The 59,728-nt window shown below is 49.3% G+C and overlaps 1 protein-coding gene across 1 annotated transcript; it reads right to left on the bottom strand.

Moving 5' to 3' along the window:
* Positions 1–21,816: 21,816 nt before the first annotated feature.
* LOC101918866 (gamma-aminobutyric acid receptor subunit gamma-4) lies at positions 21,817–58,657 on the bottom strand. Its single transcript, XM_055818313.1, has 9 exons — positions 58,287–58,657; positions 52,779–52,927; positions 52,509–52,576; positions 31,466–31,686; positions 30,798–30,880; positions 29,244–29,381; positions 27,464–27,616; positions 23,690–23,892; positions 21,817–22,563 (listed from the first exon to the last, which is right to left on the bottom strand). Exons 1-9 carry the CDS (start codon positions 58,340–58,342, stop codon positions 22,270–22,272), a joined length of 1,365 nt encoding a protein of 454 aa, XP_055674288.1. The 5' UTR covers positions 58,343–58,657; the 3' UTR covers positions 21,817–22,269.
* Positions 58,658–59,728: the final 1,071 nt, after the last annotated feature.

Here is a 59,728-nt window from a genome sequence, read left to right as displayed (position 1 = left end):
TGCATCTTTCTAAATCCCTTTTCATCCTGAGTCACAGGCGGAAGGAGCGTGGGTGAGTGCAAGTAGGCAGAGAGAGAGGGATGGTAGGGCTGCATGAATTTGGATATGCACATCAGCTATCAAACATAGTGCAAAATTGCTGTGAAAGCTAGGAAAAAAGATAAATTTCATGTCACAGTCTTCAGATGAACTACTGCTGTTGCTGTTTTCTGTGTTAGCAGAGTTAAGTGGGACTTGTTTGTTGAGATGGGCAAGGAGTCTTCTGCATATCATGTCTCCTCTTCCTAACCTTTCCCTCTTTTTTTCTCTCCACTGCTCCAGAGTTGCATTTCCCAGTGTATCTCAGCCAGGTGTGTGGGACTGCTGCTGCCTCTAGTCCCTTCAGATCAGCCATGGGTTTGGCTAAAGAAAGCTGAAACAAGGCAAACAAAATGTAGATGTGTCTGCCTATTTGACTCCTGCTCCTGATTCCTAATTCTGCCTAAATCTGGAATTGTATAATTATACATCTAATGAAACTGAAGAGTCAGGGGAAAGACTTTATCAATAGTCTTGTTGGCCTCACTGTGAGCTCAACCCTAAATCAGATCTCAAAGATTTTCATCCCAGAGACAGCTCCACAGGGATCCAAGCTTTCCTTGCAGAGCAGCTCACTGGCTTCCTGGGTCCATCTGGAATTGCACTGGAACAAGTCCATGGGTGTTCCCTGTAAAACCCATTGCTGTTTCAGCCCATGTGAAAGTTCTCACAAAAAAACCCCCATCTAGTCCAAACAGCAACTTCAGGTTTAATATATGAGTGATGACTTGAGTAAAAAAACCAGCTACAGCATCCTAGTGTCAGCCAGCACCAGGAAGCCCATTAAAGAGGCTGAGCTCCGGTTTGGCTGTGAGTGAGAGACGGGGCTCTGCACGCCCTGCCCGTGTGGCCCCTTCCCAGCTAGTGAGCCCTGTGGAGGGGACTTGCAGACTCATGTATCATTTAAAGAGCAATTCTGCTCTGCAAAAACAGGCAGCAGCTCCCGTGTGGGCTATACCTCTGCAACCATAATTTATCCCAGTTTATAAATAAGATGTTTTTCCTTGACTGCCAGGTCCCAGTGACATCTACAAGGCAAGCTGTGATCTCTATGGCCTGTGAATCATCACTGATAATGGTGATTCTGCTGGCTGACTCCTACTTTTGCCAGCTGTCCAGCACCAGTTTGTGGATGTACCCAGAGAGAGCTCCTTGGCACTACGGCAAGGGAAATGGTCTCTTCCTTCTGCAGCACAGCCCAGACAGACATCACCTGAGAGGGATGCTGTTATGGACAGAAGGCTGGTATAGTTCACCTTTGCTGTCCTTGGAAGGTATTCCTACGTTCCTGACCCAGCCTGATTTGGCCAGGTTTGGCCACTCCCTTGCACTCTCTCCATGTTCATGCTTTCTCCTAGCACCAAGGCCAGATTAAGTCTGAATTTTCGCCTCTTTCCCTTAGAACTGTTCACTGCCTGGCCCATGTGCAATAGACTCCAGCAAAAAGGGGAAAACTTTGGCTCTTCTTTGGGTCTCAATATCTCTTCCTCCTCCATCTGGAGTATCTGAACTCAGGTAAGTCCTCTGCCTGGTCTGTGCATCAGTGTCCTCTTTTCTGTGGTCATAAAAGCGTTGCCGTTTGTCAGAGTGAAGATAGCATCAAAACCTGTGGGGCTTAGTCATGGACACCAGTTACATCTTGAAGGGTGAGAGACTGGAGCCTGTGCATCTGCTGGGAACAATGTTCAGATGATGCTGGAGGCACGGGCCGGCTGGTGAATTGTCTTGGGTCCTCTGTCTGTCTCCACTACATCCATCTGGTGCAGCTGATGGTGTGTTATTTAATTGCTCTGCATCTCCCTTACAGCCAGGATAACAACACCTTGTGGGGGTGAGAGCAGATGTTAATTGGCATTTGTCATTGGCTTGGCTGCAGGCACCCTGGGGAGGCCTATAAATAAGCGAAGGGCTGAGATTCAGCAGCCACTGGAGGAGCAGCAGTTGCCACTGTGTCCATTTCATGATCACTTCAAAAGCCTAAACTCTCTTTTTGATTTGGGTTTTTACATAAAATTTGCAAGAGCCCCCTCCACAAGTGGGGCAGGAGAAGGTGATCTGCTGTGCCTCCAGGGAGGACGATGGGGACGTAACCACTGTGGTAGCAGCACAGCTCATAAGACTGACGGCAGGCTCCACCACAGCACACTCACTCCTTATGGATGTGCACCTGCTTTCATGTTTCTTTCTTCTTCTGTTTGCTAGGGTCGGTCTTCCTGATGTCTGTTATGGCTGGGCAGAAAGAGGAGCCACTAAAAGAAATTGTTTAGATCAGGCTTGTGGAGCAGCAACCAGGTATCTGGATGTGTTATTTAGGTAACAGTGCTTTTGCATCTGCAAATTCAGTGATGGGATTAATATAAGACTGAGTGATCTGAGCAAAAAGCACAACTGTGTACACCTTGAGGCTCTGAGCAGCAAACTTGCAGCTTGGATTTAGGTTCAGATCACTGAGTTTGGCTTTGCTCATTTAATTCACCCAGTGCTTTGGGACATTATTGACAGTCATGCTTTTGTAAGGCTGTGTGGGCCTGCATCTGCTGGGACATGCTAAAGTAAAGGTCCTTTTCTGTGTGCACATTAGAGGGGAAAAAGTGTCTATGTGTGTATGAACTTGTCAGCTACAGCATTGAAGCAGCTCTGCTTTATGGTATTTTTATGGTCTGTCCTCTGTGAAAATAATCACGGAATCATAGAATTGGTTGGGTTGGAAGGGACCTTAAAGATCATCTAGTTCTCACTCCCCTGCCATGGGCAGGGACACCTTCCACTAGATCAGGCTGCTCAAAGCCCATCCAACCTGGCCTTGAACACTGCCAGGGATGGGGCATCCACAGATTCTCTGGACATCCTGTTCCAGTGTCTCGCCACCCACACAGTAAAGATTTTTTTCCTAATATCTAACCTAAATCTACCCTTTTTTAGTTTAAAACTGTTACCCCTTTTCCTATCACTACATGCCCTTGTAGAAAGTCCCTCTTCAGCTTTCTTGTCATCCCCTTTAGGTACTGGAAGGTCACTATAACGTCTCCCCAGAGCCTTCTCTCCTCCAGGCTGAACAACCCCAACTCTCTCGGCCTTTCCTCATAGGAAAGGTGCTCCAGCCCTCTGATCATCTCCATGAGCCTCCTCTGGACTCGCTCCAACATGTCCATGTCCTTCTTATATTGGGGGCCCCAGAGCTGGATGCACTACTCCAGATGGGGTCTCATGAGAGTGGAGTAGAGGGGGAGAATCACCTCCCTCAACCTGCTGGGCATGTTTCTTTTGATGCAGCCCAGGATTTGGTTGGCTTTCTGGGCTGCGAGCACACATCGCTGGGCCATGTTGAGCTTTTTGTCCACCAGCACCCCCACGTCAACTGCTTTGCCCAAGTCCAGATAGGTGATGTCGGTCTCTTTTCCCTGATCCATCAACGCTGTAACCCTGTCACAGAAGGCTGCCACATTTGTCAGGTATGACTTGCCCTTAGTGAAGCTATGTTGGCTGTCACCAATCACCTTAGTGATCTTAGTGAAAGCCTTGGCTTTGTCTCTGTTTGGGAGGGAGGATGTATGTCTGTCCCTTGTGTCAGGGTGTAAATGCCCCTACAGTTTGATGGGGTAAAGCTTGCTAAGCAGAGTTGTCCATTTCCCCACTGATGGAAGTGGGAAGATGTTTTGTGGGCAGTGGGAAGGGTAATTGGTTGGCCCAGAGGGAGGTGAACAGTAACCATAAGAGCACATATGAGAGCTGTGGTGCCCTAGGAGATCCTAGTGACTCCATGTGTATCCAATAGCAGCAGCACTGGGCTCCACTGCTGGCTCAAAACCACCTGGAGGTCACTCCCATGATGGGTTACAGCTCAGTGAACGAAGACATGCTCTATGCCCTATATGAGCACATGGGGAAACAGCCACAGAGGCATCACACAGGCTTCTTGCTGAAACACAGGCAGTGGGGAGGGAAGATCTGTCAGCCAGGTCCTCCCACGGCTCTCACCCTTTCTAATGAAGCCTTGTTCCTAGAGGCCACTCAGCCCTTCTGCTTTCAAGTCAACAAATTACAAAAAAGGTAAAAAACAAAAAGGAGGAGAAAAAGACAGAATGATACATTTTTGTGCCCACTCTCCCTCTCCTTCTTCATTCCTTTGAGCCATTTTTAACCCAAGCTAATTCAGCTGGAAATATTAATAACCCTATAAGGATGCCACCTCCTTGTAATGAAGTGTAAAGGTCACTTCTGCTCAAATCACACAACTCTTTCATTTTGTTCTCTGCAAGGAACAGCTATGCTCTTAAATTATTCAGTTTGCTTTTATATTGCAGTCGCTGGTCTCTTGTCTCTAATCTCTGACACTTCCCCATTACGCAAGCCCCTGGAAGGCTGGGTGAAGCAGCATGATGGGTCGCGCTGGTGACCATGGATGCTGTGAGCAGCAGTTGGGATTTGCTCGGGGGGGGTGGGGTGGGGGGTGGGAAGGAGAGGCTGGATGTGGAGAAAGGGAGCTGATTATTTGCTCTCAGAATTATTTCTTTGATGGTGTAGGTCTGCCGGTGTTTCTTCAGGGTGTGGCCATTGTGAAATATGTTAAGGTTTGGTTGAGTTAAATCCTTATGCATGATGTGATGGGAAGGAGAGGGGCTGGAGGGCAGTTGGGGCATTCCTGTCCTCTGGGCTCACCTGATGGGTGGATGGAGGTGGGAGGCTGTGGGATGGGAAGTGACTTCTGGCATTTGTCTGCTCACCAAGGAACATGGTTGCTTACAAGGCCCTGAGATGAAGCAAAACCTCTAGTGTCAGTGCAATGTCCTCAGTTCTCAGGTGTCTCTTGGCCCATGATGCCCACAGCCAGGGAGAACAGAGGGAGAAATCACAGTATTATGCTGCAAATGCGAGCACTCCTGGGACAGGCCATGGGAGTCACCAGTACAAAAATGGGTGATGGATTTGGGGAAAGCCATTCTCCGCGGATGAATCTCAGGTCACAGGCAAGTTCTTCTTGGACAGGTGCCCAAGAGAGGGCTGGGGAAGAGGGCCAGCAGGACCATGCCATAGCTCCCCATTGCCCCAGAGAGGCTTTGTTTTAACAGGCCCTCAGGGTCCTTCCCCATTCCATGCTGATACTCCGTGAGTCTTCTCAGGAAAGCCGCAGCATCCAAACCACGTGCTCCCCGCTACCTTCCCATGTGGGAGCAGCTCCCATCACCCTCCACACCAGGCCCTTGTTCATGTATCTGGAGGGTAGTGGGGCCCTTGCTGGGTGGTTCTTTCTCCCCACTGGGGCCACCAGCCTTCACTTTCCCACGGGTGCAGTAGGGGAGTCTAAGACCACAGGTAGCAAGGCAAGAGACTGCATGGGAATCTGTAAGGTCCTGCAAGACCTTCAGGGGCTGGAAAGGGTTATTTCAGTGGCTAAGATGATTATTGCACCAATTATTACTGTAGCATCCTAAATAATTAATAACCATAATCAATTGTATGGACCCAAGAGAGGCAGAAACAATTTTTGTGGTGGCTGTAACACTTCCCTCTGCTGAGCACTGCTCCCTCCAGAACTTCTCTGCAATGTTTTAGCTCCCTGAATGTTTAAATGACTTGAGCAATGTGGGGTTTCCTCCATTTCCCCATGGGACTCCTCATTCTCTGCTCTAATTATAACACCGAAGCAGCTACTAATGCCCACAAACAAACACAGGTCCTCAGTAGCTGGGATGAGTTAAGGTTTATATAATCATGTGAAGATTTGAGAGCTGAAAAGCTTTTCACTGTGTGCTGCATTAATCATTTAAAAGGAGTCTGACTGATGGTTTTAGCATGTGTGTGTGGCTGTTTCCTTTTTTCCCCAGTCCCCATGGAGTCCAGCTGTTGTTGGCTATACTTAGTGTGCTCAGCACCAGCCAAGCCATTGCTAAAGCCAAAATGATTTCTGAAGACTCACATTCAGATTAATCTGGTGATGCACTCATGCAAGTCATGCACTGTGCTGGTAGTACAGAAGCATACCAGGAACTCTGATGAGAACGTGTAAGAGTTTTGCTTGTTAATGGTAAGACGTATTTCATGGCCTAAGAAGTCTCACGCTAAAAGGACAGAACTGGCATGGTCATTTCCAAATTATAGGTGGCAGCTGAGGCACAGAGACATGAAGCAACACTGACATAGACACATAGGAAGTCTAACGAAGAGCACAGCACTGATCAGGTCTTTGGCTGAAGGTGATGTCCTTTGCCATGCTGTGCTAGCACCAGGGGTTTGCTCTCATTGCTGCTTTTGAACATGCTGCAGGAGCAGTGGCATCATCGTTGAGTCAAGCTATGAATTTAAACTTTTAAGCTATTTTCTCTGATGCTGCCTGGACACTGGGCTTCAACAGCAGCAATCCTTGACACAACTAGTTGCAGAAGATAACTGTTGTCCATAGCATAGGTTGTGTAGCAGCATCATCCCTCACTCCCTTCCCTTCAATGATTGCTCCAGCAGACCATTAACAGCAGTGCAATATGCAGTAGCACAGACCAGATTGGGGCACAGTTTGCTCTGTGTGGAGCTACAAATGTAGCTTGGTTCCAGCTGACAGGCTTATATGACCTCATCTGTATAAAACCCGACCTTAAACATGCACCACTCATTCCTTCAAAACCTCACATGGACATGAAATCCAGAGTTCAAAAGCTATAACTTTCCAGAGACAGAGGAGGGGAAAAAAACAATATGAGTTTTTAGGTGAAAATCCAGAAACATTTGACTGTGATTTTGCAGATAAGATTTCTATGCTGCATCCAGGATGAACTTTGAAGGGTACACTTCGACACCTCTGCTGCCACCATTCTCCTGCCAAAACCCCTAAGCATGGCTGATGGTAATGAGTTTTAACGATATCAAAAAGTCCTGGAAGAGCTAAGGAAAGGTAAGAGTGTTAATGTGCTGACAATGGGGGAAGAGGCTGAAAAAGTGTAAGGAACTGTGGCTGGAGTGGCCAAAATGCCACTGACCAGAGTCATCATTAAGGCAAATCTAGTCTTCTGGCTGAAGATGTGGCCTTTTTTAATAATGAAGATAATTGGGATTAGAAACAGAAGCTAAGAAAACAAGGGGCTTTGCTCGGGCCTATAGGTAGTAATGCTCTGGGTAATTCATGTCCTAAACCTATTGGTTTGAAAGCATCTCTGCTGAAATTGATATGGCAGGTATTGCTACGGTAACCATATGTTATAATGCCTTCTGGCCCCAGCCAAAGGCATTGCAATTAAGGAAACAAATGTTGGCTTTTTCTCCTGGTCTTGTTTAATACCCCAGATGTCTGGTGCAGTACTATCTTGCTTTTTGGTGGATGGTCTGTGCTGCACAGTGACAGCGTTCACCTGGTGGAAAAGCTAAACTCTGGCATGCAGGAGCTGGTGTAGCTGTCTGTAACCCAGGGGAACAGATGGCATTGCCTGACAAATGCAGACTGTTCCCCCCTTCCCTGATCCTTTCTGCTGCACATTGAGGCCTTAAAAAGGATTGATAGGGCTAACAACCACCTCATCTAGGATGACTCTTTGGGGGATTAATGACTAGTTGCTGAGGAAAGGTTTAATGGTCCAAAGAGATCAGCAGTCTCAAACCAGTTTATTAATCAGCTGGGGCTAAGGCCATTATAGCTTAGCAGCTCAGCTTGAGTGGGGCAGAGGAGGCAAGGGGTGGCAGTGATCCATCTCTGCACAGAAACAAACCAAACAAAGCAAGGAGATCCCTGGAATCCAGCAAAGAAATTCACTGATTGCCAAGGACTAAGATTTTACAAGAAAAGCAAAGAGAAAAGGGAGTGATGGGCTTGTTTTGTTTACAACTGATACACTGCAACCCACCTCACTCCCTCACTGCTGCAGCAGCTCCTGAACAAGCCCAAGGGCTTCCAGACAGCTTTGTCTCTAGGGAAGGCCACTAGACCCCATGCTGTGGCCTGGGCAATTGGGAACTACTATTAGGAGATGAAATTTCTTTCTAACACCTTCTTCAGAGATCAGGTTTCTGCCCTGGAGCGTGAAAACCGAGGTTCTTATTATTTTTATCACAGCAAGTCGAAGCGCAGAAGCTATTCTTATTCATATAAATGTCTAATCCTACTCTTGATTCCCCCTGAGCTGTTGCACTGGCTTTGATTACTTTTTCCAGTTATAGCTAAAATAAATTTTGCAGTATAATAATCTGCCTTTACAATGCAGCAGTCTCTGAGATGAGGAGAGGAGGCACTGAGCAGGTCCTGCTATGGACCCTGTCCCACCTCAGAGCTCAGGGAAGGCTTGGCTGTGTCCTGGCTGCCCCAGAGAAGTTAGATGCCATTTTTATGGAGCAGAGTACTATTCCTGGGCTACCTAATGAGGGCTCTCAATGCCTGCATCTAATTATTTGCTCTTCAGTTTAGACGCTTTGAGAGGGGTAATGTCTGAATACAGCACAGGGATCAATTCATTTACCCTGGGGCACAGTGTGGGCGAGCGAGTAGGATCACTGGGGAAAGAGACCTGCTTTCAGGTACCAGAGGTCTCTGGAGCAATTTTCAACTGTCTCCATGCATTGGGACTGGGTTGGAGCCTCTGACCTATTCTGGCCAGGCTGGGGTCTGGGAAATATTACAGCAAACTGATATGGGTGGCTTGGGGTCAGCAGGCTCTTTACCTGCTTGAAAGAGAGGTCCCTGTGCTTCATCCTCACAGGGTCTGTTTTAAGCAGCCTACAAAGAGTCTGATCTTCTGACGAGAGGTCTTGCTTTGCTCTAGAATCTGGTCACAGCGAGAAATTGTTTCCGTTCTGATACATTTTTAGGTGGCTGGAATTTTATATTTTTGGATTTTTTTCTTTTTTTTTCTGTGCTTACTCTATCCAAAGTAATGAACTACATGTGACAGCAGATGCCTTACTTGCATTCATCAGCTTCCTTTCTGGGTAAAACTTCTAAACTCATATCCTGCTCTTCCTCTTTCTTCTTGTAAATCCATGTATCGGCCATATATATATCTGCTCCTTTGAGACCCTTGCTTATTCACTCTTGTTTCCCTCTGTAGAGGTCCTGGAGAGCCTGGATCTCTGGCTGGCCTAAGATGGTGAAAACCAGCATTACCCCATACACTCCGGAGTCTCAGCCTGAATAAACATCATGTACGGCACTACAGGTCTCTCCTGACTCGGTGTTTTTGAGGGTCACTGAGACAAACCCTTCTCTGGAGAGGAGCCTGGACAATCAGCAGTGGAAAGCTCTTTCTACAGCAGACAGCTGGTGACAAAAAGTGTGTGTGTGTGTTTCTGTGTGTATGTGGTTTATGGGACAAAGAGAGCAAGCAACCTCCTGTGTCTTTAGATGGTTTCTGCACATCACTTCATAAAGATTTCCAGTTTGCAAGGGCAGTAGCCTAAATTTAGTGAATGACAAAGCAGAAAAAATATGGCAAGCACCAGGGACAAGTTCAGTCCGTGGAGTTCCCTTTCTGGAGCACTGTGCCTGAGCCTCATTGCTTTTTATCCATCTTTTTACCAGTAGGATGGCGTATGTGGACTCAGTTTTCTGTACTTTCTGATCTCAAGGGTTTCAGACTAGATGTTTCTATTGCTTTAGCTAATGAAGGATGGGGATCAATGTGTAGCATGCTGTGAGCTGTGATTCTATTAGATCAATCAAAACTTGGTTATGAGACTTTGTAGCATGTGACAGAACTTTATGCCACTAGTTCAGCTTCAGAGGTGACAGTTCTTGGTGGTCTTGCTTTGTATGGCTACAGTGACTCATGCTATTGAGTCTAATAATGATGTTTGCAAGCCAACACATGGACCTATCACTGAAATGAATCCAATATTAAATCTGCTGGGTTCTGATTCTTGAAGACTGAGGGCCGTAATAACTAAGGGACCTGTAGGAGCTCCTTTATTGATGATCTGGATGGGGAGGTTGAGTGCACACTCATTAAGTTTGCAGAGGGCACCAGGCTGGGGCAGTGCTGCCCTGCGGGGGGGCAGGAGGCCCTGCCGGGGGTCTGGGCAGGCCGGGCGAGGGGCCCAGGCCGGCTGTGTGAGGTTCAACCCAGCTCCGTGCCGGGCCCTGCCCGTGGGGCACAGCAGCCCCAGGCAGCGCTGCAGGCTGGGGCAGGGGCCTGGGAAGGTGCCCGGCGGGAAAGGGGCTGGGGGGGCTGGCTGGGCCGGCTGGGCAGGAGCCAGCCCTGTGCCCAGGTGGCCACGGGGGCCAGCAGCAGCCTGGCTGGTGTCAGGAGCAGTGTGGCCAGCAGGGCCAGGGCAGTGCCCGTCCCCCTGTGCTGGGCCCTGGTGAGGCCGCCCCTCGAATCCTGTGTTCAGCTTTGGGCCCCTCACTGCCAGGGGGACGTGGAGGGGCTGGAGCATGTCCAGAGCCGGGCAGGGGCTGGGGCAGGGGCTGGGGCACGAGGCTGATGGGGGGCGGCTGAGGGGACTGGGGGGGCTGGTCTGGAGAGGAGGAGGCTCAGGGGGGCCCTGACCGCTCTCTGCAGCTTCCTGAAGAGGGGCTGTAGGCTGGTGGATTCAGTCTCTTTTCACAGATAACAAGCAACAGTAGAAAAAGAAATGGCCTCAAGTTACAGCAGGGAAGGTTTAGGTCGGATGTTAGGAAAATTTTTTTCACTGAAAGGGTGGTGAAGCATTAGAACAGGCTGCCCAGGGAGGCAGCAGAATCACCAACCCTGGATGTACGTAAATCATATGTAGATGCGGTGCTTAGGGACATGATTTAGTGATGGACTTGGCAGTGTTAGGTAATGGTTGGACTTGATGATCTCAACTGTCTTTTCCAAGCTAAATGATTCTATGATTCCTTTACATGAGTCTGAAATCTCTGTGCATCAAGGGGAAGAGGACAGCTTCCTCAGACAAAGTGTGCTGGCCTTGCTTGGACCTCCTCCCCTTAGATCAAACTCTGAGGTTCCCTGAGAGATGAAGAAGGCGTTGAGGAAACCACAGTAGAAATCTGCTGAGCTATGTTTCAACCCGCCAAGTTTTCCCCTAACATAAACATAGGTACTGGTGCTGAATGTAAACTCAGGTCCTTAGTACTTCAGAAATTTTGGCTACTTACAGTCCACATGGAATGGTGACCCTATAATCCCTACACCCAGTAGCAGTTATTAATGGCTTATTTGAAGTCTCTGTAGCAAACATTTCAGTCTCTTCAGCCAGGGAGAAGTGAATATCAATGCAGAGTAAATAAAATTCATCTCAAGGACAAATCTATTTGTCCTGAAAATTTGGCCAAAGAAATCAGAAATGGTTCTTTAAAAGATATCAGCCTAGAACAAGGTTTTATCTTCCTTTTTGAGCAATGAACACTGGTGATCAAGCCATAATTTGAAATATGTGGTACTATGCAGCAAAATCAATGCCATTGGAAATGCCTTGCGGTTTGGACATATGGCTCTGGAGTTTTGACAAAACCAAGTTCTCTGTTCTACAGAAATTAGGCTGTTTTCCTTTCATTTGACTTCGTATGTATGTAGTTACCCTGGCTTGCTTTGGACTGATGACAACTGCTCGTGTTCTCTTTGATGAATCCGCTTGTTTGGTTTTGGTGGTTTTTTGCAGCAGGGGGTGGGTGGGCCATAGTGGGCATGATGGCAGTGTTTTGGGAAAGGCATAGTTATTTTATTTCATGCATTTGGCATAACTGGGCCATCAGTCTCAGAAGAGTATATATAAGGTGCCTAAATAGAGAGATGCCAAGATGCAATTACTTTTTTTTTTTCCCTTTTATTACTTATGTAAAATGAAAGTGAAAGTCTTGCTGTGTTTAAAAATCCTCTTTTCTCCTCTGGAGTGAAGTGATTTACGCCTGCAGCAGGAATAGGTACCTTCTAGTTCCAGGCTGCATGAAACAATCCTAGGGCTACCAGCAATGTTGGAAAGGGAGAAGAAAAGGAGGGAAGATGATTACTCAAAAGAAGTTTCTCTCTTACGGTTTTGCTTTGACACTTCGTGTTCTCTGGATGGCTTAGGGAGAGAAGCTTTTCCCTTATCTGTAATTTTCTGCCAAATGAATATATTGAGAAATCTTGGGAAACTAATGAAAACTGCCTGAATGAGCTAGGCATGTTTCTCTGCTTGGCTGTTAGGCTTTCATATCCCAGTGGTGTTGGGCAGAGGGGGCATGCAGGAGCTTTGGGATGGTTCCACAAGATTTGTGCAGGCCCTTTTCATTTTCGGTTTAGTACCAAAATTGGACAAGGGGGAATGGTTTTAAACTAAAAGAGGGTAGTTTCAGCCTAGATGCAAGGAAGAAATGTTTTACAATGAGGGTGGTAAAGCACTGGAACAGGTTGCCCAGGGAGGTGGTAGATGCCCCATCCCTGGAAACACAGGTCAGGTTGGATGGGGCTCTGAGCAACTTGATCTAGTTGAAGATGTCCCTGCTTACTGCAGGAGGGCTGGGCTAGATGACCTTTAAAGGCCCCTTCCAACCCAAACTATTCTATGATTCTACCTGCTTGGCCAAAGCATCAACATACAGTCTTAGTCACAGATTTAGTCATCTAGCATTATACATATTCTTCTGAGGTGTGATAATACTAGCTTACTAAATTCTTCCTACAGCTGCTTCTTCTTACATGTTGTCTTGACTTTTTCCCTTGAGCTATTGATCTCTGTGGGACGCTGCTGGGGGCTGGGGTGAAGCTCTGTGATAGAAGGGTTGGTTGGTGAAGGACATTTCCTGGAGAGGAGCAATAGAAGATCTCCATTACAGCAAGGACCACAGCAGGTACTTACCATTTTCAAGATGCTGACTGTAAACTCTTGGGTAGGGATTTCTGTTTTTCTGGCCTGGTGAGTCTCTGCTGCCATATATATTCTTTGAGGCTACTGGATTTCTGTGGTTAAAATGAGAGAAGAGTGTAGGCCCAGTTCTGCCTTAAAATTGATTTCAGATCCACTTGAACCTGGTCCAGCTGTCAATACGGTAAAAGACTTTTCCCTTTATGATGGACACAGCTGAAAGCATCGCTGCCAGCAGCCCTGAACTGCATGATCTCAAGAAATAGATTGCAGTGTGACTTGCTGCTATGGGTATTTCTTTGACCAGACCTAGTGTATTTCTCCAGGAAGAGTGAACTATGCAAGGGAGCTAGTATGCAGTCCCAGATGGGAAGTTTTGCTTTCAGCTCAGCTGTGATTCAGGTAGTGTTTTATCCCAAGGAGATGAAAACACCAAGGGAAGCAGAATAATGGGAAGGAGACATCTTCGTTTCACCTTGCATTTGGAAAGGGGAGGTGTCAGAAAAGATTGTCTTTGGAAGGTTGTCAGGGTCAGTAACACATAAGGGATGCAAAACAGCCCTATGACAGCCTGGCAATGGCTTAACCCTTCCTGACAGCCTGTTTTGCTCAAGTGTGTGACAGAAGCTATTGCAAAGCTGGCTGGCTGTGTTGCTGCTACACAAGGAATCTATCACCTTCCTTGGGCCTTCGATGCTGCAGACTGATGAAGGGCAGGAAGCTTATAGCAACAGAATAAAAGTCATATCCCAGCAGCTGTGAAACACAAGTCATTACCTTGTTTTTCCACGGAGTCTGTTACTGGCCTTGAAAGAGCATGCTGACACCCGTGAGTGCCATCTCTTGTCCACAGTGGTTGCTTTCTCTTGGAGCCCTACAGACCTTATGAGATATGTATCATCCAGGGGCACCCACCACGTGCTCTGTGGATTTCATACCACATGCAATTCATACTGACAAAATGGGTCCATGCCTTCCCCGCTACTTCTGTACAGCTGGCTGGTACATCTTGGACCTGCCAACCATCTGAATCCAGCAAAAGGTGATCTGATTGCAGGAGAGGTGCTGCAGTGCTATTCAGCAGCTGGGGTATGAACCTTCTCTCATACGTGACCGTGTGACTCTGCCATCTAATTTCAAAGTTGTCTGCCCTGACATGTGGTGTCCTGTGCCTCGGTTCAGAATGCAGTCAAGAGGCCTGAGCTCTCTCAGATAAATGGCTCAGCTTGGAGCACTGTGGCTTGATGTTCCTGAAGCTGCTAATCCTAATTAACAGCTTTTCCGAGTCCATTTTATACCACTTTAACAGCCCAAGTGGGCTTTAAAGTGAATAGAAATGACCCCATGGAGAGCTCTCTCTGGAGATGTTGCTATGCCGACCTGCTTACAGCAACTATTAAGGCTTCAGTTGCTATATTCCATCCTGTGGTGGTGTTATTGTCATATGGGCTCAGAAGGTGGCCAGAGTGTGGCTGGGATGGACGGGGCCTATTTTTTACTTTTTCATTTACTTTCTTTTTAAATTTACTTTTGTTTACTTTTTTTGGAAGATGTGTGGAGAAGGGGAAAAAACAAGGAGAGAGGGATAGTAAAATCATGCACACAGTGATACAGAGAATCAGCAACAACAACAAAAAGACCCTCCAACCTGAAAGACCTGAGATTCTTAACAGTAAATAGAGTCAGTTTTCTCTTGTATAACCCGTTTCTCCCCTCAACACACTTCTTTATTGCAGGTCTGCAGGCAACAGGGCATTTCCCTTGGCTGCCTGAGTTTCCTCACCCAGCCTGACAGGAACAGTGGCAGGCCAGCCATGTTATACCCCGGCACTTCCCAGCGGGTACCTCCTGCCTCTGATGGGCTGCCCGGCATCGCGCTGTTGGGCCATCGATGCCACTTCTCCAAGAGGAGACGAGGAGAAGGCACCAGCGCGTGCAGCTGCCACCCCTGCACAGCTCCCACCCCAGCCACACCGGCTCTGAGCAGGCAAGTGTTGGTGTCCCCGCTCCTGCCCTGCGGCACACGGCTTGAAACGCTTTTGGCCCCATTCTCCTTAAATTCAATCTTCCAAAAGCCTATAAATCTGAGGCATGAAGGGGAAGACAAATTATAACAAATGCATTTTAGGAATATAATAAGTGACGACTTAATATAACTTTCTCTTCTCCCTCCGCCCGCCCATCACGTTTTTAACATTTTGGGAACTGTCAGAGCCTGAAGGGATATAAAGTGTGCGGGAGGGCGGTTTTCCCGTTCCGTGTTGGTGTGAACTGTGCCTGCAGGGAGCTTCTCCCCTGAGCCGGGAGGGGAGCCCTCTCCCCCGAGGCACACGGCCCCCCGGCCCCCTCAGGCACCAGTGCCCCGCTCGGTGACAAAAGCGGCGCCTGCCGCCGGCCCGGGCGCGGGAAAGGAAGGGGGGTCACGGCAGAGATGGCGCCGCGGCCTTATGGTTTCCACGGTGACGGGGCGGGGGCTGTGGTGGCGCGCGCCGCGCATGCGCGGGAAAAGCTGCTCGGGGCCGGGCGCGGGTGGGCGGCTGGGGCCTTCGTGTGTCAGGGAAACCCCGGGATGGGCTGAGGGGCAGGGCGAAACCCATAAGAAAAATCACCAGAGAAAGAGATAACATAAGGGGGCGGGAGGTAGCGTGGGCGGCTGCCTCTTGGAGATGGCTGAGCTCTCTTCCATGTCGTGGGTGAGGCGAGGCTATGGCGGGGCCGCATCCCCCTGCAGATTCACGAAGCTCATGTGGGTGGCGGAGGAGCCTTTCGGGCCAGAGGATTGTCCTCAGACAGGCCTTGTGGGATTCTTGCTGTATTAGGACGATGTTGTGCTGTTTCGAGGGTTGGGAGGCAGCTTTTTCATTAGCATCGATCCTCCCTTCCCTCAGTAAACTGGATGTGTAGGAGAGATTTTAGGGGTGCTTCAAGGCTGATGGAGCTGTGCAGCGTGTGAGGAGGGAGTCAGCGCTGAGGGAAGGAGACAGCATTTGCAGGGGGGTGGATAGCAAGAAGCCAATTAATTTCTCCAGCGCATCAGGCATGACTAATGAATGCTTTTGCGAAAGAGCAAAGGGTAAGGTTTCACACATGTGGCTGTGTGGGCCTAAGGCGGGATTGGGCAGCTGCGCAGGCACTGCTGCTCTTTGCTTCTCTGTGCGGTTTGGGGACAGGAGGCTGGGTGGTTCTTGGTGGGGGGGTTCTTCAGAGCTACAATTGTCCTTTTGGTTATGATCACCTCAAAAGTCACCATTATTATGATGGAGAGCAGAAAGACCAAAATGAAGTCCACCAAATACTAATGCCACCCCCTGCCCACCCCAAAACACCTGGGGAAACATTGATGTTTTCTTTACAATGGTATCAGTCTGAGGGGACCAAGGGTTTCTGTTGCATTAGAAATTATTTTAAATGATAAGAGATTGCTGCTGAGCAGTGTTGAGTTGAAACAACTTCTTTCTTAAAAAAAAAAATCAGAAAAATCCCCCACTCATTCCAAAAATACCAGACCAACATTTTCCCCTACTTTCCAACAAGATATTTTTCTCTGGGGAAATAAAAATATTAACCAACTCCAGTAAGCCCATCAGGAGGGGTGTGGGGAGCAATTTTTAGCCTTCTTTCAAGGTGTGGATAGACAGTGGTGTTGAAGATGGGTAGTCCACACTGTTGTTTATTATCTATAATAAGTAGCATCCAGAAATCTCAGTTAAGGATCAAGCCCTAATGCACTAGCCCCTGTACAAACACACAGTAAGAGAGTCTCTGCCCTGAAGTGCATACAATCTAAAAATGGTCCCTTACATGGCATAATTTGGAGGGGAAGGCTAGGAATTGGAGACAGAGAAATGAGCAATTAACCTTTTTCCTGATTTCCTCCCACCTTCTAAGCAAAAGCCATAATACTTAAATGCCGAGATCATTGTTTCCAGTCCCCATCATTAGCCTCATGTTAGAATCATACTCGTTGAACCATTTAGGCTGGCAAAGACCCTTAAGATCATTGAGTCCAACTGTTAAAACTAGCACTGCCAAGTCCATCACTAAACCATGTCCCTAAGCACCACATCTACATGTCTTTTAAATACCTCCAGGGGTGGTGACTCAACCACTTCCCTGGGCAGCCTGTTCCAATGCTTGACAACCCTTTCACTGAAGAATTTTTTCCTCATATCCAATCTAAACCTCCCGTGGTGCAACTTGAGGCCATTTCCTCTTGTCCTATTATTTGTCACTTGGGAGATGAGACCAACACCCACATTGCTACAACCTCCTTTCAGGCAGCTGTATCCCCTGAGCCTCCTCCTCTCCAGACCAGTCCCCCCAGTCCCCTCAGCCGCCCCCCATCAGCCTCGTGCCCCAGCCCCTGCCCCAGCCCCTGCCCGGCTCTGGACACGCTCCAGCCCCTCCACGTCCCCCTGGCAGTGAGGGGCCCAAAGCTGAACACAGGATTCGAGGGGCGGCCTCACCAGGGCCCAGCACAGGGGGACGGGCACTGCCCTGGCCCTGCTGGCCACACTGTTCCTGACACCAGCCAGGCTGCTGTTGGCCTTCTTGGCCGGCCACACTGCTGGCTTATATTCATTGGACCAGCACCCCTGGGTCCTTCTCTGCCAGGCACCTTCCCAGCCCCCTGCCCCCAGCCTGTAGCACTGTGTGGGGCTGTTGTGCCCTGAGTCAGGTTGAACCCCCCACAGCTGGCCTCGGCCCAGCCTGCCCAGATCCCTCTGCAGGGCCTCCTGCCCTCCAACAGATCAACGCTTCCCCCTTTCACCTTGATGTCATCTGCAAATGTACTGAAGGTGCATTTGATCCCCTCATCCAGGTCATTGATAAAGATATTAAACAGGACCGGCCCCAATACTGGGCCCCAGTACTGAGCCCTGGGTAGCACAGAGAGACAGCTTGGCAGTGAGTCACACTGCTGATGTTGACACCATTCACCTCAAGAATATGGTCCCCAGGTGCTATTCTTCCATCTGCAGCAATGACAGAATCTCTCAAGGCTTTCTCAGCAAGTTTTTCCTATTGGGCTGACTTTACCCTCAGCTATTTTCATACTCAACTTCTTCCAGGTCTTCTCAGTGAATTTCAGTTGTGTTCATTTCAGCCATAAGACTTAACTGTCTGAGGAAGGTCTTCTTCAGTCTCAAAAGCTGGATTAACTAGTCCAGGCTTTGCAGACCCTAGTGATACCACAGCAGCTGTGGAGCTTTCTGCTACAAGCAATGATCCTCCACTTGGTACCTCTGGACCCTTGGGTGTGGGGGATGTTCCTTCCCTCTGGAAATGGGATTCTTTTTCTGCTGTAGTTCAGATTTGTATTTCTTGAAACCAGGACACCTGTTCTGCAGATGAGCTTCTAGTTCACACCACTGCATTGTCTGCTGACATGCTGCCTTGAAAGTACAGAAGACAATCAGCTTGTCCAACAGGTTTCTTACTAGAAGGCTGGACTTGTGGCACTGCTGGAAGGAGAGCTTTTTCTGATCCACAGCACAAAAGTTATAGTCCTGCTTGAAGTTTTCAAGGCATTTGAAACAGTACATATTGTCCACAGGGGGTGCCCATAGGTTCGAGTGGAGCTTAAAGGCAGATACAGTGGATGAGTTCATAGTCCACTTCAGCCTGGAAGTTGTGGAGATGATTGTCCAGTAAGAGGTGGAACTGACCAGATTCACAGCAAAGTTCACTAACTTGGGATGTGTGTTCTGCTATGGGATCACCCATGAGAGCCGCCATTAGGCACTCTTGGGCCACTAGCAAGGAAACTTGTCACGAAGCAGCTGTTTGTCAGAGGTCCTCTGTAGGCGCCAGGGGTGGGAACATGACTCCCTCATCCCTGGGAAGGGGACAGAGAAGGTGAGGGAAGCCCAGTGCCAACTTGGCCTGTGATGGTGGCTGTATGTGGCTCCTCCACCAAGTTTCTGGATGGGGAAGAAAGCTGAAACCTGTGAGAGAGGAGGAGGCAGTGCATCCACCCAGGTGCCTTGCAGCCACCCAAGTGTCTGTCCCTCCTGCCTGGTGTGGCACTGCTCAGCCCCATGTTCTCAGGCTGCATCCCCTGGACTGACCTAGTCAGACGCTGGTGAAAAGGCAGCAGCTGTCCTGGGCTGAAAGACACTGCGGACCATAACCCACTCCAGCATGATGGCAGAAATTACAGGGTGCAGGGAAGGGCAGGTGGTTTATGCTCATCTAGGAGGGGACCAGTGGGGTTTGGCTCCCACTGCCTTGCCCAGTGGGGCCACACACAATTACTGGATGTCTCTGTGCCCTGGATTCCCTGCTGATAGCAGGCACACCTTTTTTCAGGGAACTGGCTCTTTGCAAAGTAATTCCAAAAAATGGCGGATTTTTCTTTCTGGCTTTTCTTAGCTTTCTTTTTTTGAGATACTGTAGAAACTTAAAAACATGATTGAATTTGTGCATGCCTTTACTTATTGAGCTATTTATGATGGGCACAGATTTCCCTAAGTCAAAAAGCCCCCTCCCTCCTCCTTCCTCAGCCTTAGTAATCAGCTTCCTTGTGCTCCAGCCCACGCTAGGCTATTTTCCACTGTCAAATCCTCCATCATTGGTTAAATTACCTAGCTGTGTGTTGGCTTTATCTTTTTTTGGTGAAATCATATAATCTTTCAAGTCTACTTTGCCCAAGTCTCTGTCATCCTCTTAGGCCTCTTGTACACTCTGCTTCTCTCTTGGCTGATTCTGTAAAAGGTCTAATTTCAACAAGCTGCTGCTCTCAGGGCTTAAGTCTGTACTCTGATGCCCATGATAATCACCTGTGTCCATCAAGGCTCCTAAGTGCTTTGAAGCTAAGCAAATTGCAGATGTTTGGACTCCTTTGCACATGGATGTTAAATTTTCCCTTCCGCCATCCCTTTCTCCGATGCTTCCCTTTCTCAGATGCTCCCCTTCCAAATTTTGCTGCCCGTGTTTGCTGCAGCCTATATTGCCTACACGCCTTTTGTGCCAGTGTACTGTTAATAAGCGTGTATTTGGCACGGGCCCTGGTTTGCCACCAGGGTGCCCTCTCCCATGTGCTAACAGCTGCCTTCTGACATGTGAAGACACGCTTCACTCAGAGTCTGTCGTGTGAACCAGTTTTAATCTAGGATGCTCTTTCCTTTTGGCTCCCCACAGAGATCACAGGACCCTGTTTAATCCAGCTCCCTGTCGGTGTATGGTTGAGTCATAGGAGGTTTTTCTGTTGCTACATCTAATAGCACTTTGCTATCAGGAGCAGAACATCAACCCGCTTGGCTGGGAGTCAGCACTGTCACCCAGCAGCTCTCCTTGTCTGGAAGTTGTTTTTATTCTTTTCTTAGACTTCTCCCTCTCTGCGTCTTTCTCTCTAAAACATTAATTTCCTCTAATTAGAACCTCCTTAACAATTCTTTTTTCCTCTCTCCTCAGTTAATTTCCTTTAATTAGAACCTCCTTAATAATTCTTTTGCTAAATCAATTTCCTCAGAACCACCCGCCATAATTTCTTTCCATCCTTTCAAAAGCTGTAGTAGCTAAGCAAATTATGCTTCTGGGTAACCTTTATCTCTTACTTGGTATTTTAAAAAAGAACTGTAACAAGTTAGACAGGCACAATTTCTCCTTCCAGAGCTATGCTGGTCTGACCCCATTAGGTTATACTTAGCTGAGTGTTGTACTATTGTATACTTAATTAGGTGCCCTAGCTGTTCTTCTGGCACCCAGGTAGGGCTGTATTTATGAATGAATTAAACATGACACTTCATTACTCTGATCAGATTTAACAGTGTCAAAATCCATCTTTTAACCACATCAAATTGCTTTCTAAGAATACGTAAAACCACCTGCCCCTGTTAGCTGTCCTGTGAGCTGTTTCCAACTTTTTCTCTGCAGCCCTGCCAACTTTCTCCTCATGAAAAACCTTTTAAGTACTGTTTCTAAAACATGCTGGTTTTAAAAAGATTTTTTTGTTTGTTTGTAATTTACACAGTAAGTAACTATTAATGTCACAGTGCTTTTCACAATCGTGCTGTGGGGCACATCAGCAGTTGGCAACTGATTTACACATTATGGACCTTGGGCCTGAGTTTCCTCTTCTACCTTATGCAGTTTTTTCCCAGTTGAGACTGTATTATGCATTTTTCTGTCCCTTTAAGATGGACCATAGGGAACCATCTTACTATGTCTGACCTTGCTGAAATCTACCAAGGATGACTCACTCAGCTTCCTGAATTTGGGAAGAAAAGGGCCAAGTGGTGGTGGTGGCTGGGAGAAGCCGTACAGTTTTAGTGAAGTCTTTTTTTACGTAATTATGAAAAAAAAAGAAGTAAGGAAACACATTTGAGCTGCAGGAACGCTCTCTCCCCACCACTGGTAGGTGCCATGCTGGTAGCTGGTTGTATTACCTTTTCTAGTACTCCTTTCTCAGGTTAGCACCTACTACCAAGCACAGATCTGATGGTTTTAACAAGTGTCGTTGCCCTGCTATAATGCATGATACAATAGGGATCAGCTTACATGAGAGAGGCCAAAGCAAGCTGCCTCACAATGGGCTCTTGTGACTGCTTCTGGTCTTTGAAGCATAAGAACTTTCTCCCTCTTTTGGCTACGGCCAACGTAAGCCTGCTTCAATCCTGATCACAAAGCAGAATGTCACCGTGGGCCCTGAAGAGTCTGCTCCAGTAAGGCAGATGGGCCTTTGAAATTTGTGAAGTGCTTTTTCCCACCATCTGACGAGACTCAACAATGCCTTAGTGGGTGGATGCCTTGGGTACAACTTAGTACTAGTAGAGTGATCCATGAGGGATGCTCCACAGATTCTGTATGGGGAGCTCGTAGAGGCTTGTAGCTATTCCATCATTGTTAGTGCCACTTCCAGCTTTCTGGGCAGGGTCAAAACATTTTAGCCAAGCCCAGCTACTGCAGAAAAGCTGTAGTGCTACCCTCTTTCACGTTTCTTTCCTTCTGACCTTTCCAAACCTCTAGCACTCCACAAAGTCTATTCTGGTGGAAGTTGTGCAGAAGTTTTAAGATCTACTTTATTTCCTTTGCAGTCTTAATAACTATGCAGAAAACTCTATTTTCCATCACTTTCCATGGAAATTTCCAGTGGGATTGGATGGAAAAATGAAACACATTAAGGTTTTTGTTTTTGACAAAATCCCTAATGTTTGAGATGGGAATAGGACATTTCTGGGCAATCTTACAAGGAGTAAAATGCTGGTGGTACTGGAGAGGGAGTTGTTTGGGAAGGCTAGATTTTCTAAAAAGATATGTTAGAAGGCTAAAAAAAAAAGCTGTCTGGTTCTTCTTAGAAGAGATGAGAGAGCAGGAGGAGGGAATCGCCAGGTTGGATTGTTCAGGCTGACAATCAACTACAACAGAAGAGATGCTGTTTTCTGTGCTCCTTGAGAAGCCCGTCTTGCTGGTCTCCAGTCCATTCCAGCTGAGGACGAAGAATGGCTAGAGATAGAGATAGGCAATCCAGTAGACAATGTTGAAGAGCAGGAAGGCGGTGGGGAAGAAGACACGAGAGTAGGAGTCCAGGCGGGAGATGTGAATGCGGACCCTCCCCTCCCGCCACATTCCTGTCTGACAGTCTTCAATGCAACAGAAGAACCTCTCACATTCCTTTCCTTCCAGGCACGGGGAGCCAGGTTCTTCATCGTCATCCTCCTCTATCTCTGGGGGCCAGTGCATGATGTTGTTGATGTTGATAGTGGTAAAGGATGGCATCACCTGTGCACCAGCAGGCAGCTGTAATGAGGAGGGGTAGGTGGAACAAAGGGAAGGGAAAGGCAAGAAAATATGTTCTAGACATCAAAACCCATCCAATCGGCAATAGATAAGTTCATAGCATAGATACAGTTCAGTGGCAAGGGATGACTGATCATCCCCCATCTCTGCATCAGTTGTAAATCACCACCTTGGCCTACTGTGGGTACTGTCAGCTCCCTGCATGACTGTGAGTTTCCTCCCTGGCACCCTAGGGCATAGCTTTACTCAGCAAAGATCTAATTGCTCTGATTCCCCATCTCTTTCACTAATCTTCAGTGCAGAAACAGAACCTGTTTAGTTTCAGCTGTGCTAGCCTTTTCTCTCACTCCCCTGAGCTCAGCTGTCTCTGAAGACATGGCACACAGTCCAGATGTGTCTTCTGATTGCTGTCAGCTGCTGGAAAAAAGCTGAGGAAAGGCTGTGTGTGACTCATAACCTCTTGGCCCAGGAATAAAAGGCATATCGTCAGCATCATGGAAGAGCTCTCTCCACCTGTGCTGGGAAATGAGGCTGGCACAGAAGAGATCTGTCTTTTCTGGTTTCAGTTCTGTCCCAATTCAGAAGCCTGTTTCAGCTGATGTGTCAGAAGTACCTGCCGTGAGCGTGGGCAGATCTGAAGAGGATGATGACCACTCTGGGTTCACTATCCCCACACTCTGGAGGTCTTCTGATGGACAGACCACAAAAGAAAGTAGGTTTCTGCATTTCTGTGACCTAAGATACCTCTGTAACCCACAGAGATCAAACCGGTACAAGTGGAAGAATCTGGCTTTAGGCCACCCTGTCTTAAAGTGGACATTTACATTTGGTCATGTGAGTCATCCTAAACCATTGATGAGCTGCCCAGCAATTCTGGAGAGAACACAGGGTGCCTGGCTCTGACAGGGACCTCCTTGTTTTATGGGACCCTCAGCTGCTTTTTATCGTTGTGTCTCACCTTTCAAGTGGTCAGACCCAGCACACAGAGTGGTTTGAGGACCTTATGAACACAGTATGGGTCAGGCACTAAACCTTGTCAGCAGTTTCTAGTACAGGCTCAGGAGGGATATTTCCAAATAGCTTGGGGTTCTAACAGCATCCACTTCTGCTGGCCCCTTTGACCTACCAGCCTGGCTTTCCTGTTGTTGTGCTCAAGTGGTTTCTTGTTTCCCACCAGGTAGTTGAGTGTAGCGTACTCCATGAGAGCTGCAAAGACGAAGATGAAGCACACAGAGACAAAGAGGTCCATGGCTGTGATATAGGAAACACGGGGAAGGTGCTTGCGGGAGATGGTACTCAGGGTGGTCATTGTTAGCACAGTCGTAATACCTAAGAGAGAAAATAGCTGGATTAAGTAATGAAGAGGAGCACTTCTGTCTTCTACATGCATTCAGTCCCTGTAATATCCACATTTCCCCTGTCCTGTAGAAGAGAAATTCCTCTAGTTGTCTGATCCCATTTTTGCTCTGCTCAGCCAGATGCTGGTCTTGAGGTGCCCTCTGACAATGCTCTATGGAAAAAAAGCTGTTCAAAACCCAAGTGTCACACAGGCCATCAGTGTAGACTGGCAGAGGAGTGGGGAACTTGGACTGTGCTTAAGGCTGTACACAGGAACAACTGCTTGATGATGGGAGGAGAGTCCAAAAGACAGACATACCTTTGGAGTTGGCAGTCCTGAGGAATATGGTTCAGGTGAAGAGTAAAGTCAGGACCCTGAATTTTTAGGAAATCAAACTTCTAGTTTTTCCAGGAGTTATGTCAGTAGGACGCCCTGGGAAACTGCCCTCAGGGACAAGGAAGAAGAACAGAGACGGCAAATCTTTAAGGACACTTTTCATAGAGTGTAAGAGCTCTCATTCCCCAGGTGTAAGAAATCAGGAAAGGAAGACAAGAGACCAGCATGGATTAGTCAAGACCTGCCGGTCAAACTAAAGTGCAAGAAGGAAATGCACAAGGCAGTGGAAGCGGGGACAGGTATCCTGGGAGGAGTATAGGGACACTGCCCAAACTCCACCAGTGCATGACAGCTGCAGCCCAGGCTGCCTCCAATGTTGATGTCACCAGTTAGCTCACTTGTGTTGGTGGCCATCAAGTACAGCATTGGATCCCCTCTGGTAGGGCTGTCTACTACCTGGCTTAAGAAGTTATCCTCCATGCATTCCAGGAGTCTCCTGGATTGCCTACAGCTTGCTGTGCTACCTTCCCAGCAGATGTTGGGGTGGTTGAAGTCCCCCAGCAGGATGACAGCCTGCGAGCACAATGCCTCCTGTAGCTGGAGTAAGAAGGCTTTGTCAACGAGCAACCCTTGATTGGGCAGCCTGCAGTTAAAAACCAACAACAAGGTTCCCTTTGTTGCCTTCATCTCTTAATTCTTACCCATAAGCTTTCAACCCACTTGTGGCTATTCTTCAGAGACAGCTCTTCACAATCTATCAGGTTTTTGACATAGAGGGCAAGTGGGTAGGAGATGATAAGAAATCTCTTTTGACTTGAACGTGGCTTGGAATTGTTTTTGCAGCAGCAATAATGCTCACAGACCTGTTTCCAGAGGTAAAGTATCATGAGCCAACAAAGGATCAGCTGCAAGAGTTGGTATTGTGATCTCATCCATTGCTTTTTAAGCTGTGGAGAAGAAGCAGGAACTCTACCCGTTTCTCCTTCTCTAGCATTCATCTAGATCCACCTGCCACCCCTATGGCTCTGGGTGGGAGCATGGCAAGAGATTTTCATATTTTCCTACTGTATTTGCATTAGCAGATATGATGTGACTTCCTGTATATTTGAAATGCCAATGGAACTGGTCCAGTTTACATCCCCCTAATGTAGGCTGGCGTGCTTGAAATGTACTAGGGATCATTTGTATGAAGTACAACGGGCTGTGGAGAGAATTCATTACTCTCGATGAGCTAAGGTCTCTTCCCACAGAGAGGGCCTCCCCTGCCTAGGGAAACTTTCCTTTGTGTTTTGAGACCACCACTGCAGTGGGTGTCAGCCATGCAGAACATTTTGCCTCTTGCTGTTCGTTCCTTTCCCAGCCATGGACTATGGTGTACCCTCAACTGGAAATGACACCCCACTCCTCCTCCTGCTCTCTCCATGGGCACCAAAGAAATTGGTTTTGTTTGGAAGGTGGGGAGAGAGGGTCAGAATGAATGGGCTGCGAATACCTTGCTTGATGCTGATGGTCCCTCACCTTTCCTCTCCCCACAAGAGGTCTGCAGGCAGGGCTGGGAATGCTACCTCAAATTAAAGGGAAAGTCAGTGGCATTGATGGGAAGGACAGCGCTGGGAAGCAGAGCTTGCTGTAAAATGCAGATACAGCCAAAGTGCATCCAAGATTTGTAGATCTCTTTAGTGCCTATCGGCGAAGAATTCAATCAACATAAGCATTTTCCTACCTCAAAGAGCCACTGCAGTTGCTGAGAAAATCTAAACAATAGGCAGAGCTGTTGCCACATCCTGAGCTCCCTCTGTGGGGTGAATGACAGAGAAAGGCCTACAGGGTTCCACATCCTGCCAGAGCTTGGTACTCTATGGATATAGCCCAGCAACTTTGTTCATTACCCTATAATCTTCATGTCACTAGTCCTACACTGAGACCTTGAAGAATCATAAATAGAATCACAGGACCATTTAGGTTGCAAAAGACCTCTAAGATCATCAAGTCCAACCATTAACCTAACACTACCAAGTCCATCACTAAACAATATCCCTAAGCACTGCATCTACATGTGTTTTACATACATCCAGGAATGGTGATTCTTCCACTTCCCTGGGCAGCCTGTTCCAATGCTTGATAACCCTTTCAGTGAAAAAAATTTCCTAACATCCAATCTAAACCTCCCCTGGTGCAACTTAAGGCTGTTTCCTCTTGTCCTGTCGCTCATTACCTGGGGGAACAGACCGACCCCCCTGCCTACAGCCCCTGCCAGGGAGCTGCAGAGAGCGGTCAGCGCCCCCCCGAGCCTCCTCCTCTCCAGACCAGCCCCCCCAGTCCCCTCAGCCGCCCCCCATCAGCCTCGTGCCCCAGCCCCTGCCCCAGCCCCTGCCCGGCTCTGGACACGCTCCAGCCCCTCCACGTCCCCCTGGCAGTGAGGGGCCCAAAGCTGAACACAGGATTCGAGGGGCGGCCTCACCAGGGCCCAGCACAGCGGGACGGGCACTGCCCTGGCCCTGCTGGCCACACTGCTCCTGACACCAGCCAGGCTGCTGCTGGCCCCCGTGGCCACCTGGGCACAGGGCTGGCTCCTGTTCAGCTGGCTGTTGACCAATACGCCCACGTCCTTTTCTACCAGGCTGCTTTCCAGCCACTCTGCCTCAAGCCTGTAGCGCTGCGTGGGACTGTTGTGACCCAAGTGCAGGACCTGGCACTGAGCCACGGTCCCTTGGCATGATCCTCTGCTCCAGAGCATGTCTGCTGGAGTGGCATGCCTCAGGGACTTTGCTGAAATGATGGTGACACTGTGTTTTAAACTACCACCTTCACTCCTGGCCCTGCCTACACTGAGTCATGAGGAAATGCGTGAGAGCACATGCATGTGCAGGAGCCCTTTGGCCAGTATTGCAATGCCACAGCTCACCTCTTCCCTCTCCCTTTCAGTGCATAAGAACATGACATTGTCAGCTTGGAAAAGGCTGTGTTCAGGTCTCAGATCAAGATACGAGAATGTTGTACTATCCTGAAATAATCCAGTGGTCCAAGCCAGCACAGCTTCAACATTCAGTTGAGCTTGATGATAGTGTTATAAACAGAAAGATGGAGGAGTGGACTGCTCTCCAGTAAGCGGAATAATGCTAGAAAATGGCAAAGTGCTTTAGGAGATTTTGTACTCCAACATTGCCGATCTGCTAGCCTTGCAGAGTTCAACAAGTATCACACATGCAACAACCTGTCTCTTACCCAGAGATGTCCTGGCAGGTGTAGAGTCTCTCTTGATCCAGAAGGAAACCCAGGAAAGAACAACAGTCAGGATGCAGGGAATGTAGGTCTGAATGGCAAAATAACCCATACGTCTACTTAGGTCAAAAGAAACTGTCATCACCATGTACTCCCCTAGGAAAAAGCAACAGAGACATTGGAATCACAGCATGCGGCTTCCTAAAACACAAAACCCAGCAAACTTTCAGAATTTTTAGTGTTTCTGATGAGGTTTTCTTGTTGTTTTAAGTGCCTGGCTAGCTGGTTTTGTGGCTGGCTTTGTGGCTGCCCAGATTGTTAGCTTCATTGGTAGCTGTGTGGCTGGCAGAGTAGGTTTGGTGGCTCACTGGCATTGTGGCTGGCTAACTGGTTTTGTGGCTAGTGGACTCTGGCTGCCTGGCTGGCTCTGTAGCTGTCTGACTTAATGTCTTTGTGACTAATTTAAGAGTTGACTTTGCTGTTGCCCAGCTGGCTATATGCCTGGCTGGCTGTGTGTCCATCAGACTCTATTTGTACTGGCCTGGCTGTGTGTCCACCAGGCTGTATTTGTACTGGCCTGGCTGTGTGTCCACCAGGCTGTATTTGTACTGGCCTGGCTGTGTGTCCAAGCACACTGAAAATCATCCAGTCTGGAAAAGTTTCAGGGAAGAAACTATACAGAGAGTATTCATCTTCAGCTGATTGCTGCAAGGGTTTCTTTTCTATAGAAGCTATTTAGCTGTAACAGGCTACATGGCCTGGCTTGCTAACTACCTACCTGAGCTGTGACAAAGGAGATGTTCTTCAGTCTCTTTTCATTGAGACTCTGGTTCTGTCCCTGGAAAAGGCATGTGGTGCTGTACATCCTAATTGCTCATTTAGCAACTTAGAGCTGAGGTTCTTCCTCATTTTCAGAGGCTCCTAGTGAGTATCGGAAGAAAGCCACCCGACAGCTCTAGGGTTATGATGGAGTTTGCAAGCAATTACCAAAAAAGAGAGTTACAAATGTCAGACAGCCACTGGTGCATTCAAGACACTTTCACTGCACCAGTTCTTGTCCCAGTTTGTGCTGCCTTTCTACCCTGTTTAGAGGCTGGCTGCCAGTGTTGGCAACAGCAACTTTCTGCAGAGTTGTGGAAGCACTACCTGAACTTGCTTGCTTCAGAGGGCTTAAAAATATGAGCTCGCCCCACCTGCAGGAATCCAAATAAGCTCTCCTCAGTTTGCTGTGGGAAGGAAAGGGGATGTGAGCTACTATGAAGAGGAGGAGGAGCTGAAGGGTGCCCATTCCCTGGTTTCTTCACACATGCAGCCTTGTTTCTGTCTCTTAAGGCATCTTCTGTCTCAGATGTTATCAGCCACACAGAACTTTACAGAAGGAAAGACTGAGACCTGCAAGTTCTGATTTCCCCATCCCTGTTCCAATGATAACCATCACCCAGGAATCACGTAATATGTGCATACTGCAGCAAGAGGGGATCTGAGCTCCATCTCCTCTCCCTCCTGACCCTTCAATTAGGGATAGGTTCGTTCACATCAGCATTGTCACCCCACAGTTCAGAGACGTCGGTGGTTCTGGCCTACCCCTGCTTCATCTTTCCCTCACCCTTCATGTCCACCATTTCTACTCCTCCTAGCAAAGGTCCATCCCTTCATTCTTACGTTTCTCTAACTGTGCTGTTCCTTCCCCAACAACCACTGAGGAACTGTCTGATCACTCCTTTGCCACCCATGAGGTTGCCAACACACTGCTGTTTCTGTGGGCTGTCTCCCATTGCCTCACCTGCCCCAGTCCTGAGAACTTCTGAGGTGTTCCTCAGCCCCGTGAAGTCAAACTGGTAGAGCCTCCAAGTGCGCTGGTCAGAGACTTCAATGGAGTAGCGCCTCCAGCGATAGACAATCTCCTCGCGTGGGTAGCCATCTGGGAAAAGGGGCAAGGACGTCAATGAAAGAGTAGGTCATGTGCCTCCACCTCATCCACCACCCTGACAGCAAAAGCGCTGGCATCTCACTTGAGCTGTTTTGTAAACATGAAATGTTCAGGCAGGTATTTCTGATGCCTTTTGTTTAGTATCCCATAGGCATCCCTGGGGACAGCATCTCCCCTTGCAGGCCACTTCAAATCCTAGGGATAGGAAAAGCAACGCTAGAAACAGAGCCTTTCTAAGGACTGCACTGCTGGAATGAGACTTGGGTTGGTGTAAGAGGACTCCCCCAGCCTTAAATCTTTAAGGGTTTTAGTTCCCTGGAGCAGCACGGGGGATCCACTACTCCTTGACTACCTTCCCTTCCCAAGCATGAGCACACCAGGAATACAAAGCTGCCAACGTGGGAGGTAGCATGGCTGTGGCTGCTCTGACTACCTCTGTATCTCTCGCCCTGGGAGCTGGTCTGTGTGTGGAAAAGAAGGGGGCATTCTCCGTGGAGAAGGAGACCTGGCTCCTGCAGGCTAGAGCATGGCTTCTCCTGGCTCTAGCTTTCTTGACAAAGAAACAAACCTCCTGTGAAGCAGGGACCTTGACACCTACGAGAGATTTCCTCAGAGGAGAGGAGTAAAAGCTTGGCAGCTTACTGAAAGTGTGTTTCTAATTATCAAGCATGTATGGCATGTACCGTTAATTAGCAAAGAACAAGGGATGGTGGGAGACAAGGGGATGGTATGTCCTCAGCATGCTGCCCCCCTCTGCAGCACCTTTCAGAGCCATGTGAGCAGCATCTCTTCAGTGGCAGGGGAAGCAGGAGAAGTGAACCCGAGCTAAGATGACTAAATCAGATTTCCAACCAACATATGAGGACAGGAATCTCCCTTTGCTTCCTGAAAAATTACCAGTGGAGATGTGCCAACATCAGCAGCCCTCTCCTCTGATGAGAATGGACAAGTGGGGACTGTGAGGGGAGGTCTAAGTACCCCTCCTTTGCAATGGCCTTGGGTGCAGGGTGCAGCCTGACTCTGGGCTGAGGTCTGGAAAGCCGAGCTGTCACCTCAGAGAGCAGGAGAAGGGGGAAGATGCAAGGCAGGACGGGTGCCATTTGTCTGCCAGCTGAAGGGATATATTCTGTCTAGAGTGACCACAAGGTCAGTGAACTAATCACTTCCAGCCATGCACCCAAATTAAGGAGAAGATCAGAGGTGCTGTGAATCTGTTCCTGAAGACCTCTGCTAGCCCAGGAGCGGGAGGATGTTTCAGGGCATGATAGGTAATGGGACAGGAAAAGCATCATTGGAGATCAGGTGAAAAAAGTAGCTAAAAGGGAGGATGGTCTCCCCAGAAGAGTTTTACTCTACTGACTTTCTCTACTTGCTTTCTAAAACTATTTTAAAAATATGTCTACTCACAACTGGAAAAAACCAAAGGGCAGGAGTGAGTGTCCATTGGGAAATTCTGCAGCTGCAGCAGACATTCAGCCTCGATTGTCAGCCTGAGAGAGGAAGAGAGAGAAAGGGAGACTGAGATTTTGTGTTGGTGAAGGTGGCTTGATTCCAGCACCACAGAGTGACAGAGAGATTCTCACTCCCTTGAGAGAGAAACACTGATTTGTTGAAGATCAGTCTGTTTGCAGGAACATTTCAAAACAGCGGCAAAACAAAATACATGTTTGGATATTTTCAAAGTGAGAAAAAACATCTTATTTTCATATTTTAAAAGTCTTTTTGTTTAGTGAGCTTTTCAGGTTCATTTGTGGGAGTGAGAATTTATGGGAACAAAAGCCAAATGTTTATTACCAGAATGAAATAGCTGGACTGACCCACATACACTTTGGTTTAGGGAACCATTTATAGTTTTGACTTTTTTCTAGGTATAAGACAGAAAATCAGTTTGATTTTTATGGAAGTCTGCATCCTGGGAAGAAGCAGCCCATTCTGCAGCCAGTACTTCCTGTGTACTCCCATCAGCACTGGGACACATCTCCACTACTCTGTCATAGGGCACCTGGAAACCTCTGCTTTGACCAGCTCCTTTTTCCCTCACTTCAGCAGCCAGCTACAGTGCCTGCTGGATGTACCTGAGCGTGTAGAGCACTTTTCCGTCATTCCAGATGCGAAGGAGCTGATTAGGTGTAGTTATCCAGTGGGAATCAGCCCGCTTGGAGTTCCTAAAAAAGGTATCTGGGATCCAGATGCGGCTCACCATGTTGGTGTTCAGGGTGAGGGCTTTCAAGGTGCTGTTGAAACGAAGACGCCGGTCATACCACGTCTGAGCAAAGAAGATGTCAATGGTGTATTCCTGTGAAAGAGAAGGAAGAACATGTCTTGCTGAGAGGAATTCAGGCAAAGCAGAGCCCTGTCCTCTAGTCTGCAGGCCATTGTTTTGGAGTCATAGCCAGAACATTTGCTTTTTAAGTCTGGGAGCAGGTGTTGGTGACCACTGACACCTTTTCAGGCTCATCTTTAGTTCAGGATCAGGACATCCATGGCACACTTTGGAAGAGCCAAAGACTGTGTGCTGACTGGTGGGCTGAGCTGTAGCATGTTTGGCCTGACCCATGCCTGGAAAGCCAAGGCCATACAAACAAGGGCTTGGGTCTCCTCTTGACAGACAGCTCAAGCCAAACACTCCTAAGCATAGGCATGAAGGGGCAGTGTGGACACTGCCTGAATCGAGTCCTAAGTTCAGCATCTTTTCAGTACACGTTTCAAACACAGGCAAGGAAAGCTGCTCACCAGCTTACGAGGGAAGGCAAGCAGCCAACTCTGTTATTTATTAGGATACAGCCCCGCAGTGCTACATACACCTAATTTGTACATATAGCAATAGCAGTATTGTGCATAAATCTAGTGAGAATCCACCCCTTGCTGCAGGACTTACACTGTAAATGTTTTATATGGAAAACTGGAGCACTATGGGTTCCTGGGCAGATACCCCTTGCTGAAGATTAGAAAAGGAAGCTGGGGCAGGGGCTGCTATGGACCCAGCTCTTGATGCAACCAGTTCAAAATCTGGAGTCTTTTGCAGACAGAAAACAGAGTTTGTACCATAAGGACCTTTTGTTTTGGTGAGAGAGAGGGTGTCATAGCTCACCCATAACTAGCATTTCTAGGAGGCAGCTCCTGTCTCAATCGGATTGGCAGTAGTCCACCTCATTAGCCCACCATTCTGCTGCTTGCTGCTACTGCTCCTTACCCTCTTTTTCAGCCTGCTTGTGAATGTCTTAACTAGTGCCATGCAGGAGCGTGTCTGGCACTCAGTGGATGTCTGAACCAGACCCCCAAATCCAGTTTCACCAGCCCATATTAAAGGCTGCCACTTGTTCCTGACAGTTCCTCCCTGACTTGGACTTTGCTCCCTTTCACTGCTGTCAAAGCTGCCTGACCACAGAGGCATCATCTCCCTCTCTCCTGTGGCAAAGATGAACAATGTCTGACTTTGCCATCTCTCCCTCTCATTCTCCTCCTCCCTCTATTGATTTATCTCGGTGGAATTTTTATGACTGCAGCACATCCTCCCTTTGCTGCCCTTGCTGCTGGTTCAGAGCTGACTTCTCAAACCATGCCATTAAAATAGATGCTGGCGCTCTTAGTGCGCTCCCTTGGACGTTGTGTCCTGCTGGGGGCACACAGAGCAGGGCAACGCACAACTCCCTGCTTCATTTTCCTTGCCCTCACTCCACTGTCAGCCAACCGGCGATGAGTGATTGGTACCAAAAACGTCCCTAGCATAGGAATGAGATCATGAGAAAAGAGCATTTGCCATCAGGCGGTCAAGTCATTCTCTGGGCTGATCCTTCACCCTGGTTAGACACAGGGATGAGCAAGGTGCCAGGGATGAGTTCCTAACGTATCTCTAAATGGAGACAGATGCAGCATGTTCAGAGTGATGGCATTGGCTCTACAGTTCATTCAAAACAGACATGAGGAGACACAGAGTTAGGATAGCAGCAGCCCTCAAAGCCAAGTGCACAAGCATGGCCACTACCTGAAAACAGAAGGTGGAAAGAGCACATTCCAGCATCTGAATGCTCTGGATCGCACTGGGTACTGCTTGGACATAGGACATCAGGTTGTAAAACAGTGAAATAAAGCCCATGGGTGGGCAAAGAAGCATCGGCACAGCAGGGACAAGATGGGGTAATGGCAGCCTGAGAAAATGACATATGGGGGTGGGTTGACTTTATTCTGCTTGGGGCCATTTTCTTTTCCTTGCCAGCTGTTGAGGCCAAAATAACACAACATTTGACATATTCTCCCCCAGCCCTGCAATCCCAGTTTGAGCCAGTTTGAGCTTACATTGCTCCTCCTAAGCAGTATCTCTGGTGTAGGAGAAAGCAACCAACGATGCAATGATAAATCCATGTTAGATGCCCCTATGAGTCTCTAACTCCTGACTGGAATCACTTGTGAGATCTTGCTTCTGGCCTGGCAGCTCAGGTTAGGTGTCCTGCTGTAAAGTTCAGCATGCAGGTCTGGGATAACCAATGCTAATGTTTCAGGAGCGTGGAGGGTCAGCTAACCCAGGAGTTTAGTATTTGTTGTCAAGCCCAGATTTTCAGAAGGGATCAGCATTAAAGAGCTCCTCTTGTGCCATTCTTAGCCAGCCTTTGCAAAAGGTGTAGTGCACAAGTCATTCAGCTCTTTTGAAAAATCTGAGCTGTTATTGTCACTGTCCTGTGGTTTGATCTAATTTCAGTGGCTATTATTAGCACAGCTGTTCATGAGGAAGAACTTATGAGCTGAGCTGGCTCCCTTGCCTCTACATGGGGAACCCACTGGGAAATGTTGGCATTTCCAAATGTATTTTCATTCAGAATTATCTGAGGCAAGATTTATACAAAGATGCTCCAGCCTTTGGGAGCACTTTTACCCTTCTGATTCTCTCCCCCATCCTGCTGCAGGGGAGTAAGCAAGCAGCTGTGTAGTGCTTAGTTGCTTGCTGGGGTTAAACCACAACAGTTCCTGAAGATGTTAGCAGCTGTTCCCATCAAGTGTGGTTTGCATTGATGCTGAAGAACCTTGCATGGCTGTGGTTCTGCACTGATCAGCTGTGGGACGGCTCTCGGACCTTTCTTTCTCTGAGCATTAATCAGATCCCACTTAGCTGTAGGCATCTGACCAAGGTGATTAAATAGGAGGTGTTTGATCATGGGCTCCCTACAGTCATTGCAGAAGGATAGGCACTTCTGGAGAGAGATCCCAGTATGAAGCAGTCCAAGTTCTGGAAAGCCTCACACTCTTAAGGACCTTAGAAGAGTCCTGGCTGATCAAGGCTGAATAGCTGAAGTTTGGCAGGACAAGGTCAGCCCCTAAAACATATGACAGTACTGTTTCTTGCACTCCTGTAGTTTCTCTCTGCCCTGGTTCATTTTCAAGCATCAGAAACAGACTTCTCAATACCTCAGTTTACACATTTGGAAAAAGGTTATTGTAAAATATGCCTCCAACATTACTGTACCATCTGCTATGCAGCACATGGATGTTGTTACCTTCTCTGTAAAAGCATGGGCTTTTAAAAAGTTTTCAGCAGAAAAGCTAATGAAATAAGAGGAATTGCTCTAACAATTAGGTCATGCCGTTTGGATTACACATGGGGTAGCACACACATGTTGGCATGCACGCCATATTACATCAAACTTCAGTCATAAAATAATAAATCAAACTACCCGTAAGGCAAACACTGAAGACTGCCTACCCTAACTACTATCACATGAGTTTATCCAAAGCTGAGGAACACCCTGAAGCATCACCGCTGCCAGCTGTGTGGGCTCATGTTGAACTCAGCCTTTCAGCATGACCCAGCTGGCTCTTGGTCACCATCATCACCTGGCACTGCTGCACATCACTGATCAGTCCTTGTTTTCCTCATGTGGGCAACACAGATGCTGATGGAAACCCAGTCCCAGAAAATGGTAAAAATCTCAAAACATCTAATGGAAAAAAACCTGTCCTGTGAAAGAGGATTTGTGGGAAATAAGGGGATGTGGATTTCACAAGAATATTTCATCTTGGAAGAAAAAAATAAAACAGTAACAAAAAGACTTTACTGTGCTCTCGAAGCCTTTCATTTTTAAAAGCATAGTTTGAGTGAAAAGCTATGAAATTTCCATGTGAAAAGTCATTTCAAAGAAAACCCCCAAATTTTCAATCCAAAAGAAACAGGTTCAGTAATCAGCCATTCCCCTGCACAAGAGTTGGGAGCTGGGCACTGTTGTGGTTTAGTGCCACCCTAAGCCCTGTTCCTTGGGTCATCCAAGCCCCAGCCGTCCTGCCCTAACCTTCACGGCCCAGGAGGATCTCCTTGCTCCCCATCCTGATGTCCTGGTACAACAAGGACATCCTTGTTGTACCTGGCCTCAGCTTGCTCCTTCCTGTGCCCCCTCTCTCACCGCTGTATGTGGACACACATGGAGAATCAGCCCATATTTCCAGTCGCATTTGGCCCCAGGAACTCTACTTTAGATGAAGTTCCACCCCAGGTTCAGAGCAGGTATGAGTTAGGGCTACCCAGTTGCAGACTAACAGCTTGAACTCACAGGGTTAGCATGACACAACTTGAAATTAGCAGTGTCTATTTTCAGGTTAGCTTATAAACCAAATAAACACAGCTATGCACTGCCAGAAGGTCCTTTTCAAATGGCTCAAAGCAACTTTGTGTGTGCAGATCAGCTGAGCCCTCTCGAGGGTGCAGTTAGTGGGATACAAAGGAGTTGGTACCCCATGGTTCCTCTGTGTCTATGAACTTCCTTCTCCGGGTTCCTTAAAAGCTCAGTTTTCTGACAAATGCCAAAGAGAGAAGCAAAGGCATGAGATGGAAATGTCTTAGATATCTTCCTAAATTAGGATAAAATTAAGGATTTAAAGGTGTTTTCTGCAACGTCATTTGTATTCAACAGCAACAAGACGACCTCCAAATAGAGAAGACAGAGACCTGGTAACAGGTTCCTCCGGTTTCCTCTGATGGACAGATAGTTTGGAAAAATCCTAAATAACAGTGGGGCTGAGAGATTAATATCCTAGCCAGTCTCATTCTAGCTTTTATTATTCTGGTATCTGTTGTTACAGAGCCCACTTCCCTCTGCACCTCCAAGCAAATCCCTCGCTGCAGTACATAGAGCAGGCTGCTTTCCTGGGAAGCATGGCCAGCATTTCAGGTGGGCTGACGTGAATCTGATGGATCTGTGCAGTCAGTCACAGAGCTAAGGAGAGCAAGTATTACAGGCAAACTCTTTGGGAACTGCAATTCATGAAAATCTCAGGAATTATTGGAGAAGTACCACAAATGGGGTATATTTCTTTCAAGGGCTGGTAGGTCACTCTATGCAGCTCGAGGCAAGCCGGGAAGCTTCTCCTCCAGTCTCCCTGTTCTGCAGAACAGGAGTCAGCCCAAGCATCCCTGCTTCCAACAGAACTTTACTCAGCAGCTCCATACCCCCACAGCCCCGCACAGGTGAGCGTTTTCTTCTCCAGAACATTCTATGCATCCCTCCCAGCCTGAAAACATCTCTTACAAACCCTGGGGTGCTCCCAGCAGCCAGCTCTGTGTCCCAGGGAATGCGCTTAGTAGCAAAAAGTCTGCAGACACTCTCCAGGCTAAATAAATAAACTAAATAAAATAACCTTATTTTAGAATAATCTTCAAATCTGATGCACACCTTCTTGTCCCCACAGCTAGCGGGCAGGAACGTGCTTCTAGCATGACACATGCAAGCACTCTCCAAAGGCAGCAAGCAGAGGGGACATGCGCAGACAGCACATGCTAATGCCTGACACTGACCACTTCAGCGACCAGCTGGGCAGCGTCAGGCTTCTCTCAGTTCTCCCATCAGCAATGTGAGACACCTTGCTTGTGGATGCCTCTGTGTCCCTGCTCTGGGTGAGTTCTGTCTCCCCAACACAAAGAGCAATAGAATGAGAATGGGAGTTTCCTTATGCTCCCAAGGTCCTCCTCTCTCCGAATCAGACCCCAGAGAGCTTTCTGGACATGATGCTGGAGTGACAATGAGAGCTCACAAGGACAAAAGGAGCAGAGCTCTGGTGATCTGTATTTTCAAGGTGACACACTGAACTTCCCATCTGTTTCACTTCTGCAGCAACACTGGCAGTGCTGTCCTTGTCTGAATGTCTTTTGCCTCTGCCCAGGGAATCTCAGTTGAGACAGTGTTCTTTTTATAATACAAACTTGCTATTAAAAACCATCACCATGTCCTGTCCTCATGCCAGGAGCCTTCAAACAAGACATGCTGTACATGCTGCTCTCTCGATTTCAAACTCCCCACTCATGGCTTGCTCACCCATTGGAATCTCTGCAGATGGGAAGTGGACAGGGCTTTCAAAACCTAGTACTGGCTTCTGAGATCTCTGCCTGCCTGTTCCCACACACCTCTGCTCATGCCTGCTCCCATGCATGGGCAAACAGCGACATCTAAAAGGCAGGCTTTTATACTCATGACAGCCAACCACTCCAGACTGCTGCTTCTCCCCCAAACCCTTTCTTGTGAGCTGTTCCCTTATACCACCACTTTCAGTCCTTCAGTGATGTTATCTCCTCACATGCAACCCCAAGATGGCTTCGTGCCATGGTGTCCGTTCCTCTATTCATTGGAGCATAGCCTGGCACAGGGAGTCTCTCACTGTGAGCCCCAGGGGCGTGTGACATAGTGTGTGTTTTAGCATCTGATTAACAGTCATTACCCAAAGGATCAAGGAAAGTCCTTGAGTCGAGACATGACATCAGCCAAACTCTGGTTTACAGAAGCACCGTCTGTCTGCACTGTCCCTGGCGAGGTTATTAGGCAGTGGCATGGACACAGGATGCTATATGCAGATGGGGCAGATTTAAAGAAGATACTGAACACTTCACTGAAGTGTTATGCAAAGCAGTACAGGGAAGGAGCCATCTCCTTTTAGTTTGTTTTTTCACCACTCTCAGGACAGGACATGGCCTGGGTGGAGAGTCATGTGTAAGCACCTTCTGATGCAAACAAGGATGCAGGCCAGTTACCATGATCTCTAGAAAATGTCTAGGCTGCTGCAGAGCAAAGCCACACTTGTCCAAAGTCTCATTTGCATGTCAAACCTTACCGCTAAATGCTTAAATGCTCCCCAGTGTTGGGCTTGAAGCAACTTTGTGCCTGAAGAAGCAAGCAGGTGGGGGAAGAGAAGAGGTGAGGACAGAATCACACAGGATAACTGGAAGAGAATACTTAGCACTTTGGGCAGGTGCTCTTGGTTTATTTGTCCTTTAAGCTCATGGGGTTCTTGACAAGACAAAAAGAAATTTCCTTTAAAAGGGCTAGAAGACAAACCTCACTGCATACAGTTAACTTCCCAAGATTGGTCTTACCAAGAACATCTTGGTGAGATTCAGATGGGAAGCTGGAATTTCTTTAATTGCATTTCCCATTCCCATGCCACCCACTGCATTTAAAATTAAACACTGGGATGGGCAGTCTAATACTACCCAGGACAGGGAAACCAGTTGCTGCGGCTCCCCTGTAATAGACAAAGGAAGGCAGGAGGTCCCATGGACCCCCCAAGGTGTCCAGTCCTTAACACTCCTGAGGAGGACTTTCTGGGATGGTGACATCTGTGAGTCTGTCATTGGCTGGGAACATGATCTGTTCCTCCAGCACTGACATGTTCCTCATCTCTCTGTCCTTACAAAACTCCTGTCCTGGGCTGCTGGATTCCTGCTCAGTTTGGGAGCTGGATGCTGCAGCCTCACTGCCTCCTCCCTAGGATGAAGAGGCAGGAACGAGAGCAGTATCCCGTTGTGACAGCAGGGAAATGGCCCTCAGGTGAAGCAAAGGAAGGCAGGAAAGTCCTCCAAACATTCAAATGACCCGAATGCCTTCAACTGTCAGAAGCATGTGGCTGTGTGGTTTTGAAGTATTAGAGCAAGCATCTTTCTAAGCTTAGGGCTTGCCAGCCGGGCCTGCCTCCCTGCCACCAATCTCATACCTCATACAGAAGGGACCACCACTGGCATCACCACCGGCTTTGCCAGACACCAGTACAGCCGACTGCTGCTGCTGGCTCACCAGATAGACTAAGGGCTGGTAAAATCAAGACAGTGTCTGAAATTTAGGGTCTGATTCTTATTTACATTCAGTCCCTGTTTGGAAGGACTGAGGGTTTTGGAGAAGTAGAGTAGTCCACAGTAGTCTGCAGACCTTTGTAAAGGTCTCAGCACCTTCCCTGTCTGCTCAGGGACTGAAAACCCACATCTGCTGCTCAGTTCCCTTTGTTGTTTTTTCATCTCTCCAGGCTTTCTTGGGTTTTCCCTCTTTTCCCTTTCCTCCCTGTTCTAGCCTTCTTTCCTCCTGCTCCTCTCCAATGCCCTCTCCACACTCTCTGTGGCCTGTAGCTCACCACACTGCTTCTCTGCCTCAGCAAGAAAGGTATCAACACCCTGCCCATACCCCTCCTCAAACAGAAACAGCTTCAATTGTAATGGCCCTATTCAAGCATCACATAATTTTCCAACCTCTCCCCACCTTCTCACGGGACTTTGCTTTGTCTAGTAAGGCTCTCCAGGGCACAGACTGCCTCTCTCTATGGACTGAAAGGTGTCTAGTGATCTCAGCTGGATAGCAATTGTCATGCAAAGGGAACAAAGTCCCTCCCATTGCAGTCCTAGCGATGAAAAAATTGCTACATAAGCTGTGCTTTGAGGTCAAGACAGGAGGGAAAGGGTGGCAGAGGGAGGGAGCCTTAGGAGCTCTGCTTTCTGTGTGCATCAGAGCCAGAAACTTCCTTCCAGTGCAGGAATTGCATGGCATGGCACAACAGCATACAAAGCCAGAGGGATAAGAATGGGCAAACAGTGTCAGGCAGTGCCCCTCGGTCCCAACAGGCTCCTATGGTGGCCAGTCCCAAGAGCTTAGGGACAGAGTACAAGGAGCAGGAAAATCACTACAGCCTTCTGCTAAATATGCTGTCCTCCATGAGAACCCCTTGCTTCCAACAGGCACTGAGCTCTGTCAAACCACCTTCATGGGCAGCACATTGACAGGGTGGAGAAGCCAGCAGACCTCAGAACCTGTGCTGAAGAAGTGAGGCACACCACTGGCTGTAGGAACTGTACTGGGCCTGGGAGATCAATGACAGGCTGTGGTGGGCTAACAGGCTGCACCACATGAGTCACGACACAGCACAAAGCATCACGAGGTAATGCCCTGGCTGGGCAGTATGGTTCAGTTCTCCAAAACCAGTGAGTCAGGACAGCACCTGAGAGGTCCATCTCCCAAACCCTGATGCTACTCTGTCCTCCTCCCACCAAAACGGGTCTGAGAAAGCACAGTGCACCTGAGTCCCTGGGATGCCACCCATTGTATGGAAATGCTTATGCTGGCCAGGAGGAAAACCACTGTTTGCCTGTGTAAATCCCTTTCTAATCCTCATCCTCAAGGAAAAAAGCACATTCAAAAAATCTGAGAAAGTTCTGCTTTCACAGAAGGGAAAGGTTTTGTGCCCTCTGCAGAAATCGTCACTCCTGACACTGTTCTCTCCTGGCTCCAGATGAAGAAGGAGGTGGGGACAGTGTACTCTGCTCCACTGACTCTTTCAAGGAAACCTGTTTCATGTTGTCTCTCATGCCCCTTTGCTGTGCTTGCCAGCTTTCTTGTCCTGCCCTGCCAGTTCCTTGATATAGTTCCTTCTCCCTGCTTCATTTTGTTTTTCCTTTCACAGTTTTTTTCAAGCCACCACAAAGTCACGGCCCAGCCCTAATGAGATTTCAAAGGAGCACCAGGATGAGGAAAGCAGCTGGGAGAATCAGGTTACAAAGAAAGAACAATTTCTGTCTCCCCTGTTGGATATTTGAAGGGCAAAGCAAGCTGGACTGCAGTTACAGAAGGGACACCAGGCCAGCTGATTCTCCTTTCCAGGCATACATCCACACTTCAGGCTAAGTGTGGCGGTCATTTGGAAACCAGGACACCAGCCACCAGGCAAGCAGGACCTGCAGAGCTCTGCTGCTCTGGGCTGCTCACTTCCTATGGCACCTGGTGGCTGCAAAAGACTCTCCTCAGAAAGCAGGGGCTGGTATTCCCAGTCTTTTTTACCAGCTCCCAACTGTTTTGTAGAGACCCAGCCCACTGCAGATGCCTCCTTTAAAACTCAACCACCTTACTTTACCCAACTCCCCTTAGATGGCTTTAGGACATCTTTGGGGAATAAGCGAAAAAGATGAAGAGGTTTTCTGCACAGAGGTCTAAGGGACGTATTGGTACAGCTTGTGTATCCCAGAATTATACATGCAAAGAAACCAAATAATTTTGGCTCTTGAGCTTAGTCCAAGGTTCCTGGGAGCTGGACAGCCCATCCTCTGCTGCCCCTTACCAAATCCCAGCACTTGGACCTGCCTTTGACTTTCTGAGGTAGCAGCAACACTGAAGTATTTTCATCTCCCCTCTTGCTGATCCCGTGAGAGAGCACCAGCATCCAAGCAGCCCCCAGCCTCACTGCTGCAGAACTGGACCGAAGCTTGCAGCCAGCTCCACAGGAGGCTGCATGCAGAGCTCACATCCAGCCAGCCGGGAGCAATCCCGCGGAAGGGAGCTTGGCTCCATGCAATGGCTCACTCCTCCCTTGCAGTGCAAACTGGGTGTCGACATCCCCATTCCCAGCGCTCCTTCTATTCCCTACCTGCTCTGCAGAGACCTTCTCTCCCCAAGCCTCCTGTTGAGATCTGCAAATCCCTCTGGCACACTGCTCCAAGCCATGTCACCACTGTGGCTTTTTGTTCTGGCAGGGGAAACCAGGGTCCATCACACCTTCTCACAGGGTGCAGGGTCACGTGAGAAGCTAAGGCTGCAAACTCTGGACAGGTTTGTCAGTCTACCACTGCCAGACCACAAAAGGAAATGGTTGTCTTGAATATTACGGTTCTCTTTGCCTTCAGCTTTTCTTTTCACGGAGCAAATTAAGAGATCAGCCAGTTATCATCTTAACTTCACCCTCCTACCTCCCTGTGGCTGTCGGAACAACCAACTTAACTCCCACAAATCCTTCCCACTTCTCTATCCCATTGCTCCGCTTCCTCTCCATGTCCTCACTACACTACTAAGGTGGCTGTGGGTGTCTGTGGAGGAATGACAGACCAAAGGACACAGGCCTGGTCTGGCAGGTGTAACAGGTACACTGAAAAAGCTGGAGGGAAAGAGAAGCAGATCAGGGGGAAGTGTCAGAAACAAGGCTTACAACATTTGCAAAGCCCCTGCTCTGTCCTTCCCTGTTGCCCAGCCACATGGAGACAAGGTGTTCCCCTACTCACACTCCCAAGTGTTTTAGCTCACACATACCCTGTGCATCTGCCAGCAGGTGAGCCATTACTCCCACCTGCGTTCTCCTGTTGAACAAAGCTGATCAGATGTTAGAGCCATTCCCAGCTAACTGCAGGTCTGTCAAGAACCACAGAAATCCTCACAGAAAAGCCCTCTGGACATGAAGGTGGACAACCAAGGTTTATACCAGGGTCCTCAGCTACCATCAACTCCATGCTACCAGCACACACCAAGCCCAAAGATCCCTGGCCAGACTTATTCCCCGACCCGTAGTGCCCCATGCAGCCAGTATGATTTTTCAGGGGCCTTGAGGAGCTGTTGCATTGGGAATTACTGGGGCCAGTCTCAGCAGCACTGGTGTGAAATGGCTGCAGCATCAGCAAACCCACAGCAGAGTGGGCTGCTGCTGACCCGTGCGAGGCATCATGGCAGACACTGTGATGATCTACCTGCCCACCCACTTGCTGACCCTAACACCTACCTCCTACCAGCGCAAAAGACACCAAGCTTAAGACACAGCTTAAGGTGCGGGGGAGATGCAAGGGCTTGCAGGGAAGAGAAGCAAAGCGCTGGCTCAGCCCAGCCAGCCCCGGTGCCACGGGGAGGCTCAGGCTGGCAGTATCGCTGCTGCTTGCTTGCCATTTGTATCATGGGCAATTAAACCCTTCCTGTGCACGGAGATGGGATGTAATAGTCTGAATATTCAGCCTTTAACATTGAGGCATGAAGAGGTCCTTGAAGCATATTGCTGCTGGTCACCCACAACCACTGAATTCCGAGGAACGGTCCATTTCATAAAACATTTATAGCAAGCAGATTTCACGTCAGCCTTTTAGGGGAGATGGCAGGACTGCTTCACCTGAGGATGATTTCTACTGAGAAAATGAACTTTTGTTGAAAATAAATTTAAACTGTCAAAACCTAAAATGAATTACCTCAACCTCATCATTTCGTTCAGAAACTTTTTTTTTTCTCTAGCAAGCTAACAAAATATTTTGCTTTACACTTATCTATTTGATACACTTCATTTTTACTTTTATTTTCAAATACTCTTTTTCATGCTTTACTTATAGGACAGAATTTATCACCGTATGAAAAGCAAATGAAAAACAAACTGCTGATGCTAAACATAAATGTTTTGATTGCCCCTAAACCCATTTTCCCTCAGAACTGCTTAAGAATTTTGGTTGTTTGTCCCCTCCCCTATGATGCTGGCTTTTTGCCCTAGACCAGAAACCCTGGCCTCTGACCAGCTCTTTGACTTGGCTGTCACGTACCTGAAATACCCAGACCTCTCCTGTGGAGAGATCTAAATCCTTCAGTTCAGATAAATCAGCTCAGCCTTAAAAATAATTCAGCCCATCAAGTGACAAGTGTTGGTACAGCTCAGAGCCTATATCTTTCAAATTTGACACAATAGTGCTTTCCCTTTGACTTGGAAGAATCAATTTAATGAGGTTCAGAGCACAGATCAGTACCCAAATCAAATACATGCTTCCTGGCCTGTCCACACACACTGTCTCTGTACGGAGAAGTGGGGCCATTGGGGAACCACCGAGCAACTCCATTAGCTGACGCGCTTGTGATGGAGACAACTTGCATCTGGACTTTTCTTTGCGAGAGGCAGCTGCACACAGCAGCTCTGAGCCTGACCCCGCATCTCACAGGCACATCCCTACCACCGCGGGATGGGCAAGGGTGCGCTCCCACCGCCCAGTGACTGCAGCCATGTCCATGCCTATGCCTCACGGTAAATGCCCTGCCAGAAGGGAAAGCTCCTACGAACCTGAAAGCTGCTAGCTGACAGGGTTGTCAGTGCAGGGGACATCCCTCCAGCCTGGTCCAGGCCCCAGTAAGGCGAGTCTCCTGGTCACTGGAAAACTGTCGTCATGGTGTATTAAGAAGCAAAAACTCAGTGGCTGACAGACACCTCTGGAAAGGGAGACCAGGCGCAGCTGCTGCAGTCACGAGCTATGTTAGAAAGGTTTTCTATGGGTAAGGGTGAGGAATTACAAGTTACAACACGCTGAGGCTGGGCACAGTAAGCGCACTGGCTACCTGGGCAGCACCTAGTAAGCATCCTTCCCAGGCTGCCTGCAAGGGTCCAGAGCAAAAAAACCCTCTGCATTCAGCCTGGCTGAAGAAATGTAAGTTTTCTGCAAAGGCTGGCACAAATTGAATGTGGGATTGAGCCATTCCTGCCAGCAGAAGGCCAGAAATCAGATCCCTGAAGGAATTTACAAGAGCCACTTACTGCATTATGAATGTTGATTTATGCCACGCTGCCGGAGGGCCGGAGGCCGCCCAGGCTGTGGGCTGCATGGAGACACCTGTGTGCCAGGACTGATGCTGCAGTTTAAGAAACCTGACGGAGTACAGCCGCATTCCTCATTCAGCGCTGGACTTTGAGCACAGATGTTAATTAACTTTAGGGCTTTGCTCTCCAGAAATGCCTCTGAAGAAAAGCACTTTTCCCCTAGGAGGCTGCTGTCCAGACTTTTACATTTTGTTTAGCTCCAAAATTTAGAGGCAAACCCCCAGCTTTTTGTTCATCTTCCCTTATAATGGACTCCTTGTGTTTTCTGCACAATAAACAGCCTATAAATAAAATACCAACATCGATGTCACACAGAAAATATCTGGAGGGGATTAGTATATGTTCTGGATAATAAAAGGAGCTGGTTGAATTATTCATAGTGAATAAATCAGCTCTTTTCCAGTTTGGGAGCGGATCCTGAAACTTGCAGAAGCTCTCGGGCTATTTGTTCAGGATGGGAGTAACTCATGTTATTTCATTAGACCTTCTGCTGTGGTTTGTGATTTGTCCCACAAGTTACATGTGATCGGTAATATTCCTCAGTGGCTTTTGGATTTTTATTTTTCTTAAGCCAATGACAAACAATGGCTACAGGACAGCCACTGCCCTTCTCCGTGTACCTGACCTCACTGCATGCAGCTACATGAGGAACAGTCCCTCTCCTAGCACTCGGGCACACAGGAATGAGCTCAGGTGACCGTTCCTGAACATCAAGGAATCACGAGATGTGAGCACTCTCCAAGCAAATGAGTATTTGTGAAGACATTATAAATGCACCAGCAGCTCCAGCCATCACTCAGGCATGGAAACTAATGGCCAGGAAAAGCACTGGGGCCCTTAGTGAGCAAAACTCATTTCTCAAAATTTAAATTTCTACAATATACATCTTTATCAGGGACCAAAACCCGACCTAGCTCATTACATGAGTGTGTATCCTGTGCAACTTCACTAATTGATGCTGATGCCTGACTATGGTGGCACACTGGGCAGGCCAAGAGCAGCACACAGTCCTTGGCAGAGCATTGTGGTGTGCTTCAGGCACTGCAATCCACCCTAGAAGTGGGTGCATCTGGGTTATTGCCTCCAAGACAGATGATTTGTGAAGCATTTTCAAGTCCTTTCAGTTGAAAAGTGCTGTGCAACCACTGGAGTCTATTATTAGCAGGAAAGAAGGTGGGGAGTTAACAAATTTCTTTTACCTATAGGCTTATCTTGTGCTCCAGAGCAACATATTCAAGCATTCTAAAAAGTGTGCCATTTTCATTTCATTTCCTTCCTACTTATTCCAAAGCAGCCAAAGCTAAGTATAATCAAGACTTAAGTGTTCCTCAGAGCCAGACAATTATTACTGGTCTCGGTTTCCCCATCTATTAAGAAGAAACTACCATATTAACCCAAGCCTTGCAGCAGGACACCAGGGCTGTAACCCAAGGCTTCCCGCTGTGGCTCCCACGCTAACTGCCTTCCAACAAAGCACTGCCGCCGTTCCTTGGGATACGGCTCCGCTTCTGTGCGGAGATGCCTCAAACCACCTAAGGGCTCTCCATAAGGGTGGCTTAGTCCCATAGGGCTTTTGTAGAGCCTAGCTCCACTCTTGGGGATCTTTGCTCCTGCTGCTGGGATAGCTCAGCTGTTCACAAGCAGCTGCCAGCTTGCTGCCCACTGATAATGTGGCATTGATGGGGATTTTACTCAAAGAGCTGCGATTCAGCAGCTCAGCCACCCACGGCTCTGAGTGGGGAGGAAGCAATCTTTGCAAGAGGGTTGTGCGGACATCCACTGCCTCCCTGCCCTGCTAAGCCATCCCTGCACGACAAGCACCCAGGAACAAAGACAAAGTGCCCCAGGTCCCCAAGCTGGCTTTGTCACAGCAGCCCCATTCCTCATCGCTACCCCTTGTCAGCTTTAGCTTTGAAAGCCAAACCTCCCTCCCTGGCTCCTCAGGATTTACATGAACACAGTCAGTGGGGAGTTCTCTTCATTCATGCTGGGCTTATACTTCTAAATTATAAAGTGTGTCAAATGAGGATTTAATTTATATTTAACAAGACAACATTTGTAAATTAATTATTCATCAGCAAATAACGAATAAACATTTCCCCCCTCCCTCCCTCCGTCCCCCTTTCTCACAGTGTTTTCACAAATGCACCATACATGCAAGTCTATTAAATCTATTCTGCAGTACTGCAGACGTGGGAAAATATGTTCTTCATCCTCAATTTCGTTAGTGTGTTGCATGGTAACTAATGCAGCCAGGCACAGCATTATGAATTTAATAGTGTGCAGCATCTCCCTCCTAAAGAGGGAAGGGAGGAATATTCAACATGTGTATTTGGACATATCACCCTCTTTAGGTTCCAGTCCTCTGCTCACAGGCAGAGAGATAAGAAAATAATTTGCTGTAATAATGGAAGCAAGAGCTTAGCCCTACCCCTTTGGAAATCACAGGCACTTCAGAGGCAGCAGAATCTGGTCCCCAGTGAATGGAGGAGGCCAATTTTGCTCTTTCCATCTTTATTATCATTAAGTAACGAGATTGAGGTGGTGATTGAGGCAGAATCCCAGAAGAGCTGTCATCAAGTTTTGCTACAGAATTTGGCACACAAATATATCTCCTCTCACATACCAAAGAGTGGAGCCTCCAGCATCTAAACTAGCCCCGACTGCATTGCCTCTGATCCCAGACACCTGAGACCGGTAACCAAGGCAGGTCCTTGGATGCGTGGCATGTCTCCATTCACTTTGGCCAGAAGGCTACCAAGTGTTTGGGTTAAGTTCTCAGTGTTCAACTCCTCAAGCCTCCCACTTGGTTTTGCACAAGAAAGGAAGAAAAGGATATTCAGCTCTGAGCTATGGGAGGACTCTGAGAAGCTCTGGGCAAGACTTGCTCCATCCCCAAGCTCAGAACAGAAGCACTTTTTCCACTCCCACCCATGCTGGCTCTCATGGACACTTCACGGACATCTTCAGGACTGAAAGACACTCAACCCCAATAGCTGGCAACCACATCGATTCTACAGCATCATTTCCTGAGAGTTAAGCATCCCTAAAGGAAGGTGATCCAGAACTCTAGGTGCCCTTGACACCAGTTAAAGCTATAATCTATAGCAATAAAGCCATTAGAAAATAAAACCAGGAGCAAATCCCTCCAGCAAACAACCAGTCAGTGAAAAATTTGAACCCAAAGTCTCCTTCCATCAGTCCCTGGTGCTATAGCCCTCCCTGGCACCTCTTCCTGCAAACATGCTCGGAGAACCAAGGTGGGTCTTTGCACCAGGCTCAGCTTAGTGATAAGCCAAGGACACCTAACCACTGTCTGCATTAATGGGAATCTAATTGGGCATCCAGACCTGCGACACAGCTTGGAAAGCTGCAGCGCTGTAGGTGATAACTCATTTGGCTTGAGGTGCTACTGGCTGGCACCCAGCGGCAGCAGGCAGCCCTGGAAGGGCTCATGGCTGAGAACATCCTTTCCTTGATGATGTGAACGCAGCTTCCCACCACCTGAGAAGCACCAATTGCCCCAATCCCACCCAAAGATGACAGTTTCATGGAGATGGGGAGGAAATCCCAGTCCATACAGCAACTGGAGCAAACAGCTTTGGGACCTGATGGTCCCACTTTCCTGCACACTTTTCCCTCTCAGCCCATCCCCTTTAAACCAAGCCCCATGCCACTTCCTACCATTTAACCATCTCCTAGCTTTATTTCTAGTTACTGCCACACTTGGCTGGAAGAGCACAAAGGGTCTTTTCCCCAGGGAGGAGAGAATGTAGAATTTGCTCAACTACCTAAATGGGAAACAAGACTGCCCTTCTGGTCTACAAAAGATACCAGGAAATCACTTAACATTTCTTCCCCCTCCAAACTTGCCTGCCTTCTGCTGGCTCCTGAATGTTAATGTTATTTATGACAAGTGATTGATGAGGGGGATGCAGAATTCACACCCAGCACAGGACATTTTCAAATCACCTATTCATTTTTAAGGACTGAAATCAGTTTTGTATCCTGACATGATTTATCATTTGGAGGTTGAGCAGCGGCTACGCAGGGCCAGCTTCCAAGCCCTGACAGAGCATCACCAGGCTGAAGGCAGTGGTGAGTGGTTAACCCTTTGTGGTGTGTGCAGAAGACCCTAAGAGACCAAACTACATTGCTTAAGCTGGAGCTGTCTATTCCACCGGCATGTCAGGCCATCCTATAGCCTTCAGCTTCAGATGTACAGACCGTGCTGGTCCAAGCTGATAGCCACAGTAATGCTGCTGTATTTCTTAAAAGCGGAACTAGGGTTTTTTTTATCTTCTACATAGCATGGCTATGTGAAAGAGAAATATTTATGTAAAATGCTGTCACTACAATGCACCTAAAGAGATGGGACATTTCCCCTTCAGTGGGCCTTCCAGCCTACATGAGCCTCTGTAGCTGTGGCAGACAGAAGTCCCACCACAGGCTCAAGAGATCTAGCTCGGAGTCATATTCTGGTTCCCTTCCCTCTGAAATGTGCATTTTCTCAGGTTACATAAGGGAAAGGGAAAGATCAGGCAGGAGGGATGGGCCTGATAGCTGGGACAAGGCAGAGCTTCTCAGGTTGGGAGAAGCTAGATAAAAGAGGACAAAGTGGGAATGACATGTCCCCAGCAAAGACAACCTATATCATACATTTGATGCCAGCCTGTCAGTGGCTGGCATGACCCACAGAATGCCTTAATTCATTGTATCAGCATGGAAAAGCAAACAAACACAAAGCAAGTGGGTGAAGCAGCCAGGTCTAGAGGTGACACTGGCAGCTTTGTCACAGCCCTTTTCTCTTGCTTCAGGAGACACTGTAGCACGATGGAGCCTCCCTTGTGAGCAGGGGGAAGTATTCAGAGTACAGATGGCAGAAAGCTGCCATCCAATGCTACGAGACCTGGATCTAGCTGTCCTCAGTACCTTTAATCAGCCCAGGATCTTGGGGAGAAAGGTTTTGAAGTTCAAGGTCATCACAGAGTCAAGCTTAGGAAGATCCCCAAGGGGATGGGGGAAGAAGAGATGTCCATAGAGAGTCTACCTGGGGAGTCATACGGAGGTGTCTTCAGATCGCTGGTCAGGACTCAGCAGGGATCCCTGGACTTGTAGCATCTGGGCACTTTAGAGAGACAGTGCACCCAGTTGTGACTGATGCCACAAAATCCCTCAACTGTCTCTACAACGAGTGGTTTCCTTCCCTACCTGAGCAGCTCCTCGCCATGCCATTCCCACAAACAACAATACCTTCTCAGGTGGCAAGGCGGCAGGCGGGTAGATCAGCCCTGTGGCAGCAGCTTCCCCAGCAGAGCCCTGCAGATGTAGGCGATTCCAAGTGCCAGTCTTGCCTTCTCACTCCTGGCTTGCATTAAGTGGGCTGGGACCCCCTGAGATCCTGTGCAGTTGTGGAGCCCCCCTATATGAAGCATAAAAACTTCTGCTGACCCTCAGAAAGAGCTAAACACATGGGTTGAGCTGCTCTAGGAACGGTCAGGGCTGTCTTCAGCAGCACCCTCCCATATGATTCTAGTAAGGGTTGAGTCCACACAACAGTTTTCCCCCTCAGTGGGGATGGCTGTTGTCACTGCCTTGCATCCTGTTTTCACAAAAATACTGGAGATGCTGAACACGCCTGAAGCTGCTATACCGGCAGCCATACATGGCTGGTATTAGCCCAGTGGATATAAAATACTGAAAGACTGGGATGGACGTACTTACTTTCTCACACACCCATCACCATGGCATAAGCTGTGTTTCTTAGGAAACCAGACTAGCAGCAGTGCCTGGTATCTCTGTTTAGGAGACGAGATGAACTCTGGATGCAAGACTGGATTTTATAAGCCACTCTCTATGGCTACCACCTGCATGGCAATGCAGTGCTCCTGTGACAGGGAGGAGAGCAGAGCTTCCAGTAGGGTGGAAAGGAGTAAAGTACATGGATGAGAGGAAAAGAGAAGGAAATTAGGACACGCAGTGTGGTTTTCTTGGCGTATCCTTGGGCACTGCAAAGCAGATGGGACAACCACCTATAACACAACTCTTATGCTCTACATCCAGGAACAGCAGTAGCTGGGGAAGTGAGTACATCCAGCCCCTGCACCCTTCCCCCACACTGCTGCTTTTGTGTGGCTTCATGTCCACACACCCACACAGCTTGCAGTATCTGCTGGAAGCCAGGGATGACATCCACATGGCTTTGTCTGTGGTCCTCCTGGAGACCAGGCCCACAGAAAGAATGAAAGGAAATTTTTTGGCCTTGAGGATGTCCCCGATGGGCCTCCTGATGGTGCCCTCACCGTGCATGCCAGCACCCAGCCAGCTGCCCATCTGGTAGCTCACGAGCAGGCACTGCTTGGCGGCACATGCTTGGTGGTGGCCAGGCAGAAGAGATGCTTCAAAATGGTGGTTTTGTTGGGGTTTTTTTGGAGTGGAAGTGGTGCTACAACTACAATGACATTCCTCCATCCCCAGAGGGGTTTGTTCAGTGGAAATTTTCTACCTGGGAAACTAAAAATAATGTGCCTGTCCCAAGAACTTTATTTTTTTGTTTTTGTTTAAGGGGGCTGGGTTTTTTCCTGCTCTGTTTTGCATAGAGATAGACAAAAAAAGCCAAGTTGTCCTGGCTGTACCTCTCCTTTGTCCCCTCTACCCCACTGCCCAGTGGACCAAAGAAATGATTCAAAACCTGATGGCAGTCAGGTTTGTTTCTTACTAGAAAAGGGGAAAAAATGACTTCACATGGAAAACAGTAATGGAAGTTTCCCATGAAAAATATATAATCAACAGCTGCTCTCCAGTGCATGTCCTGTAGGGTCTTCAGACCAAAGAGCATCTCTGTTGAGTTTTTCCACAGCTCCTGGTACAGTGGGGGACCCGATGAGCAGAAACCATCACAGTCACGGTGGCATCAATCTAAGGTGCTACACACTGAAGAAGAGCTGTCGGACCCGAGACACGCTGGCTGCCCCTCCCCAGCACCACAGTCCAGGGCTAGGCACCTAAGTTTCACACCATCAGACCACAGCCATGGAAACCACCTCTAGGTACCTATTTCAGTCCTCCTGGGAAGCGTGCTGCTCCCCCTCCCAGCCACCACCACACTGGTTCAACCAGGGTGGTGCAGTTTGCTCCAAGCATCCTGGCACCTGCACGCTTCCCAGGCAGGAGAGGGCAAAGCCACCAGGCAGAGGTGTCTGTCCACACATTGCCAGTGAGACCAAAGAGCAGCAGTACCCTTCCACTTGAGCTTGCAAGCATGGTAGGTTGCTGAGCTCACCAAGGGCACCTGAGGACCTTGCTCCTGACCAGGTATGGCTGTCAAGCCTTTCTAGCGCAGGTCAGAGCACCTCTTCCCAAGGGAAGAGAAACAAATCCACCTCTTCTCATGACAACACAACCTTCACATCGTGTCTAGCCAGCATGACACAACCTCCCAGCAGTGCTGGGCCAGCTACCTCCCGTGAGCTCAGCTGAGGTGATACCGCAACCCTGCGCGACACCACTCACCATTTGGATGACAGACACTGGCCCAATGCTGTTCACGTAGATATCCACATCGATAAACGTGGGCTTGACTGTAAAGAAAATAAAATAGGGACGGGTAAGCTTGGGCTAGGATTATTTGTAAAGGGCTGAGGACCAGGGGAGCACCTGGGATCAGCAAGGCTCAGTCTCACTAAAAATCCCAACTACAGCAGCCACAGAAGCATGGAACACACACAACACAGCCAGGCCAGGCATTACCTGTGGCCACAGGGAGCTTCAAGGGACACTTACTGCCAATGTCTGGCCTCAGCTTGTTATCATAGTTCTTCAGCAGTGAGTTGAGGATCTGCGTGGCATCAGTCTCCTGTGCCTTGGGGGTAAGGACCCAGGTTTTATTGATGCTGAGGTAATCATAATCATATTCTTCTGTGCTCTCACACCTGGAGCAGAGAGAGAGAGACATCACTGTGGCAGCTCTCTGGTGCTCTGTGCAAGTAGGGGCACAGCTGGGTTTCAGAGACACTAAAGGAGGAGGATGCAGCACTGCTAAAAGGCAGAACATAAGGAGCTCAGGGATCTCCTCTCAGCCATGCTACTAAGAAGACACAAGTCACCTGGTGCCTTTGCTCACTTCAGTGTCCCCAGATGTGCAGGGGCCTTGCCACCAGTAGTCAGGACTAGCTGGCATGGGGCGCTCCATATCCTCCCCAGCTCCCTTTGGAGACACACTGCTCATCCCAGAAGAGTGGGAGCCAGTCCTGTCCTCCCCCTGCAGCTTTCTTGCCCATCCCACTCCTGTACCCCCATTCCTGCTCCTGGAGTTGCCTGTCAACCTCAGATACTTCGGCTGCTCTGCCCGCCACTTGCACCTGAAGCAGGCTTCCTCTGAGGAAGAAGACAGTGACCAAATCAACATTTTTGGGGAGTGAGGCATTTACAATAAAAGCACTTCAGAAAAAAGAGGTCCTAAAATTACCAAGCAGGCAGCATGCACATCTGGCTTGCCAGGAATCCAACCATCTGCCTTACACGGATCCTCGGAAATTAAAGCCTTGTGCAAACTCCTCTGCCTTCAGGCAAAGACTGCCACAACTCATTCCCTGTACTCACCAGCCCTTCCTCCTCAGCCTTTAGCACAAGCTCCCATTTAAAGATGCTCCGTCCTCCCGATCTTCCAGTTCCAAGCCAGGCAGGGAAAACTTGTATGCACCTTTGGACACGATCCACTTAGCAACAGCTTCTCCCACTGCCTTTTAAATCTGCCCTCCCTAAGCCTTTTGCACCCCTCCCTTTTTCTAAAGGAGTTTTCCTAAACCCTCTAATTAAATTAGGTTCACATGGTCACCCGGGAGATTCTAACCACCTGCCGCTGCTCTGGGCAGCTCATTCACAAGATTGTCCCTGGAATGACACAGCCATATGTGGGAGAGGATGCCGAGCGATCCCACACCCTGCACACCCCCCCTTGATGCCTGCCATGTCAGCGTGTCACCTGCTCCAGCGCCAGAAAGGGTCTCGCAGCAGGAGCTGCCACTGTGTTGACACTTCCCAGCTGGAGCCTCGCAGCTCCAAGGTGCAATCAGGCACCTCCGATACACATCTCCCTTCAGTGCTTAGGGAGGCAGAGCCTGGCAAAGGTGCTTAACGAGGAAAAAAGCATTAAATTGACATGTTGCAGTCAATTTATCAGATGCTCCTCTTTTAAAACCCCAGATAAAACTTGCTTTCACAATCACTTTAAAACTCTTTGCATCTCCCCAGATTTGAGGCACCAGGATGTGTCCCCCGACAAGGGCTGGGCTGCGTGCAGCTGGCTGCCTGCCATCGCACATTAGGTATTGGTACATCAGCTTGTTTCCTGTCTGATTGCGCTGCACTTCCTAACGATGCTTCAGGAGTCTAAAGCAACACTGTCAGGATGTGCTTCCCTATCTGAGCAGCGGCAGAAAGGGCTCGCCTGCCTGTTGTGCCTTCGAAACGCAGCTGAGCAGACAGCTCCACAGCATCCAGCAGCTGCAGGAGGCACAGGGGACCACCACTGTGCCCACCCAAAAGGTGCCGAGAGCCGAAATCCGAGGCCGGCCCCTCTCCTGGGCACAAAGGACACCTGTCTCTGCCCGCAGCCCAACTGAGGGCACAGGAAAGCAATCCTAACTGCTTTCCCTTGCTGCCAGTGTTTTGGGTGGTGCAGGCTGCCTCTAGCAGGGTTGCAACAGCTGTACTGAAACCTTATCTCGGTGTTCCCTTGACCCGACTTGAGTCAGCCCTGCCTGCACTGAACTCTGCGTGTCCCACTGCCCTGCTAAAATCCAGTTCCTGCAAGCCATAAGGCCACAGTAGAGTCTGAAACATTCCTCCAGGGCTGAACAAAACCAGGCTGGTTACTCTGACCTCAGCCTTCTGGCCTCCCCCCCTTTAGTGTTGCTGGTTAACACCCTCAGGCTTGGGATGGCATTTCCAGGGAGTCACATCCCTATTACAGATGCAGTGACACTACCAAAAATATGCATTTTTTTAATGCAGCTAATCCTGGACTACTAAACCATACTAAGCCATCTTAGCATAGGCAAGCCAGTTTTTGGTGGAGAAAATACAGTTTTGCAGGGTGTCTGTGCACACACCCTTGCTGGTCAGGAGCGTAACTCTCATGCCACCGTATGCAAGCCCCTGCCTCCTCACCGGTCTCGCTTCCCAGTGGGCCCACTTCAAGAAGGGAAGAGTCCATGAGCTATTGCAGAGGAGAGGAATTAAGGTGACACGTGCATGTGCCCCCACAGCTGCTAATGGAAATGTCACACTGCAAATCTGCAGTGATCCTCAACGTGCTGCAAACACTTGCTGGCCTGGTGGCTGTGTCTCCTGGTGCAAAGTGACTTGCTCGGTAAGAGGGGACAGCCAGTTCTCATATGTCTCCGTGCAGCCAGGAGGAAAGGCAGAGCCACATTTTGTCACCTCTGCCTGTTGAAATATCAAAACATCCACCTCACAGCGCTCCAGCACTCGGCCATGGGGTTGGGATGCAGCCACGAGTGTGGGCAGGGAGTGTGGGCAGGGGGGACGACAGCAGGGCAGAGCTGGGGACAGTGCGAGGAAACGCCTGGTCTGACAGATGTGGTCGGGGCCATGGCAGCTCCCGCTGGTGCCCAAAGCAGGAGGGCTGCACAGCAGGGAGGTGTCCTTTCAGATGCGTTCACATGTATGAATGGGGTTGGACAACCCTCCTTGGGCAATCCTTGGCATTACACAGGACAGTACTCTGCCTTGGCTCCCTAATTCTGTTTTACTCAAGCAGACACCTGTTTTGCTGAGGTTTCCAAGCACACTGGTCATCAGTAAATGCCACCTGAAGAGCTGGTGGCTGGCTCCCTCCCCCAGTGCCCAAGCTGTCTGACAAGGTTTCCCTTAGCAGGAGGAGGGAAAGAACATGTGCCAAGAGCCTTCAAAGACACTTCTGCTCCTTGCCTGGTAGGACAGCCAATGGTGCTTGACCATGATGCAGGCCTGCTACTATTTGCAAACTAGTCTGTAATGAAGTCTGAGACCAGTAGAATTTTGTACTGAGACCTGCACCCACCGGGGAGGTGACACACACCCTCTCAGCTATCCCTAGCCCTGAAGCAGGAACATCCTGGAGCAAGTGCAGATACCAGGGCTGTGGTTGTCCAGCCCCTCTGCAAACATAGCTCAAAGCCTCCCCTACTCTGGAGGACCAGACAGCAACAAAATGCAAGAACATTTCCCTTGGTTGAAAAGCGCTGTGGTCAATCCAAATTACCACGTGCTAATGTGTCCTTCTAGCCACCCATCCCAACGCCTCCAAGGGCTGTAGGCACAAGGACGTTCAGGCACATTTCTCGGAATTAGAAGCATGCAGAGGATTTAAGGACAGGGAGCTCACTGAACTGTACCCTACCTGTTTCACATGTCTTTGTACCTCTCACAGCATGCTCCATGAAGCCCCAATGGTCAAGTCTGCACAGCTTCAACAATTTGCCAAGCCCAGCTTTCTGGTGATGTGGTGCTGTGCAGGGGTCCTGCCTTCAGGGCTCAGAGTTGGGTGCCTTGGTCCCGATTGAGGCAGTGCCCCGGGAAACGCTGCTGAATTAGGCTCTGTGGTGGGGGGACCATCAGGGGAGTGCTGAGTCACCTGGCACAAAGCCTCCAGCGCCAGGGGATGGGTCTTGCAGCTTGTGCTGGGAGAAGAGCTCACACACACGCGAAGCACCTGAACTGGGCTCCTCACTCCAGCATCCAGCACCCACCATCAAGTGTGGGGCAGGCAAGATTCACCCCCCCGCCTCCCGCCCCCCCAGCAAGCTGCAGCCAGGAAAAACGCAGCGACTGCAGAGTATGAACCTGATACAACTTGCTCCCTTTCTCCGACAGGCTTCCTCTCCTGCTCCATCATCCCCCCAGCATGCATAGACACTGCTCCTGGCAAAGTGGGGCTCAGGGAAGCGGCAGACATGAGGGAGTGGGCAGAAGGGAAGCCGGGCCAGCTACTGGGTGAATCTTCCTGCTCAAGGGCATGCGAAAACATGACTTAACTGCTTTCTCCATGTGATCTAGCAGCTTACGACTCACCCTCTCAAAATGCAGTGCTGGTGGCAGTGCGCTGCAGGGACAGTAGGGCACAGGAACCTGGATCCCCACGGACCCCCCTCTCGTCCACGCTGGTGAGAGGCCGGGTGTCAGGGCACCAGCCACGGGGCAGCTCTCACTGCCTCGACCCTGGGAAGCCCAAGACCTGGAGGACTGTGTCAGGGATGGACTTTCTGCCCACACCCGATGTCGGGAAGCCTTGGCAGAGCAGACCATTAGTAGTAGGATTCATGCTCCCTGTCCCTGACTGCATTTGTAATGGGATTTGATCGGCTTTAAGGTGGCTTATTCTGCCAATTAGCTTCAGCCAGTAAAATCCCTCTTCCCCCGAGCCCTGGGGGCAACAATCTGCTGACAACATGTTCTGTCCCAATCTAGCTATTAAACTCACCGGCAGGGCTAGGAATTGTAAAAAAAAAAAAAAAAAAGAAAAAAAAAAGGAAAAAAACCAAGAAAAAAACCAAGAAAAAAAACCAAGAAAAAAAAAGAAACTTGAAAACCCCGTGTGGGGGGCCTTTCATCACTGTCTACAGAAAAGCACTAAAAACCACTAGCCCCGGGAGAGAACCGTGATCTGCCAGCCCCCCACGCCTCTGCTCGCCTTCTCACCCAGCGCTCTGCTGGCATCGGGCTGCCATCGGGCTGGGACCAGGGGCCAACCTGTAGAGCAAGGCAGGAGCCTGCGCTGCCCTTCGCCTGCCAGGCTGCCAGCCCTGCAGGGGCTTTCGGGGGGCCAGGAGATGGAGTGTCGGGAAGGGGATGCAAGCTCCATCCCAACCAGCCCGACTCCGTGTGGAAATACCCTGGTGATGGATGGAGCCCCCAGGAGGTGACGAGCTCTGATCCTGCTCTGGGCACCCCCAGAAGGGGGCTCAGCCCCCGGCAGGATTTAGTCAGCGATGTGATGACAGGGGGGAAAATTGGATGTGCTCTGGTTCCTGGCGTGCGAAGCGGGGACCCGGGTGCAAGGGACCTGCAGATGCCAGGTGCGGCCGCGACCAGACCTGATCCTGCCTCGGGGCCGGCTGAAAGGGACCGCTGGGGGCACAGAGGCGCCCCAACCCCCGCTGAAGCCGGGGGTGGGGGCCGTGGGGGGGAGCGGGGACCGATGCTGCGACTCCAGCCCCCTCCCCTCCCATTGCCCCGACGGGTAAACTGAGGCGGGGAGGGGGCGTCCCGGCCGGCGGGGGGTCTCACCTGGCGCGCAGGACCGGCCCGAGGGCCAGGCAGAGCAGCAGCACCGTCCCGGGCATCGCGGCGAGGCGAGGGCCGGCCCCGGGCCGGGGGGCAGCGGCGGCGGTGCGCCCGCCCCGGCGGGGCTCAGCTCGGGGCCGGGGCGGGGGCGGCGGCGGGGCCCCCCCGCTGCCCGCTGCACCGCGCTCCAGCCCCGCCGCCGCCCGCCCGGCTCCGCGCTCCGCGCCCCGCTCCGCGCCGCCGGGGAGGAAGCGGAAAGTTGGGCATCTCTTCTCCGACTCGGCGGCGGGGAGGGGCTCGGCGCAGGGTCCTACCGCCCCGCGCAGGGGCTGGCTCCCCCCGCACCCCCCCAGGGCTGAGCGCCAGCGCGGGGGGGCGCACGGCAGAGTCAAGCCCGCGCATCTGCCTGCTGCGGGGAGCGAGCACCGTCAGCTGGTGCAAGGCGCTCTCGCTCCCCCTTTGCGTAACGAGGCGCTTCGTTTCTCTTAATAGTAGCTTTTCTTACAATGCACAACACTTGGGAATTTTTTTTTTTCCTTAAAAAAAAAAAAAAACCAGTGGGTAATTATTGTTAAAATATGCAAGGCGTCAGTCCCCGCTGGGCAGAGCTGCCAGGGAGAGGCAGCCGGGAGAGCCCTTTCCCACCTGTTGGGGCTCTGTCCCGCCGAAAAAAGCGGGGAGGGTGCGTGGGGTCTGCCAGGGATCGCGGGGGGCTGCGGGTTGTCATCCCGTTGCTCCCTGCTCTCACGGTTTGCCGAGCTGCACCTGGGCGTTTCTTTTCCCGGCTGGCATCCGACTTGTAAACAGGAATAAGGGGCTGCTTCTGGGTGAGATCTGGGTGAGATTTGCTCGGAAGCAACTTTGTAAGAGCTACACGAGGTACCAATAATTGTCGTTCATCACCTGGTTACAGCCGTGAGTGGCAGGAGCTGGTCCCCAGAGGGGCCTGGGCCTGCATCTCCCAGAGGGTCTGGTAACACTGATGACAAATGGGGATTTGGTGCCACCCCTCTGAACTGGAGTGGGACCATCCCTGGTACTGCAGTGGGGCCGACGACCACTGCCTTCCTCCCTCCTGGCCCTGTCACAGCCTTCCCCACACGAACATGGGCAAATCACCTCTCTGCTCTCCATCTAGAGCACGCTGGTAACCACTGTCTCCTTTGCTCAGCTCGGCAGGACAGGGAGATACCTGTTCCCTAGCACGTTCGGTGCCTAATAGCCAGGACTGCTCTCAAGGGGCACTAGGAGTGCTACAGGAGTCCACGCAGTAAATAACAGCAGCACACTTGGATGATTTTTCAAGGCTCTTCCTACGCAGGCTCTCCCTTGCTGATTCTTGCAATGATCACCTTAAGCCCTCAAGCATGAGATCTGAGCAGCTTCAAAGCCGTAGGAGCCGGCTCCAGGCATCGCAGCTACAAGATGGCATTTCCCTGTAACCA

This window comes from Falco peregrinus, chromosome 13 (genome assembly GCF_023634155.1).
Source record: "Falco peregrinus isolate bFalPer1 chromosome 13, bFalPer1.pri, whole genome shotgun sequence".
Taxonomy (NCBI): domain Eukaryota; kingdom Metazoa; phylum Chordata; class Aves; order Falconiformes; family Falconidae; genus Falco; species Falco peregrinus.
Note: the sequence above shows the minus strand (reverse complement) of the source record. Positions and strands in the feature narration are given on the sequence as shown.

Excerpts from the sequence above, each read along its gene's own strand:
- LOC101918866 (XM_055818313.1), bottom strand. The coding sequence starts at position 58,342 with ATGCCCGGGACGGTGCTGCTGCTCTGCCTGGCCCTCGGGCCGGTCCTG. Across the intron at positions 52,577-52,778 it reads GCTGAGGCCAGACATTGGCA|TCAAGCCCACGTTTATCGAT; the intron begins GTAAGTGTCCCT and ends TTTTCTTTACAG. Across the intron at positions 22,564-23,689 it reads ACAACAGGAAAGCCAGGCTG|CTGCCTGCTGGTGCACAGGT; the intron begins GTAGGTCAAAGG and ends TCCTCATTACAG.